General features: G+C 36.8%; 2 protein-coding genes across 2 annotated transcripts; both read left to right on the top strand.

Annotated features, from left to right (window-relative positions):
* Positions 1 to 16,234: 16,234 nt before the first annotated feature.
* On the top strand, positions 16,235 to 21,780 carry LOC120073790 (probable aquaporin NIP-type). Its single transcript, XM_039026637.1, has 5 exons — positions 16,235 to 16,546; positions 16,952 to 17,173; positions 19,285 to 19,482; positions 20,504 to 20,565; positions 21,313 to 21,780. Exons 1-5 carry the CDS (start codon positions 16,430 to 16,432, stop codon positions 21,521 to 21,523), a joined length of 810 nt encoding a protein of 269 aa, XP_038882565.1. The 5' UTR covers positions 16,235 to 16,429; the 3' UTR covers positions 21,524 to 21,780.
* A 17,713-nt stretch (positions 21,781 to 39,493) lies between these two features.
* Positions 39,494 to 54,047, top strand: LOC120077260. The gene is made up of 3 exons (XM_039031156.1): positions 39,494 to 40,350; positions 53,630 to 53,726; positions 53,778 to 54,047. The coding sequence occupies exons 1-3, from the start codon at positions 39,494 to 39,496 to the stop codon at positions 54,045 to 54,047; spliced, it is 1,224 nt and encodes a 407-aa protein (XP_038887084.1).
* The last annotated feature ends 14,203 nt before the right edge of the window (positions 54,048 to 68,250 follow it).

The following is a 68,250-nucleotide window of genomic DNA, read 5'->3' as shown; positions in this document are numbered from 1 at the left end:
CTCATTTTATTAACCACATCATTTTTAAATTGCTTCTCAAATTTAATGTCAAACACAACGTTGCGACTGCGTATCACCCGTAGACCAATGGTCAAGTGGAAGTTCTAACAGGGAGATCAAGTCCATCTTGGAGAAGGTGGTAAAAACCTCTAGGAAGGACTGAATGCAACGATTACATGAGGCTCTTTGGGCCTACATAACTGTGTGCAAGATGTCGATCGACATGTCCCCCTATGCATTGGTACATAGAAAGGCATGCCCATCTTCCTTTAGAACTTGAGCACAAGGTGCAATAGGCTCCGACGAAGTTGAACCTCAACTTAGCAAGTGCAGAAGATACGAGGAAGCTTCAACTGAACAAACTTGCAGAATGGAGACTCACTGCATACAAAAATGCAAAGGTTTTACAAGGAACGAACGAAGCAGTGGCATGATAACAAAATTTGTAAGAAGAATTTGGCTATGGGTCAATGGGTGTTATTATTCAACTTTTGTCTTTGTCTTTTTCCAGGAAAGCTCAAGTCGAGGTAGTCGAGTCCATTCATTGTACGAGAAGTCTTCTCTCATGGAGTAGTGAAATTGATGAATAAAAATGGAAGCAACATCTTTGAGGTCAATGGACAACAGATGAAGCCTTATTATGGAGGCTCTGCCTATTAAGACAAAGAGTCCATTGACCTAAGCCGACAAGCTTGACCACCTGCACTGAAGAGTTCTTGTGGTAACTTCACTCCAATTTTTCCAGGGATGTTTTATTTTACTCTGCTTTCCTAGATTAACTTCTTGATTTGATTTGTTTGGTTATTGTTATTTGGAATTTTTGCTTCAACTTCTTGACTTTGACTTAATTGAAAATGAATTTTTTTATTTGATGCGATGTATGGTGTATGATGTGATTGCTTGATCTGTGCATTTAAGTAGAATAGTACGTGATGACTTAGGATCAGTCAAGCTCCACGTATCTAGAACGGAATGCATAGGGTTTCTATGGGTTTGATTCTCGAGGGTAATTAAGTGCACCACCAGAGGAAATGTCTTTTCCTCTGGCCTACATTTAATGAAATGTCAGAAAGTGGATTGCCTCTCTTGATGCTTGCACTCCCAATTCTATAAGAAACCCTTCCATTCATTCTCATCTTTCTATCATTTCCATTAGTCTTTAAGCCTAAACACCCTCTAACCTTGTTGCCTCTATTACCTCTAACCATTTCTTCGATCATTTTTCCCCTTTCCTCTCCAAAATCCGCCAGAACCCATGGCTTCCCAAAACAAAATTAGTCAAATGCCCATTTCTGAAGGCACTGGAAACCGTTCCTCCTAGCCGAAAGCTTCTGCTCCACCAATAATAAATCCCCTCTCAATGAGGGTAGTAACCTTTCTTGTTGCTAGCTGATAAGATCTCCCCTGGTACAGGACCACTCGACCACCCATCCAACCTAAGGCTGCCCTTTGCAAACCCAACTCATCCTCATCCATCTTAACCTCATCGTTCGGTCAAGGATGTCCTTGCCAGCAGTCCCATACTGGTCGTATTAACACTTCCCTCTGCAAGCGAGCTTCAGAGAAAGAATGATAGGGAAGTGTTTGACAACATCTTAAGCACCATTGAAAGAGATGGGGGCTTAGTGGAAGCTGAGGTGGTCAACAAGCCAGTGGAGTAGAAAAAGGCCCGACTAGAGTAGTGGTGGTGTCGCTGCAAGAGCCATCCATTGCTGCCAAGGATCCTAAGGGAAAATCATTAGTAGACCCCAATGATGGACCTATCAAGCCTGTTGTGGAGGAGCTAACAACAAAGAAAAGAAAAGGAAACAGAAGAAAAGAAGAAGAAGGAAAAGAAAAAGAAAAAAAGAAGAGAAAAGAAAGTAGAAGGAAAAAAAACATCGGCACAAAGCTGAGCGCCAGGCGGTAGAGGAGCAGTCCACCACTACGAGGGTGGAAGAAACATTGATGAGGAAGTCTATTGAGCCAACACCACAAATTGAAGTAGAGCTCCCACGAGAAAGGGTGGCCACATTTGAGGCCTAACGTAGGGAAAATGAATAAGAAGAGGATAAGACAGTGAACCCCTCATCCAATGGTCAAGCAATGTCGAAGGTCATTTATGAATCGAGCTTATATGCGGCTAGTTGAGCGCATTGAGATTGAGAAAAAAGGAAGGCTGAGCTTAAGGAAAAAGCCAGCCAGATCATTGCCTTTGGCGATTTGGCAAGAAGATTGCATCAAGAGGAGGTCCATCGTGACTCTGTGGTGAAAAAAGAAGAGTTGAAGAGAAAGAAGGAGGAAGATGAGCACATCGTGGTTGTAGCCGATGCGATGATCCAAGAGATAGAAGAAGAGGAGGAAGAAGAAATTGAGCAAAGAGAAGAGAAGAAGGTGCGAAAGAAGGAAATGATTATATGCCAGAAGGAGTAAAAAAGGCTCGAACAAGAGCAATGGGAGAAGGAAAAACGAGAAGAGGAAAGAAAGAAGCATAGAGTTGGATGCGTAGTTGCTGAGCGTTCAAAGAATGAAAAAGCCCAGACAAAGGGCAAGAAAAAAGTGGTAAAGACATCTCCCACCTAAGGACTAACAAGGATGGAGAAGAAGGAAAATGATGGTCTGTTGCTTAAAATGGGGTTCTTCCCAAAGCCATCGCCCCTGCCCGACTACATCACTAGCATCATCGCAAAGTTAGGATGGGAGGACTTCTGCCAAAGCCCATCCATAGTCATTCCAAAAGTTGTGTGTGCCTTCTACCATGGCCGTTTACATGCTGAAGAAGATGCGATGACTGTTTCGGGTTGTTATATGCCATTTTACACCCAAGACATCAGTGAATTATTCAAGTTAAAAGACAACCCTGATGCATTTAGCAACAGGTTGATAGAGGCACCAGGCAAAGACCACATGGTCGATGCATTGAGGATATTGGCAAAGCCTAGCTCTAATGGGAAGATCTCCCTACAGGCATTAGACTTTGGTATCTGAGATTTTACTTCTAAAGGTAAGGCTGTGGTTTATCTGGTCAAGAAAAGGTCGATCCCCACAACACATGATAAGACAGTATCAAGGGATCGCCTGATGGGAGCCTACTGCATCGCCAGAGGCATCCCCATGGATGTTAGGCGCATCATCGCATCGTAAATCAGGGGAATATTTGGCAAGCCCCGAGGCCAATCTTCTCCCCATGGACCATCACTAACCTTTCTCTGTGCATGGGCTTCGGTGTTGAAGAAGAACCCTTGGCGGAGGTAAACAGAGTTCTCACCAATCAGATTTTGAGATGACTATTGAATAACTCCTCTCATTGCCTTGAGCCTGCCAAAGGCCCCAAGTGACCAACCCTTATTGACCTAAATTCCCTTCAACCTCGAACAGCCAAAAGACAAAGAACCAAAGCCAAGGTTGAAGAAGTGGCTGGAACCAGCCTTGAGCGCAATGATCTTGAAGAATGGTTCCCCTCTCCTTTGCCATTGAAGATCTTCACTCCTCATGAACCTTTACTTCCCCTGTCCTCTTTTCCTAAAACTCGTAACCTACTTTCCCTTCCCATCGATCCAAATGACCAAGCTTCTACTGATCCCGAAACTAACTCCTCTTCATCGCAGAAATCTCCCTCCCTTAAACCCAAAGAAAAATCTCCTCACTCGATTTGGACCCCGGTTCATCCAGCCAACACCAAACCTCAGCTGTTGAGGATTTGGACACATCGCTGCACCAATCCTATCACCGCTCCTCCTCATCGCATCTCTCTACACCATCCATCAACCTTGATTTGTTAAAGGACTTTATCTGCACAAAGCTCACTTACTAATTGTGGCCTCTTAGACGGTCCATTAATTCTCTACAGTGAGATGTCTCCATCATCCTCTCGTTTCTGACCTTTCAAACCCAAAGAAACCATCAATACTTCAACTTCTTGGTTTCTTATCTTCATGGCCCTAACGTCCCAACTCATGTTCATCAGCCTCTGCGCTTCTACTATGAACTAGAACCTGCTCCTGAACGCAGGAATGATGATCCTCCGACACAGATGTAAATTTGGGGTTGTATTTTTGGAAGTTGAATTTTTCTTTTCTATCTTTTTGTTTGTCATTTATTTTGTACTCAATGCATTATGTTTCTAAGGAAATGAATTCTAAGTGCGCTCCCTATTTTTCCTGCATCTTTCCCTTACTTGTTATCTTTCATGCCTTGTCCTTTTGAAATTCGTTTTTATTTTTTTGTCATCTTGTGTTGACAAATTAACAACTATGATGATACTTATATATATTCACTAAGTCCACTCACTAAGAGTCGCATAACTCACTTAACTTTAGTCACTTCTTCATTGTTTGACAGTCTAATTTTTGTTGCGCATAAACCTTTGCTCAAACCTTTTTTTACAAAATTTTTGAATAATTTTGTTTTCAGTTATTAGCAATGAGGACCTTGCCACTCAAAAAATTTTGAGGTAGGAGAGGTTTGAGTAGATGCGTTTAACTTAAACATTACTTTTACCATTACCACTAAGAAAAAAAAAAAATCTAAGTTTACACTAATAATGAACTTCACTGTGAGCACAAGGGAAAAACCTAACCTGATAAGAGTTAAGTTGCAAAAAAAACTTGCCTGTGATTGGATACTTCGTATGACACCCGTGCAAGTAAGCTAAAACAAAAGTAGGTGACTAGGATCAGTGCATTGCAAGTAGCATTAAATAAAAAAACTCCAATGTCTAGAAAAATTTAAACTTGGCTAAGATTAGAGTTGAGTTGAACTTGGCACACAATCGTAGTTGGATGTTTGCATGACACCCGTAGGGGCAAGCCAAAACGAAAGGCATAACCAAGTTCAGCACCTGCCTACAAAAATTGAATAAGTAATCGCAAGCTTTTAAAATCTTCTTGAACGCACGCATTACAGAAAAACAGGAAATAAAAGTGTTTGAAATGAGTAAAAGTTTTTTGAGTGGAGGCTTGCCAGATATAAACATAGAAAATATTTCTTAGAAGAGGTGACTAAGCTTATGAGAGTAGTGTTGCTTGAGAAAGGAGTATAAGTGAACAACATTCTGAGAAGCTAGTCAATGCAATATAGAGGTGTTGAGTAAGTTTTAATTTCCTTAATATAGGATATGCTTGAGGACGAGCATTATTCTAAATTTTTGGGGTATGATAATTTGTAAGAATACAAGTTATTGTAGCCTTTTACTTAGAATAACAAGGCTAGATAGGCTTAATATGCGTTGATAATACTATGAATTCATGCTTAAAATTATACTTGCGCTGAAGCACACTTGAAATCCCTACTGATCATATATCATGAGTTAACCCACGCTGAAGTGTTATATTTTGTAGCTGATCACGGGATCTGACTACATGTGTCGAGCTCTCACCCGATGAAGAAATATTTGATCACATGCCTTGAGATCTATGACTCAGTTCCAGTGGATCTTCTACCACAAGTTTAGAATGATGACCATGATAGCAGTGATGACATTCTCACCAACCAAGTTAGAAATAATGATTGATCAGAGCGGGAATCCCAAAGCTGTCAGCACATGGCTCTATAAATACAGCCTTAATGCCCATGAAGAGGGAACTAAATTTTGTTTAAGTTATGCCCTTAGATAGAATACTTGGAACATAAGCAAGAACACATTTGAGAATACTTTTGAGAATTTTTTACTTCCAAAAATCCCTCCAACTTACCATCGAAAAACTTGCCGAAGCAAGTGCTTGAGAGAGCCTTCTCCATCTCACACTACCATTAGTCACCAGCACCCTTAGCACTTCATCAGTTTGAAGCAAGAGATTTCTAAAAATTGCAATTTCGTTACTTACTTCTTGTCCTTATTGTCGTATTACATTTTGACATTACGATATTAACTCATTGTGTAATCGATATTTCTATTCCTATATTTATATTATCATGTCTACCTTCATCACCTTCGCTATCTTATCATTTCTTCTGTTCTTATCATGAGTTACTAATTTCCACAAGGTAAAGGGGAAGTTTAATACCATAAGCTAAGTTTAGTCTTTGAGGGTTAATCCTGTTTGCTTAATATATGATTACGTGAATGCTTGCCTATGATCACTCATAAAGTCAAGTAGCTATAACCAACTACCCGAGAGGGTAAGTAGTTGTGGAACTCACTAAGAAAAATAAGAAGTGTTTCTAGAGATAGAAATAACCTTATGCTCAACGCAACATCATTCATGCATCTTAGAGATATGACAAATGTAGTTGGCCTCCGAGAGGTGTGCGATGAATAGATGTAGCGAGCCTGGATTACCCGTAATACTGAACTTAGGAACTTGGTATTAACTTTCCTTAACCCTGCTTTGTCCATTCTTTTTTACTCCAAGTTAAAGTTGTTGTTCTGTAAAAAAATTATAAGGACTAGTCTTAAATTGCTCGTCGCTTTTCTATTTAATTTAATCGCATAGTGTATGGTCACATGCTTTTAAGTTATTTTTCTCCACTGTGATTCATTTAACTCTCACCGCAAACAAATTAGCATTACACACATTTTAGTTACAAGTCCCTGTGTTCGACCTCGGTTCTCACCAAGAAACCTATACCTTATATATATTCAGAGAAGGTATAGGAAAACTTGTGATAATCGCATAGCATACCAACTGTTGGGTTGTATGTCCTAAAACTCACAGTTTGTAAAGCTAAACATATTCTATTATCAATAAAGATGTTATTCAACATTTCTTTAGTAAAGTTGTTATTGAATCTATTAATTGCATTCATAAAGTCTAAATCCAATAAATTAAGATCCATGGCTATTATATGAATACTTGAACTTTATATAGAGACATAAAGATGGATCAAGTTCGAGTAAATTGCCAAAACGTTCTATAGTATATGATCAAGGTTGGGTACCTTATTCTGGTAACACTATTAGATGCAACCTACTTTGTAGCTGTTACAAGTTATTGTAAAGATACTATAAACGAAGTGATCCAGATTTGTTCATGTATTGACATGAGGAGTGGGGATGTCTTATGCAATAAGTTTGCATAAGATTGGACTAAGAAATAAGTCACTCTTACTTTATAACGTTGTTTATTATTTAAGACTGACTATTTCACTTAGATGACCTAGGTAACTCGATCTTAATCCTGAGCTAACTATGAACTCTTGTTTATTCGGGAATATCTTTAGATTTGCATGGGTGAGGGAATATCTTAAGAGAGAGTGAGACTAAGAGAGAGAGCGAGATTAAGAGAAAGCGAGATTACAAGAGAGAGTGAGATTAAGAGAGAGCGAAAGTACACTTCAATTGCTTGTACAACTTAATGACAAATGTTCTTTTTCTTTATAGGATGACAGAAAAGTGTCTACTTATTCGATATGAAGGTGATTGGGATGAGAATGAAAGTTTGTATATTGGGGGAGAGTTGACATGAATCATTGTGCCTGTTACATTGAAGAATGAAGAACTTAAATCTCACATTTACAGGGTTACAAATGTCAGTTCTTCAGAGTTTGATCTTATACTGAGAGTTAAATATAAGCTTGAATATGAAGCCCCTCCACAATACATAAGGAATGGTGATGATGTTCGCTTCCTTCTTTTCCGAGAAGACCTTAGTAAACTTCAGCTATCTGTAATTCTGAAATCAAATCAGAACAAAAATATTAGAATGGGGTTTGGAAATGTTAATTATGATAATATGACTGTGGACAGACAATACAAGGAATCACATCAGTTTCTTCGGAAAGAGGATGATATTCCATTGTCTACCAATACTGTACCATCAACATTATCACTAGACAACGACCGTACTAATCCAACAAGATTGAATTCAAAATTTGGCGGTACTTCAGTTGTTGGTAATGAGAGATCATCTAGATTTGATTATATGGATTGTGATCATCTAGTGCAAAGTTGTGATCCTTCAGTGGATGTTAATGAGCAACCAACAGGATTGAATGAATTGGATCGTGATCATGGAGATGTACGTTGTTCTACAGCAGCTTCAGTGGTTCCACTATCTGTGTCTTCAAGTCATAGGGCAAAGTTGATTATGCTTGGTACCTCTTCATTTGGAACAGAGGACGTTGAAGTTAGTCAACTATTTTTTTAGTAAAAAGGACTTGAAAATGTGATTATCTATTTTGTCCATCAACAAAAATTTTGAATTTAGGGTTAGGAAGTTAACCAAATCTTTGTTCACTGTCAAATATATTGGGGAGTCTTGTAAGTGGATCCTTCGTGCAGTGAAAATGGAAGGGTCTGATATATTCAAGATCACAAAGTACTGTAGTTCGCACACATATTCCATTGGAATTCTTAATCACGACCATAGACAAGCAACTGTTATGGTTGTTGGTCAGTTGATTAAAGATAAGTTCACAGGAATAGGACGTATTTATAAACCTTGTCATATCGTTGAGAAGATGAGGAGAGATTATGGCATGAACATAAGTTATGATAAAGCATGTCATGCAAGGGAAGCTGCATATGATCTCACTAGAGGTACTCCAGAATACTCATACTCCATACTACATGCTTATGGAGAAGTGTTAAAAATAAAGAATCTAAGTACGATGTTTGAGATTGAACTTGAAGATGAGGTGCATTTCAAGTATATGTTTATGGAATTAGGGCCTTGTATTAGAGGTTTCGCAAGCTATCGGCCTGTGATAATTGTTGATGGATCGCACTTGAAAGAAAAATATAAAGGCACCATGTTGGTTACGGTTTCTATGGACGGGAACAATCAATTATACCCACTAGTATACGCAATAGTGGACAATGAAACCGATCGATCATGGAAATGGTTTATGTCAAACTTGAAATGAAGTATCGGAGAACCCAATAATCTAGTGTTTGTGTCTGATCGGATGGTATCTATCAACAATGCTATTCGTGCATTTTTTTTCACAATATTTCATGGATTGTGCACATGGCACATAGAACAAAATCTTGTTACAAACTTTAAGGATAATACGGTTGTTGGGATATTTAGAGATGCAACAAGGGTATTTCGCATGACAGAGTTCCAGACAAAATGGGACGAACTCCGTAGTTTTCGAGATGGTACTGTCACGAAATAACTGGAAGACATCAGTCTTCAAAGGTGGGAATGAATTTACCAAATAGAACGAAGATATGATAACATGACGTCCAACAGTGCAGAGTGTTTCAATTCATTAACTAAAGAGTATCGACTATTGCCCATAGTATGCTTGATTGAACATGTTAGAGAAATGCTCCAATCGTGGTTCTACGAACGGAGGAATTATTAGGCATCTCGAATGACATTGCACTCTAACTACTGTGAAACTCGATTGGCAAGTGAGGCCGATAAGGGCAGACGATATCAGGTTGAGCCTATTGATTGTTATTGGGTCCACGTACGAGATAATCGATTGGACGGAATTGTGAATCTTCACATGAAGGAATATGCGTGTAAGGAATTTGACTCACTTGGTATCCCGTGTTCGCATGCAATTGTTGCTGCCAAGGAACGAAATATACCCATTTAGAGTCTTTGCAGTCGATTTTATACAATGAACTCTCTAATGACTGCGTATGTGGAGCCTATAAATCCACTTGGGCATATATCTAAATGAAAGAGACCTCCTGGATATGTAGAAAAGACTATCCTTCCTCTAAAGTTTGTGGCACATGCGGGGCGATGGAGAGTGAAAAGAATACCATCTAGAGGAGAATTTTGCAGACAAATGAAATGTGGTCGGTGTGGGAATTATGGGCATAACCGCCAAAATTGTAGCAAACCGCTCATAACCGTGCGACGTACTGAAAATGCCAGAAACCGTGACATAAACACCTTTCATCTAGTTTAATCTATAACTAACTTGTAACATACTTCATCTTGTAACATACTCTCATATTATCTTGTAACGGTCTGTTGGTATGTGTTATAAATACCATTGATCAGGCCCCAAAGAAGAGTTTTTCATACTTGTAACATACTTCATCTTGTAACATACTTTCTGCAAACAAAAAAACAATAACAAGCTGGAGTATTTCTATAATAGAAATCTTCATCTGGTAACGTACTTTCTATTTTTTCCAAGTCTCGCTCTCTTAATCTCGCTCTCTCTCAAAATCTTGCTCTCTCGATTTCACTCTCTCTCAAAATCTCGCTCTCTCTCAAAGTTTCGCTCTTTCAATCTCGCTCTCTCCCAAAATCTCACACTCTCTCAAAATCTCGCTCTCTCAATGTTTAAACTTTGAACCTTGAACTTTGATATAATGTTTTATATACCATTGATATGATAAAAAGAGTAGTAGCTCAATTACACATGTTTTGATGAAATGTATAATATTGAACTTTGAACTTTGAACTTTGATAAAATTATTCTATACATGTTTTACATACATAAAAAATACATGTTTTTACATACACAAAAAAATACAATAAAAAATACATGTTTTATACACATAAAAAATACGAAGTGTTCCCCCACAATTGACATGCTAACTGCATCCTATATCCTCCCATCGAATTTACCGGTGATGTAGTCCTTGTATGAATAAGACATGTTTTATAATAGGTGTTGCAACCCTACGACAGGCAATGCGCATGAGGCCTTCATCACAATTCGAAGCGTTGCAACGCTGTTCTATCTTCGCGAAAATGTAAGGCTACTGCTTTGGGCATTGCGCAATGCTCCTTTGAGTGTCACAACACTCCGAGTAGGGGCATAATGGTAATTTCTCGACATTCTTTCCTTTTTGTGAAATTTAGCTCCAAACATGGCCATTTATCGTCTTTTTACACCGAATGCCTGATTCCACCTCCAAAATGCTTGATACCTATAAAATCATTAAAATAAACACATTAAACATAATAACAACCTAGAATTAAGAAGACGAAAATAACACAATTTTGGTGTTATCACCTGGTCGCATTCTCCCTTCGGAAAGTGTTTGTATAAAGTCAATATCAGGGGAAAGCTCTAGTAATGGATAGACTCGCCTTAGTTTTTACACCAATATGGTTTTCTCCTTCAGTTGACTTAGTGGATGTGGAACTCTGGAATCTAAAATGGAGGGTTACACTCACAAGAACCACTAAATGTGTTAATTCTTTCTTGACTAAAATAATGATAACTAAACACTATAGGAATAAGAACTGTTTTGGAGTATTGTTTAGTTGAGAGTGTGTCAGTTCAGTGAAAGAATAACTGACTATCATCCATACTTGATGTATGTTATTGAATGTATTGGAACTGGTGATAAAGAAAGGTCTAGTTACAAGGATAGTGACAAAAGGCACCTTGATTTCGTACTAATATAGGAGATTGATCATATTGAACTAAAGGGAAATTCTATTATTGAAATAACCTAATTATGCACGCTTAAGGTTTATATGATTTAATTATATCATGTACACAAACATAGTCCAAGTGAGAGATTTTTAGACATGTTTAAATAATAACACGTATAATTAAAGTATGGGCTATGTTTGTGGATTAATCTTATATCACATTGGGTTATTTTATTAGATTGGACCCTATTATGTGATCTAATTAATTAAGACCCTAGATTCCTAATTGGATATGAACTTAATTGGTAGAAGCTCATTCCTAATTAATTAGAGTTTAATGGGAACCCTAATTGAACTAATATCAAAATAATACGCAGTCAGTCTTCTTAAATCCCATCTAGGAGAGAGATCCTACTAAGGGTATTCAGAGTTTTGGTTAAGAAAGACAATCGTTATCTTAAAGCTATCATCAATCTCTCAATGGAATGTGGTATTCTTAATAATTTAGCATGAATGATCTTAATGACCTTAGGATTAATCAATTTAATATACATTGGATATTTTTCCCTTTAAATCTTTTACAAAGGGCTTAATACTTATCTTTCCATTACATTAATATTCATTATCCCAATGAATTGCCACTATGTCAAAAATCAGAATAGAATATAAATGTACACCTCTTACTTAGAATGATAGTATAGTAATATATTAACCAAAATTATAACTTTTGATCATACCACGCGCTAAGGTCTCATAATTTTCCTTAACTTTGCAACGAATTTATGAATACATGATATTTAAGAAAAAAAAAAGAAAAAAATAATTTTTATTAATTTCACATTAAAATCACAATTTAGTAATTTGAAAGGATAACACTTTGATTTATTTCATCACTCTATGACATTTGATTTCACTCAAAATATGATTGTATTATTAAATAAAATAAATAAATATTTGAATTATTTTATTATTTTTGTTAAGTTGAGAGAAAAATATTCAATTCTCATTAGAAACCATATAGTTAATGTTTTGCCACCCGACTCCATGTCACGGGGTTAAAAATTGAATTAAAAGTTTCACTTTACCTCGTGCGGCCTAAGAGGTATCTAAGCTCTTGCACCCTTCCCTTTGTTGCCTTAAACCTCACATATTTTCGTCCCTAAAAATAGTTTTGTGATACTCCTACTCTTGGTGCCATTATTTCTATGTAACCAATTCTCTCACATGAAAATAATTTTTTGCCTACTCCTAACTCTTGAAGTCTTTTTTCCCTCTCGTGAGCTCTTCAGACATTGATTTATATATTCCAATCACTAATCAATAGAGATAGTCCATTTAATTTGGAGGCTGGGAATCTAAAATTACACAAAGAATGAGATAAGGAGTTGGAGAACTTTCTCCCTATTGGCCAAATAGGGATGGGGATGGAGAAGCTTTCCTCATCCCGTGGCCATCTTTACTACTTAACCAAGCACCATCAATTCGATATATATGTACATCTAGAGATAGAGCCCAACCTCTCCAAAAGAAGGATTCTCAATGGTCTCACCAATCTTCACTCGTCAAAGTTTGATGCATTCTAAGATCAAGTATCAAGCCCAAAGTTATTCTTAGTTCCTCTCAAGCCATGATCAATAGAGAGACCTTTCATGTCCACATGTCTAGTATTGGGAGTATTTGTAGGCTTGATCGTGGATAATGGAGAAAGAAGGAAGAATTATGCTTTATCTTGTTCATGTGATAAAGTAGAAAGGAGAGACAAATATAATGAGAAAATTCTCTTAATTTAAACATTCTAGTTCAACAATACACATATATATATATGGGTTAGTTGCATAAACAGAATTCAAGCTCAAAAGAATAGAATATGTAGTACAAGGATAAAATAATTGCATATATAGATCAAAAAATAGTAAAAGACTAAAAAAATAGTAAAAGACTAAAAAAATCATACCTAGCCATCATTTTGTTCGCTTCTTCCCATTTTCTCAAATTAAAAGCTATCACTGATAGCATCACTGATAGTTGCTATCAGCTGCTATCGCTTATAGCTTCTATCAAATGCTATATATAACAATGATAGCAGCTATCAGTGATAACCACTGATAGTTGCTATTAGCGATAACTTTCAATTTGAGAAAAATTAATACAATCTTGAAATATTAGCTTTTAATTTGCTATCAATTATCGGTAGCTATCATTGATTCACTTTTCATTAATTGAAATCAACGTCGAAATATTACTATTTAAGGCTATCAATGGCTATCAATGATAGATTTATAAATAGTGATCAACTTTGAAAGAAGACCAACAACTTTGATTACCATAATATTTATCACTAATAATCTTTTATCATGGCTATCATTGATAGCAGCTATCAGACTTTATCACTATAGATTTTCGTCAATTCGAATCAACCTTGAAATATTAACACTTAAGGCTATCAATGATAGACTTCTATAACTGGTTATCACCTTTGAAAGAAACTCGATATATAGATATCACCTAAGTTTGATCACCGATATCACTAACATCACTCATATTGTGGTTATCAGTGATAGCTTCTTTCACTGATAAGATGCTATCAATGATCTCACTGATATCATGCTATCAGTGATAGTTCTCTATCACCGATAACGTGCTATCAAATAGCTTCTATCATCGATAACATGTTATTAGTATTAGCTTCTATCACTGGTAACATGCTATCACTAGTAGCTTCTATCAATCATAGCCACTAAACACCTTTTTGTCCCTTTCTTGTCCTTCCCAAACATTTATAAGTCCCTTTTCTTTTCGGTGATAGCTTTTATCACTGATAAACATGCTATTAGTGATAACTTCTAGGCATTCCACGTACATTTTAGTTCAAGATTCAACTTTATTAATTAAATTCACTAAGTTGGCTATCAATGATAGATTTCTATTAGTGGCTATTAACTATGAAAATATAATCAAATATTAAACTATCAAAGTTAGAAAATATTAGTGGCTATCATTGATAAACTTTCATTTGCTATTTACATTTATTATTTGTTATAATAATCAAACTTGATGATTGACTTGTTGGTGTTAAGTCACTTATGAATTGAGTATTTTTCAAGTCCTGAGTACGAAACTCAGCCTCATAATTCTTGTAAAAAAAAAAGAGGAAGAAGAAAAAATTCAAATAAAGGAAAGAAAAATTTTAAAAATAAGAGAAAGAAAAGAAGCAAAAACTGAAAAAAAAGAAAGAAAATTAAATACAAAAAAATGAAGCAAAAACCGGACAAATGAAAGAAAAACTAAAAAAAGAAAAAGAAAGGGAAGAAGCAAAAAATCGGAGAAAGAAAAGAAAAGAAAAGAATTAAAAAAAGACAATGGAAGAAGCAAAAATTGGAGAAAGGGAAGAAAAAAATGAATAAGCAAGAACCAAAGAAAGAAAATAAAAATAAAAAAAGCAAAAAGAAAAAATCGGAGAAAGAAAAGAAAAGAAAAGAATTAAAAAAAGACAATGGAAGAAGCAAAAATTGGAGAAAGGGAAGAAAAAAATGAATAAGCAAGAACCAAAGAAAGAAAATAAAAATAAAAATAAGGAATAAGCAAAAACCGAAGAAAGAAAAGAAAATTAAAAAAAATAAGGAAATGAAAGGAAATAAAAAAAAATAAAGGAAAGAAAAAGAAAAAAGAAAAAGAAGGAAATGGAAGAAAATAAAAAATAAAGCAAAGAAGCAAAAATCAGATAAAGAAAAGAATAAAAAAAAAAAGAAGCAGCAAAAACTGAGAAAGAAAAGAAAATGAAAAAAAATGAAAAAAGGGAGGGAAGAACAGAAATCGAAGAAGAGAAAGAAAATAAAAAGACAAAAAAAAGTGTACAAGATAAGACAAGGGAGAGCGAAATTGGAAATTAAAAAAAATTCAAAGATTGATTAGTCAACTCATCCATATTTGCAAATATTTTAAAGATGTAATATATTTTTAGATTTTTTCTCTTATTCTAGTATGTATTACAAATATCCTATATATATATATAGCTAGGTTAAAGTCTAGAAGTAAAATACCTGTTGGTGTTAAGAGTATTATGAATAAAACTTTTTTTTAGAAAAAAATTGAGGATAAAAGTTAAAGAAATAAATAATAAGCTAAATATATAAATTAAAGCAATATATAACCATAATAGATAATTTTATTTTTTGAAGTAATACTTTTTTGTCCTAGATTTTGACTTTAGTTTCTAATTGGATCACATTTTAAGTTTTGAGTTTTATTTCAATTAGTCCAAAAATTTCATAATATTACAATTTTACCTTAAGATTTGAGTTCTATTTTAATTTGATCCCTTAGTTTCAAGATTTTACATTTTTAACCTTAATTTTTAATTAAATACTCACTTTCAATAATTGACGTCAATTTCTATTAATTAACTAAAAATAATTATAAAGTATAAATTTAATTTTAATTTTAAAAGTGATAAAAAATAGTTAAACTTAATTAATTATAATTATTTTAACATATTTTAATTTATTAATATAAATTAACTCTAAAGATGAAAAATGATTATTTAATAAAAAAATTGGAGTTAAAAGTATAAATCTTGAAACATAATAATCGAACTGAAGCAAAATTTAAATGTCAATATAATATTTTAAAATTTAGAGAGTAAATAAAACTAGACCTAAAATTTAGAAGCCAAAAAGATATTTTTCTTAGGAAGATTAGAAACAAATCTTGTGGTTACTAAATATTCATATGCCAATTTTTTTTTTTTTTTTTAACAAACATTCATATATGAATCAATTAAGTTAGGTGAATAATAAAAGGTAAGTTAGTCTAATACTTCTCAATTATTCATCTCTTAGGAATAAAAAATCCTTTTCCAACTAGAAAAAGTAAATGTCGATAATAAAAAGTTGGAGTTTTATAAAAGCCATAAGGAATTATGTAAAGCAATAAAATCATTATCCAAATAAATAAAATCCAATTATTTATAGAGGTAGCATGAAAATAGGAAAATATTAGACCTAATTATTAGTCCTATTATTATTCCATGAAAATATAGTTTGAGTTCCTTCCAATTAGTGAAACTAACAAAACTTTCCTCATAAAAAGGAAGAACAAAGAGGGAACTAATCAAATCAAAGGGAGAAATTCAACTTTCAAGCAGGAAAATCCGTGATATTGTTCTAATCAGAAGCCTTCTTTCTTCTCTCAGAATCTGAGAATAATCAATGGCGACGAAGATCGACGGAATCGAAGAGGAAGAAATTTCAAAGCTCGAAGAAGGCACTCTAGTTTCCGCCGTCGCCCGTCTCTGTCCTTCCACCTCTGTCGTCATCATCCAAAAGGTACCACTCTGCAACTTTATGCCTCTCTGTTCTTTTACTCTTCTTCGCATCAATCAATTGATTGTATGACAAATACGCCTTTGTTTCTACGGGAAAACTACGGCACATTAATCAATCGAGTGAGTAAAATTTGTTTGTTTAGGGAAAATCAATCGACTGTATAAAATGCGTTTGGAGAATGCGGACATTTTAATCGATCGACTGTGTAAAACTTGTTTATGTTTCTCTGCAAAATATGGTACATGAATCAATCGACTTTCAATAACTAGTTTATTACTTTGTGAAATCTGGCTTATGTATCAATCGACTGTATAGAATTTGTTTGTGTCTGTGGAAATTGTGACGCATAAATCTGATGAATCGAGTGTACAAAACGTGTTTCGTTCTGTGGAAACTTTGTGGCAGGTTATCGCGGAGGTGATCGGAACGTACTTCGTGATCTTCGCCGGATGTGGAGCGGTGGCGGTGAACAAAATTTACGGATCAGTGACGTTTCCGGGAATCTGTGTGGTTTGGGGATTGATTGTGATGGTAATGGTGTATTCGGTGGGACATATCTCAGGAGCGCACTTCAATCCTGCTGTTACTCTCACCTTCGCCTTTTTCCGTCGCTTCCCCTTCTGGCAGGTCTCTCTTCTTCCCAATTGCTTTTTTTTTTTCCTCTTTTTTTCTTGTGAATTCTTCCATATTGCAAACGAAGAGTGAGGATTAGAACTTCTAGGATCATGGTGGAGTGGTACACAACATCTAATGCCTATGAAATCTAGGGTATTGTGCACTGAATTAATAAGATATAAAACTGATAATTTTTAATAATGGGATCCATAAACTCTTTTGACCAAATGAGGAGTGAAATTCACAACGGGGCCAAACACATCCTTAGGGATGTTTGGGATGAGGAGTGAAATAGTCGGGATAGAGGTGATCATTGAAACACCTAAAACCGAATTGGAATCCAACCGAAACTAAATTAATATGGTTTGGTTTAGTTTGATATATTTTTAAATTGAATTATTATGATAACCGACCCAAACCATTTTTTTAATAAATATATTAAAGAAACAATATATACATATATATAAGTTATGTCATTTCATTAGGATTTGTATTGGTTGTGATGACTCCGGAAGTTTAATGTTTGTAGGACTTGTATTTATGTTTAGTAAGGTGTACTTTGGAACTTTTATGTTATTGTTTGTAAAAAAAGAACTTTTATGTTTGTAGTATTTATTTTTTTGGACTTTGAAATAATTTTTAAGTTTGTTGTTGAACTAGTAGTGTTATTAGTAATCTAGACTAACGATACCAAATAATAACTAATTGTAATTGTTGTTATTAAACTTTAAACATTTTGATTTTTATAGTTTTTAAATTTCAAAATTAACCGTTAAAACTATATATTTAAATAAATTGTTTCAAATCATAGAAATTTAGAAGATATGAAACAACATAAAAAAATAAAAACAAAATAAAAAACAAAAAAAATCGTGAAATTGAGTTTGATTCAATTTCAGAAAAATACACTTTTTAAAATTTGCGGTTTGGTTCGGCTTGAGCCCCAAACCGAACCGAACTGTGAACACCCCTTAAGTGAGAAGTAAATAGTTATGAACTCTAAGAAGTTTACCCTGGGATCTACAGTGTAAGGAATTGATAAGATATAAAATTGATGTTTTTTAGTAGAAATAATGGAGTTCGATGCTCTTGCTTCCCGACTTCGACTTCTCAATTCTTTGGACCAAACACACGCTAAAAGTTACATTAAAGCCACGTTTACAAATTTATGTTTACTAATCCTGATAGGCCACCTTTACCCTAATGGAAATGTAGTGTGAAAAATGGGCTCTATTTGGTTAGTGGTGTTATTTACTTGTGTTTTGCATCCATATACATATAGGGCTCACTTCCAAATCCGTAATAAAAAATGCAAATTAATTGACGAGCGAAACGTGCTTAATCTAATTGCGTTTGAAAATTACATTGTTCGTTACCGTTACGAATACCATTATTGTTATTATTCCTAAGGAAAAAATTATGAATTTTGATATTTAACTGTTACCGTTACCATTGTTGTTTGACCCTCAAAGGTACGGTAATAGTTGATGTGACAAAATTCATAATTTTAACTAAACTCGATCAAAAGCAATCTGATTACATTTGCTATTCAAACTCATTAGAATTGACCCATCAATTGAATTCCATTACGATTACACCAACCTTTCTTAGGGTTTGGTAAAAATGGCCTAATTGTAATGGGTCTCGATCGTAAAGGAAGTGGATGAGATTCATTTGATTGTGTTTACTACACAATGGCAATTATTTACGAGGGTGTGGGCCCCACATAATAATCATACAAATTTTATAGTGGACCCACATTTCATTATAACAACCCTAAACAACAACAAACACAATCAAATGACCCCACTTTTCAACACTTTTCATATTAGAATTATGTTTACAAAGAAGTAAATATGGCCTAAGTTTTTGGGCAAGAGGAGAAAATTTCAAGAAATACTACATCTACTCATTGCTTCCACGAAGATAGTATTTAAGAATTATGTGGGGTTCATAAAATAAAAAATATTTAATGATGAGTCAAATAATAAATTGAAATAGGTACGAGAACTCTTGATTTCGCCACTAGTTACAATATTTATAAGATAAATAGATTATTTGTTTGCATTGTTTTGTTGGATAACATATAATTGGGATAGATATTGATATGGAATGAATTGAAGGTACCAATATACGTAGGAGCTCAACTAATGGGGTCCCTTCTGGCAAGCTGCACATTGGAACTGATGCTTGAAGTGACTCCGGAAGCCTTCTTTGGGACGGAGCCCGTTGGATCAAATCTTCAATCTTTGGTTCTCGAAATTATCATCACCTTTCTCTTGATGTTTGTCATTTCTGGTGTCTCCACTGATAACAGAGCCGTAAGTCATCCTAAAACCTATAAACACTGCTTTTTTTTTTTACTTTTCAATTATTGGCCAGGCTGTAAAATTAGTGAGAAATCTTCTTTTTAATCCTTTTTATAATTTGGTTTGGATTTTCGAAAATGTGCTATAATTTCTAAGAGGTACAGGAATAGGTTGGGAAAAAATGAAAATAAATAAATAAAGGCCATGTGTGTGGATTGATTTTTTTCCTAATAATATTAAAAATTAAGTCGTTATTAAATAGATTCTAAATAGAGAAATTATTGTTAATAATAAAATTATTGAAAATATTTATAAGATATAACAAAATTTTAAAATTATCAGCGAGACACTTTATTTATTTACAAATGCAGTAAAATGTCATTATCTATTAATGATAGATTGCCATATCATTATTTGCCATCTATCACGGTCTACGATCGATAAACAATAACATTTTGCTATACTTGAAAATGTTTTTTTTGAAAATATCTTAAAATGTTAGTTTCATTTTAAACGTTTTTTTTTTTAAAGTTTGTTAAGGGTGTGTTCTAAATAGCTAAGGTCTCATTTGGTAATTATTTTATTTTTTGTTTTTTGAATTAAAAGTATGATCGTAGACTAAATTTTCAAAAACAAAAATTAAAAATAAAATGGTTATCAAATGAAGCCTAAATTGTTCAAGTCACAATGTTTTTGTTCCATTTGATGTTATGTAGACTCAACTCAATGCACATGTATGGTTAGTATGTCAGATGCTCAGGTGTATTTTTTAAAAATATTTAATCAAACTTTTTATTTTTTAATGTTTATTAATACTGTGTATTGATATAATTAACCTTGGAGATTATTATTGTCTTTTTTTTTATTACAATAAGGGTAGGGAGATTCGAACTACATATGTTGTAGAGATTATGTTGTTAGATTAGTATAGCTATCTTTAATAGAGATTATGTTTTTTTTCAACAGATTAATTAAGGGGAATGTTAAAACCATCATTACCTTACCAATAATTAATTCATCTAATTTTTAACAGGTAGGAGAATTCGCCGGAATTGTGGTTGGAATGACCATTCTCTTGAATGTTTTCGTCGCCGGGTAACTCTACATTTCATTTTACCAACTTTTAGTTAATGCTTTTTTTTTCCTTTCTTTTTATCTTTCCTTTCTTTTTTCTTTTTTCTTTTTTTTTGAAATATAAAGAATTAAAATTTCAAAATTTCAAAATCACTAAAACTATCCTTTTCAATATTATTTTAAAAGTGAAAAATACTTGGGTTCTTCATCTATTTTTATGTATCCCACCAAATTGTCTTATTATTATTTGACACGTAACAAATTATTCTTATTTATTTTCTGAAAATTTTTAATTATTTTTTATATGAATGATGGAAGAGGGAAGTATAGAGATAGGTGCATCCCACCCAAATATTACCCAAAGTCACCTCAAACTCACTTGAAATTAGTTTTAAAACAATGATTAGTTGTAGTTTAGGCACACATCTATTTCCATGCAACTCTCATTTTTTTCGTAGTAGAAAAATAACCATTCCTTTTTTTAGTAAATTTTAATTGGACAACTAGGTGGGATAACACAAAAAGATGGGTGCGGTATAAGATCCCCTCAAGTATTTTCTTAATTTTAAAAACAAAAAATACTTCGTTCAATTTTAAAGTGAAAATTGCTAATAGAAAACAAAACGGTTGGTAAAAGATAATCAAGAATAAATTAACGTAAAAATTAAATTTAAGATTTATTGAAAATACACTAGATCTAGAATTGAACCAAATCTAAAGTGAATGACCATAATGATATTTTAACCTAATTTGAATTATTTATCATAGGCCGATTTCAGGAGCTTCTATGAATCCAGCTAGGAGCATTGGACCAGCAATAGTGAAACGGCAGTTCAAAGGATTATGGGTTTACGTGGTAGGACCGTTGATCGGAGCGGTCGCCGGAGGGTTCGTCTATAACCTAATTAGATTCACAGACAAGCCACTGGGGGAGATCACCAGAAGCAGCTCATTCTTCACCGGCAGCCAGAAATCATAACCGCCGGAGACTCTTCACCACCACCATCTTTAAAGACTTTAACTTCAGAAGCAACAACCAAGCCTTGTGTGTTCATCATTCATTTATGTATATAATGTGTTAACTCAATTTATCATTTATTTAGGAAGTTTTTACCATTTTGCCAAAGCATTATTTATTTGATCAAATGATGCTTAGTTAAGACTTTTTGTTCTTTGGTTATTGAGAATTGGATTCATTCTGAGCAGTTAATCTAATCGATGGTGATCTTAAACTAGTTCGAATTTTGTTGCTTTTTTGTGGTTGGTGACTGAAAGTGTATCGACTAATTTGCATGGTATAGGTGAAAATTTCTAATATAATGCATAAATAATTATGTCCATTCGATCATAATTGAATGATATATTATTTTATTTATACCATTCTTCGATGTTTCTTTTACAACAAAAAATAAATAGAGGTAGATAATACTAGAAATCTTCCCCATGTAAAAGGAAAAAAAATCCCATGACCCATGATTTAACCCTTTGTAATTTTTGAAAAATTACAAATATAATCTTCCTTTCAAGTCTATTCACTTTTTAATTTTTAATTACAATCTTTTTTGTTTATTTTTATTAAATACTTTAGGTGGAAATAAAGTTTATTTTTAATTCAAAGTATTTAAATTTTTGAAATAATTATCTTAGCTGTAAGTTTGATGTAAAATATTAATATATAATTAAAATAATATTCTACTTCAGTAGTTATAGCTAAATCTAACAATTTCATATTAATTTTATCATATGGTTGAGTATGTTTTTTTCGTTTAAAATCGAAATTTATCAAAACACTATTTCTATTTATGTTGCAATTGATTTTTTCCAAAGTATTGTTGCTAACAAATATTTCGTAAGCTATAACAATTTCAAACTAAACCTCAATCACTTTATGTCTAATCAGTCTCATTTATGAGATTTATTTAACTCTAAAATTATGTGTTATTATTTTATTTATGCATACATTTTTTTTTTTTTGTTTAATTTAGGATTGAATCTTGTGAAATTGGAAAGAATTTGTGTTAGCATAATAAATGTTCCCAATCCTTGATTTTGAAGAAAATTTTCTTATATTTGTCATGTTCTTGTGAAGATTGGATCCTTGAACCAACTGTGCATATTTTTCAAATAAAGCAAGAATATTATAGTAGTTATGGAAAGGATTCTCCCCATAATTACAGCCCTGATTTTCAGCAAATATAAAAGCTCCAAAAAGATCTTGAAGAAACCTTAAGACGAGACTATAAATAAGATACAAGTCAAGGACTCAACACATCTTTACATACTTCGTCACGAAGCACCTTTCCAATTCACAATTCTAGTTTTTGTTTCTTTTGTTTCTTTGTAATATTCTCGAGCACTTGTTGTTTTCTCATTCGATCCACTATTATTAAAAGATTTATGGTATCTTCCATTTCAACTTGTGTACTTTCATTCTCCTTAGATTAATACAAGTCTTTCATTATTCTTTATCTTTTTTTCCTTTACTTTTATTAAACTATTTATCTTATCTATCGTTTTATTTTTTTTTTTTTATTTCATCATGACCTAAATTCTTGCTCGGAAGTCAAACATGTAAATACCCAATGGAGGAGGAGAATAAGCTTTCCAAACTCATTGAAGTTTTTCGAATATATACTATTACTAATTATTTTACGAATATGTTTGATGTTAAATAATTTTTGTATAATTATTATTTTGTAGCATCATATACTTTATACTTTATAGTACATTATAAACTACATATTTTCATTTAACAAAAATGAATTGAGTTTATAACATGAAATTTTATATATTTTTTGTTTTTTATATTTTAAAAATATAATTAAGCATTTTAAAATGTCAAATTTAAATTTTGGATATGACCGAAAACATATTATGTTGTCTACATAATTTGCATCACAAAATCGAAAATAATTTTTAATAATAAAATTTAAATTGTCTATTAAACGTATTGATAAATGCCCAATATGTTGGATTTATACGAAGTTAGAGGTCCTCCTAGGATGGCCTTGCAAACACTCACAAATAAGGCTAATTTAAAGAATAATTCCAACCAAAAGCTTATTTAGAAGAATGAATAGCTTTGATCAAATTTAGAATCTATTATGATCACTCTTTGATAAGACAACTCACTTAAAAATTAACTCAATCAAGATTTAATTCAATGAATCGGTTTAATCATCAAATCTCAAGCAAGATTTTTTTTTTTTTTAATTTTAAAAACAACACTACTATAGAGGTTGAATAGACATAATGTTTGGATATCATTAATTTGATTTTGTCAAGAGCATTACAAGCTATTTAAAGGCCAAATGGACATTCAAAGTTGCAAGAACTCATAAGTCATTCAACACCAAATAAATGAAAATGATAGAAAATAAGATGTTGGAACTTGAAACTCAATTGCATATCAATAGAGAAGTCAAAATACAAAGTAAAAAGATTGGATTGCTTAAATAGTCTTAAATACCTTTTCTGGAAGGCGTCAATATTAATGACCACGTTTGACAAGATTTAACATCATAAATTCCAATGTAGTGCACTCTAGACAATCCTTCCTTCACAATTACTCTGCATAGATGATAACTCCCTAAATGAGTTATCTAAATGCCTCTAATCTCACTTGTTTATGATGTTTTAATGTTCTTACATGGTTATATTTGTAGGAACTCAAGCAAATAATGTATTTTAGAGTGTCAACGACAGTTCAAGGTTAATTTGGAGCAATTAAGAGCTTTATAAAGTAATCTGGCTTCAAGGAGTAAAGAAATGACAAAAACGGCCACATGGGGCCTGCAACCATGACATTGTGTGGCGGTGGCACTATGCATGGCGCCTTTTCCAGTAGGGTGCTAAGGGAAGAGTGCCCATGTGTTGTCCTGTTGCACCGTGGCGCTTCGATCTTTGATAGACAACGCACACATCAAGTGATAGTGCCACATCACCTTGCCCCATGACACTGCGAAAAAGGGTTAAAGTGTTATGGTGTTGCCACGATTTCCTATATATATTCCTTAACTTTTAGGCTTTGGGGGAAGAGAATTCTGTTAAGTGATCTTCAGAGCTTTTGGCTCGATTTTAGCCATTCATGGCCAATACCCATGAAATTTCTTTTGATTTTGCATTGTAATCAACATTTTGGCGCCAAGTTTCAAGTTTTGATGAACAAGTAAAGGCCCAAATGTCGATTTTGATATTTGTTGGTAATTTTGATGAATGTTTTTGCGATTTTCTTGTTCTTCTTGTTTTTCTTCCTTATTTGAACCCATGTTTGATTTATGTTCAATTTGTGAGAGATTAGTTGTTTCCAAGCTTAGATTGAACATATATGCTATGTAGGTTGGAGTTCATAAGGAAAACATGCTAAATTTGAGTAGCGACTAGGAAAAGTTAGAGTTATGATTCGACTTCTAGAATCCTAAGATCATCAGTAACGAAAGATAATGAAACCTAATGAATAGAAAAATGTGAGGTTAGATTTTGCCAACTTAATCTAATGTGCTAATCAATCCATGAGCTTAATGTATTTAATTAAGTAAATAGGCTTGCGTGACAAAACTTTAGTTAATTTAGGAATCGACTTCCACACTAGTTTTCTATAGGGAATCTATCTAATATTACTAGGCGGTTGATTAGGCTAGATAATTAAATAACCCATTAATTCAATTCTCATGAAAAATCGATAAATTAATCTCTTAATCGTCAAAAGTAATCTCATCTATCGTTATCTCTCTCCTAGTTTATTTTACTTTTCTACACTTTAACTTCCTGCAATTTAATTATTTTGTCAAACCCATAACCAAAATCCCTCGCTTTTACTGCCTTCTGTTAACGCAAAAATTGATCTTAAACAATGCGCTGATACAAATATGCGATACTACTTCTAGATATGCATTAATTATGAATGCTCTTGCAGTATGCCTTGCGTTGTCACAAGTTTCCTTACGTTGGAACCAAGTGTAATTCTACCATAAGTTTCTCGGTATGATCCGAGTCGAACACAGGGACTATTTGAGGTTATTGCGTATGCTCGTGGTATATGTGACTAGGTTTTTCAATCTTTAAAAAGTGTTTTATACAAGTATATAAAAGTTGCGATAAAGTAAAGGAAAGCAGTAATATGCGATAATAAAATAAGGACTGCAAACCTAAGCTAGATGATACAAGATACAAGCTTCATGATACAAGATGCTGGGGTCCAGGCTGGCTATGAAGGTTATACAAAGAACATGAAATGCGGCGGCAAGTCATATGTACAAACAGAAAGAGAAAGATAACTAATATAAATAGCGCAAGTTCTTAATTGCGTCGAAGTGATAAGTACGGTTCCGCTTTTCTCTTGGTGTACACCTCTCAGTGATCGACCACGCTCCCACATGTCTATGGTGAATCAAAGACTAACGTAATGAATGCAAGGTTGCTTCCATACCTGGAAGTACTACTCGCTTTAGTTAACGCATTCTTCTAATCTTCTCTCTATAGATCAGAATGGCATCTTCACTTCTGCTCTCACAGGTGAAGATGTCGTCTAGCATGCTTTAGCTAAATGCATTTATCTCTTTAACACAAGCTAAGTACTCGTTTAATTCATATTAACTACCAGGGGAATTAAGAAGACATCATGGAGAAAGTGATTAACGGAGGAACGGTAGTAGACAGAAAATGGAATATGAAAGCAATCAAAACATTTAATATGTCTGTTAAGCGTTTGATACTTGGTTTGTGAATGAAAGGATAAAGAAAGTGAAATACAATGATGAAAAGAGATAGAACAGATACAAACAAGCGCCAACGTCTTGGCACCAATTAGAGTGGAGATCTGCTTGCCGGATTGGATGGATCAAATGGATGGATGAGCTTCCCTCTAGGCTTGCTCAACCGGTAGCAGGGTTCTCAACACAGAGCTTCTCGGCGGGTATTTGACAGAATAGAACTGAGACTCACCTCTCGGCCTTGTCTCGTCTTCTTCCCAGATTTCTTCAGTTAAGCACTCAGCTCAGCCTTTTCTCTCAACACTTTAGCAGCAATTAACCCCGTATCCAGTAGCATAAGTTTTCTTTGAAATCTATGGGGTATTTATATGTGAGGATCTTTGACTCCGGCCTTGTAGTCCCCACTTGTTGTTTTGGAAATTCCGAAGATTGAAGGATATTATTCCTTCTGTTATGCAATCCGACCGTCAATTCTGCACAACCGTTAGTTGTACACGTGTCTCAATCCTCCGCTTTTGCATTGCTCAGCTGCATCTTTCGATCATGTATTCGCATACGATGTTGTTTTTATTACCGCATGTGGTTGAAAGTCAGCTCTAGATTGACTGTCGCATTGCGCTAATCGTCTCTTCATTGTTGATTGACGGGCACAATGTGACAAAGATGCATTAATCAGTTCTTCTTGAGCCTTAAGCGCAAGCGGTGACTTGGTTTTTCTGCAAAACAGAGTAAAATCTCCTTTTCTTCCATCTAAAAGATGTTAGTGGGTGTAATTGCGATAATTTATAATTATTGTATTTCTGAGCTAATTTTCATACAATTGACGCATATTTACTATCTTTTGGCCGCAATATCTAGATAAGGCAGTATAAATAACTTGTATTTCTACAAGTTATCACACCCCCAAATTTAGATATATGCTTGTCCTCAAGTATATCTTCTACTTAGGCAATAAAGCTTAATTCCTATCTTATATTTTTGCATCGATTGGTTGCTCCAAATGTTACACTTAGGCATATTACTTGACATCGCAATTTCCTTTTATCCTTGCTAATTCTTAACAAAGCCCACTTTATTCTTCTATATAACAAATTTTTGCTAAAAAATGTTTTTCTAATTTTTTCAAAATAGAATGTTTTCCTCTTCTTGTCAAAACAACTCGATGTATCTACATGCAGTGATCAAAATTTGTGTTATTTATTAGAGACTATTGGTCGTGATTACACCCTTCGTTTTGGCCTGTCCCCACGGGTGTCATGCGAACATCCAACTACGGTTGTGTGCCAGTTTCAACTTTAACTCATGAATTTAAGAGGAGTTGTCTCTTGCATTTATTTATTTTTTTTCTATTTCATATTGCGTTGTTCTTGGAAACCTCCATTCGTTTTGGCTTGCTCCTACGGGTATCATATGAACATCCAACTACGAGCATAATCCTTTCACAACTAAACTCTTATCAATTGGGAATATTTTAAGGGTTTCCCTTGTGCTGACATTGGAGCTTTGTATGAACATTTCTTTTTTTTTTTTTTAATTTTTTTAGCAATTGAAAATGGACGCGTTTTTCTTAAATACTGCATATTCTTGATCTCATCTACTCAGACCTTCCTCACCCTAAAATTTAAAGATGAGCAAGGTCCTTATTGCGTTGTTTGGATAGACTAGACAAACACTTAGAAGAAAATTTTAAAAAGAAGGTTTAAGCAGAACTTTGAAAGATAAAAGGTAAAGTACTGCTAAACTAAGAATTGACTAAGTGTTAGCCAGAATTTACTAAGTATGGGAAATGTTTCTAAGAACAAACATATATTACATCATAGCAACGCAATGAAGAACACAAAAGTAAAAGATTGAGAACATCGCAAGTATTGACAAAAGATGATAAAGAAAAAGGCACAGGCAAAAATGGAGTGAATATGTACTCATTGTATTGAATATTAACAAAATATACAATTAATTACCAATTAACGCAATACAAAATTTATGCCTGTACAAGGATAAAAAAATTTGATTAACTCATAAAAGAATAAATAAATTTAAAAGAATACATAATGGTCGCATAGAAGAAAAATAATAATATATAGGAGGATTATTGTTGAGGAGCTGGGGGGTCTGGAGGCGGATTTTGTGGTGGTGTAAGAGGCACTTCTTCAAAATTTAAGTGCTGCTGGAGATGTAGGGGCACCATTGGACCATGAAGATATGTGGGGAGAAAGTTGAAGTACTCTTGATTACACTCCGCAATCATTCTTTGGTGCATATGGACTTTATAAATGTTGCGCTGCATGTTGATCAGCGCCTCCCTTGATGTGGCGGCACTACGTTGAATATCATCAATGCGCTTCATTACTACCTCAAATCGCTGGTTGAAGAAGTATTGTTGTTGAGAGAAAAGTTGTTGTTAGGAGAAGAGGGTTCTCATTTCTGCTAACTCAGCAGCCATGGAAGTGATGGAGGGTTGTGCCTGGCGATGTCTCACCAGCGTCGTTTTGGGGTTGAGCAGAGGTGCCTTTACTCAAACCGTATGGGTCATCAACTTACGGCGGTGGAATGGTGGGTTGCGGGATGATGCTAATGGTAAAGGTGGGGCTGCTGGGTAAATAGGTGATGAGGTTGGGACAATGAGGAGATTGGTAAAATGTTCATGAAGAGGGGAAAAGGGTTGCGCTGGTGGACTTAGAGGGTTTGGCGGGCAAATGACTAAGGGAATCATAGGTACTGAATCTTGCGTTGGTGACTCCAGGACCTTTTCTTTTCCCTTGTCTTCTCTGCGTCGTCTTTTTGGCCTGGGTTCTTGCGGCGCATTTAAATCGATCGCGGGCCTCTTTGCTGGCATCTCGAGGCAATGTGGTTTAAGGAGCAGCCTCAAAATTTTTATGTTGATGAGGCCGTAGACTTCTAGCATGGGCTCCTCATCTATGCCTACGCCCATAGACAGGCATAGACTTGAAACGATCCACGGGAAGAAGTACTACCCCCGGATATGCCCCACCAATGCTCTGATCTACCTTGCAATCAACTGCCTTACATCAATAGGAATGCTGCATGCGATGCAATATGCGGCCATGACCCGATCCCTTGATACAGTTCTGTCATGTGTTGTTGGGATCAGACGCTTCTTGACCAGGTAAACCCAGAGCCTTCCCTCCGGAAGCAAGGCCTTGGCCTCCAGAGTGTGGATGCCTTTGAGCGAAACCAACCACTTCGTGTCTGGTTGCGTTAATATCCTCAATGCATCTTTCATCTGTTACTCCGTGGGATCAACAATAATTTTATTCCTTGGTGCATTAGGGTTTTCTTTCATTTGATAAATTTCGTTGATGTCCGTTGCGCTGAAGGATACTGATTCTCCTTAAAGGTCAATGCATCCCTGTTTCCATGAAGAAGCCCATGATAGAAATCCCGCACCATCTGAGGCACAATGATGGATGGGCACTGGCAGAATGTGTCCCACCCATGTTCCACAATCACGCTCGTGATAAGGTCAGGTAGTGGATTCGACGTAAGAAAGAAGCCCATCTCGATCAACATATCATCATTCTCCTTTTCCTTGATGAACGCTTCCTGGCCAGTGCGGGTTCACTGCTCTCCACAATTGCCTTGCCTTTTTCCTTAGCCAGCACAGGCGGGCTGCTTGTTTTTGTTTCTTTTCCCGCTCCTTACGCTGTTCTTCTTTCTCGCACTCTGCAAGTTATTTTCCTTTCTTCTTGTATAAGCGCCACATATTGGCTTCGCGCTTTTTCCTTTTCTCTTCGTCCAATAATCTGTCCTCTTCTTCTTTTTTCCTCCTCTCTTTTTCTTCTTTTTCTCTTTCTTCTCTCACAAATTCTTCTTCAAATTGCTCAGAGGCCAGCAACAAATGTTGTTCGTCCTCGCGCTTCAGTATCCCTTCAAATCTGGCAAGCTCATTGTTGCGTCACATTTCTTCAAACTCCAATCTTCTTCTTCTATTCCCCTCTACGATGATGAACTCTCCCCTCACCATCTTTTCTTGCTTCTCCTCCTCCTCTTCTTTTCTTTTTCTTTCTTCTTCTTCCAATGCTAAAAGTAATCTCTGAGGGTCAATAGTGGACCCTTGCAGCGCATTCTCTCTGCGACGTCGCATTAGGGGGGTTCCTTCTACTTCTTCGGTCGCAACCCTTTGCGTTATTTCGGATTACGCCGGTTCCATCAACTGTGTCGTTTCCCCCTTATCCTCCCTTATGGAGGTTGATTCTCCATCTATCTCCGGGCTTGTAGCCCTCTGCCTCGCTTTTTCTTCCTTTTTCAGGTGCCTATCTTCACGCCGGCGCATTTTCTTTTCTTCTTTTTCCTTCTTCTTTCTTTCCTTTCTGGTTTCCTCATCTTCATCATCATCCTTTTTCTCTTTATTCTTCTTTTCTTTGCGATGATAGGAAGATTCAGCCTCCCCAACCTTCTTTCCCTTGTTCTTCTTCTTCTTCTTTTTCTCTTCAGCCACCTTTGGTTGCGCCTCCCTTGTAACCTCCTCTAATGCAACTTCAGGGGCTTCCAACGCAACTTCAGCTTCCTTAGCCTCCTCTATCGCAATCTCTTCTTCTTCTCTTCTTAGAGGTCCATCATAGGGGTCTACGTTGGTAATCGCCTCAGGAATCTCTAGGGCCAGAACACCTTCTCTACTTTCTTCTTCAGTTGCCACTGCCTCCACCACCGTCTTCTCCTCCGTAAGCAGTGGTTGATTTACAACCCCAGCCTCAGGCAGTCCACCTCCTAGCTCCAAGGTATTCAGAATATTGCCAAACACCTCCGTATCGTCACGTCTCTTCCTTTCACTCCCAGTCAAGACGGCAGGTGTTGGAACAGGAATGCTCTCAGTGCTTCCTTCTCTTCTGAACAGAGGAGGCCTAACGGCCAGAGGGTTTCTTCAGGCTCTCCTGGAAAGTCTGGGAACAGTGTGGGCTTGGACGGCGAGTCTATGACTGGCAGCCAAAAATGCTGCCTCTCGCATGGCTACTTGGTCAGTGGTGGATGGTGAAGCAGATTGGTTGGGAGTTTGGTCAACCATGGACACGAACTTAGGATGACTGATGAAACGCTGGAATGCTAGGGAAGAAGAAAGGTTTGGATGCAAAGGCGCTAGGGTTTCTGATTTTCAAAATAAGGTAAAGTTTCACAATAAGGGAAGGGATTCTATTTATAGATTGGGCCGTGGTGGGCCCAATGCGATTTTTGCGGCGACAGGCCTCGAGTGGCTCAAAAGGCACGTCGATTGAATTCCCTCATTTATGGAATTTTAGAAAAGAAATGTCCTTTCGTCTGCCAATCATCATTACTTTGGGATACGAAACGATTGGACTTCACCCAAATTACAAAAAGAATTTTCTTTAATATTTTGGATGCAAGATAAAGATTAACGCATTGTGCTCACCAACGCAAATATATTTTCGCTAAGGACGGGCAACAATGCATATATCCCTGCAATACACCCCTTAACCAAACGCATTTCTGGAGGATATCTTAACATAGTGCATTTAGCTAAGGACGGGCAAAGAACATATACGAGCGCAACACACCCTCAACTTAATACAGTTGAGTCAGGTGAATGCAAAGCATCTCATATTAGCTTGCTATGCGGACATTATCGCCTTGCATACCTGTTGTTAACTGTTTTATTATTATTATTATTATTATTCATCAACGCAAGTTGTTATGACTTCTGGCAATAAATTTTCTTTAGTGCTCAATCATTCACCATTAAAGCTCAACGCATTAATTATATAAAACTCAAAGAATTAAAGACGAGACAGAATTAAAAACAAAGAAGTAAATGAGGATATAAATTCATAAAGTCAAGAATGAAATAAATGCAAAATCAAAGACAAAATTCAGAATTCAAATGGATAGAAATTTAAGAAAGCATTAAACATAGTATTGAGATATGGACCGAAAATTGCATCGTCATGAGTGATCGCAATCCACATCTCTGTAGGCGATCAGACTTGCTTGCCCAATGTCCTAAGGACATTGCTCCTTTCCTATAGATCTCGGGGCTTTTGAATTACTGGGCAACGTTCCAATATTCGACTCTTTAGCTCAGAGGCCAGTTGGCTCACTTGGATCTCCAGACTCTCTTTATCGAAGATGCTTGTGCTTGCATCACTACATCGTTTTTATCCATGTATTACTTAGCAGTGTTCTCAATGAGCTTCCTGAGGTGTTTGAATGATGATACTGTTGATTGTGAGGTTGCCTTGGTTGGCCCTAATTGTGGTGAAAAGGAAGGTTCCCTCTACTGCCACTTGATGGTTAACATGCCTCTTGGTTGGTGATTAGCCTCCCCACCCGAAAGTTTTAGGATGGCTCCTCCAGCTTGGATTATAGGTGTTGCTGAAGGGGTTGTTCTCCGATGGCTATATACTTGCTGAAGAAGTCAATGAGCACATGTCAGCTCCGTTAGCCCCTGTGGCCACAATTAACGCAACTAATCTTGCGGCCACATTGAGCCGTGCAGTAGTTGCCGGCTTATTTGTTAAGCAATGGCTCCTTGTTTAATTGCCATTGACTGAAGGATCAAGGTCACCGCGGCCATCTGAAGCGGCTAACGTGGTCATTGTCTCCACAGCAGACAATGATGTTTCATTTTCCTTCTCCTTCGGTGGTCGACTTCCATATCCATTGTCCAATCCAATTCATCCATATTCCGCGAAGCGGTCGAGGGATCGACTCTTAAGCCTCTATGTATGTTTTTGTCCATAACCTCCTACCCGCGGAGGTCGTCAGCAACAACCCTGCATTGCTCGGTTCAGGCCGATTATACCAACAGTTTCCATCAAGACGCAATTGGGGATCCCGATATCGGGCAGTTGTTCACCAACTCTTCTAAAATCGCACCCAAGCAGTGCTTAGGGTTTATTTCCATCTGCTCCGAAGTTCAAGCACATTCTTTCGCGCACACATTGCGTGATGGCAGGTGGGAAGAAACTTGCTTCATGAACCGTTCCAGGAATCCAGTTGGTACTATGAAATGATCTCACTTTGGCTCCAGTGAGTGAGCCACCTCTTAGCATCGTCCTCAAGCGTGTAGAGAAACAGATACAGTCTTATACTCTCTAGGGTTACTCCAGGTAAGGAAAAATTTCCGCACATTTCGACAAAGCTGGTCAAATGGGCGTGTAGGTCTTCACTTGCAAACCCCCGAACTGCCCAGCATTTTGAATCATTTGCAGCATGACTGGCTTAATCTCAAACCGCGCGTTCTCCTCCACAATAGGCCTCGAGATTCCAGGCGAAAAATCATACAAATTGGGTGCCGCATAATTCCTCATTGGAATGTTTCGGTCAGCTGCCAGGAAAACAGGATCCTGCGCTAGCTGAACAACTCCTTGATTCTTTACCGGTACCACATTATCATTATTGTCCGCCATGCTTGCTGCCTTCTTTTGCCTAATTCGGTTCTGACGTGCCCTTGCGCAAAAAGTATGATTGATCTCAGGGTCAGCTTCGAATTCTAGTTCAACACCAGGACTCATAAACCGTCAGGCTGCTCTCTGCGTTGAACAGCCAGTACAATGAGATCTATCCTGCAAAATACCAAAAACACACTCAAACAATAAACCGTTAACCAATCCCCGACAACAGGGCCATAAACTTGTTAATGCAGAAATTGATCTTAAACAATGCGCTGATACAAATATGCGATACTACTTCTAAATATGCGTTAATTATGAATGCTCTTGCAGTATGCCTTGCGTTGTCACAAGGTTCCTTACGTTGGAACCAAGTGTAATTCCATCGCAAGTTTCTCGGTGTGATCCGAGGTCGAATACAGGGACTGTTTGAGGTTATTGCGGTATGCTCGTGGTATATGCGATCAAGTTTTTCAATCTTTAAAAAGTGTTTTATACAAGTATATAAAAGTTGCGATAAAGTAAAGGAAAGCAGTAATATGCAATAATAAAATAAGGACTGCAAACCTAAGCTAGATGATACAAGATACAAGCTTCATGATACAAGATGCTGGGGTCCAGGCTGGCTATGAAGGTTATACAAAGAACATGAAATGCGGCGGCAAGTCATATGTACAAACAGAAAGAGAAAGATAACTAATATAAACAGCGTAAGTTCTTAATTGCGTCGAAGTTATAAGTACAGTTCCGCTTTTCTCTTGGTCTACACCTCTCAATGATCGACCACGCTCCCAGATGTCTGTGGTGAATCAGAGACTAACATAATGAACGCAAGGTTGTTTCCATGTCTGGAAGTACTACTCACTTTAGTTAACGCATTCTTTTAACCTTCTCTCGTTAGATCAGAATGGCATCTTCACTTCTGCTCTCACAGGTGAAGATGCCATCTAGCATGCTTTAGCTAAACACATTTATCTCTTTAACACAAGTTAAGTACTCGTTTAATTCATATTAACTACTAGGGGAATTAAGAAGACATCATGGAGAAAGTGATTAACGGAGGAACGGTAGTAGACAGAAAATGGAATATGAAAGCAATCAAAAAATTTAATATATCTATTAAGCGTTTGATACATGGCTTGTGAATGAAATGATAAAGAAAGTGAAATACAATGATGAAAAGAGATAGAATAGATACAAACAAGCGCCAACATCTTGGCACCGATTAGAGTGGAGATCTGCTTGCCGGATTTGATGGATCAAATGGATGGATGAGCTTCCCTCTTAGGCTTGCTCAACCGGTAGCAGGGTTCTCAACACAGAGCTTCTTGGCGGGTATTTGGTAGAATAGAACTGAGACTCACCTCTCGGCCTTGTATCATCTTCTTCCTTTATTTCTTAAGTTAAGCACTCAGCTCAGCCTTTTCTCTCAACACTTTAGCAGTAATTAGCCCCGTATCCAGTAGCATAAGTTTTCTTAGAAATCTATGGGGTATTTATATGTGAGGATCTTTGACTCCGGCCTTGTGGTCCCCACTTGTTGTTATGGAAATTTTGAAGATGGAGGGATATTAATCCTTCTGTTATGCAATCAGACCGTCAATTTTACACAACCGTTAGTTGTACACGTGTATCAATCCTTCGCTTTTGTGTTGCTCAGCTATATCTTTCGATCGTATATTCACATGCGGTGTTGTTTTTATTATCGCATGCAATTGAAAGTCAGCTCTAAATCGACTGATGCATTGCGCCGTCATTGCATTAATCATCTCTTCATTGTTGATTGATGGGCGCAATGTGACAGAGATTCGTTGTTTAGTTCTTCTTGAGCCTTGAGTGCAAGCGGTGACTTGGTTTTTCTGCAAAACAGAGTAAAATCTCCTTTTCTTCCATCTTAAAGATGTTAATGGGTGTAATTGCGATAATTTATAATTATTGTATTTCTGAACTAATTTTCATACAATTTACGCATATTTACTATCTTTTGGCCGCAATATCTAGATAAGGTAGTATAAATAACTTGTATTTCTTCAAGTTATCACCTTCCTAAGGTTAATTTAGCTTAAAGAGAGTTTACTTTAGGTTCCTTGTGGTTCGACCCAGTCTTGCTACTAAGACTACTAGTTTGTTGAAGTTCTAGATCGTAGATTATAAATGTTATTTGATTGATTGGATGCCTCGACAACCTTCTGTCCTTCAACTTTTTTTTTTTGTCATTCATGCCATCTTCCAAACTATACAACTTTTCTTGTGTCAGCTTCACTCCATTATCTTCTTGACTCGTTGAACTTATAAATATATTTGGGTTTTTTTTTTTAATCTTTTTGTGCATTGTTTGTTAGATAAAATTCCTTAGAATCTATATTAAAAGTATGTATCCTTAGGATCATTCATGCTAAATTCTCAAGAATAAATAACATATCAAATTCAATTTCTAGATTGATGGTAACTAAAAGGTGGCTATTGTTATTCTCAACCAAAACTCCATATGTCCTAGGTGGGATCTCTCCTTAGATGAGATTATAAAGAGACTAAGTGCATATTGTTTTGGTATATTGGGACCATAGCCCTAAGGTATCTTTATATACTAGTTCAATTAAGATTTCCATTAAACCTTAATTGACTAGAAATGGGCTCCTACTCATTAAGTTCATACTAAATTAGGAATCTAGGACCTTACTTAAATAAATCACTATTAGCTCTATAAAAGAGCTATTATTCCTAGCTTAATTTTGGCTCGTTATCAGATTTTACATATTTATTTTCCTATTTTGTAGGTACTGAGCAATCATGAGGTAGAATTGGAGATTTAGGGTTGAACGAGGTTAATTTGAAGCAATTAGGAGTTGATTTAAGCATTCGGGCTTCAAAGGAGTTGAGATTTCCAAATTGCCATCGAGTACGGTCAGTCGTCGAGTACCATTGAGTCAAATTCTACCAAGAAAACAAGAATTAAGTATCGAGAAAACGAGCAGCGAGTATCAGGTAAGGAAGCAGCGAGTAACGAGTTTCTGGTAGAACACTCAGTGTCGCAACGCTTTTCACAAGCCTTAGTCCAATGCTCATTCGACGCTGGAAGGCAGTAGCATTAAGTGTAGGACAGCGTTGCAATGCTGCACCAAGCGTCGTGGCGCTCCGAAATTTAATCATCGCTAGCGTTGCAATGCATCTCAACGCTCGAGCCTCGATGCTGTAAGGCAAAACACTCAGCGTTGCAATGCCCCTTCCAAGTGTTGCAATGCTGCGACGATTGATGGAATTTTTTTTAATGTGTGGCACAAGCAAGCGTTGGATGCATCATTGCAACACTTTCCAATGCGCACCGCAGCATTGCAACGCTATTTCCCAATGTCGCGACACTGCCTGCAACTTATAAATATTGTGTTGGTGTTCAACATTCGAAGCAGGAAAATCAAGCAGCCTTCTAATGGATTCCTGTTGCTAAATACTTCCGAATAGAGTGAATTCTAAGAGTTTAGTTCATTTTTAGGAGCAATTGAAGCCAAGTTTCTAACAGATTATCGTCATAGTCAGCCTCGACTCTTTCCTTTGATCATTGTAATTCCAATATGCCTTTTAGAGGCTAGGTAATTTTATTGGGATAGTTTGTATGTCTTAATTCTTGAAGTTTACTATTTAATTTATTCAATTGTTGTGAACCCTTTGGGTGGATTTGATTTATTAATAATAGAATTTCGATGAATTTTTCTGACAAACTAATTTATTGTATTTCTTGTATGCAAAATCATTCTAGCATGTGCATAATTGATTGATTAAGTTGTACGTATTAGGATCGCATGTTTAGGGTCTAGACTTTTTTTGGCCAAATCCATGTATGCTCTAGTATATCCTTCCCAAATAAAGCATGCTATAAGATGTGGCTGTCCGACTTGTAGTGTGTCTCGACAATTGAACCCTTAATGCTTTTTCAGTTTTAACTTGTATGTCGCTGAGAAGGAAAAGTTTTAAACTAAATTAGAGCTTATTTAATTTTTTTTTTAATCAAAATGGACTAATTGGCTACTAGAATTTCTAATAGGTTGAGGGGTTCACATAATGGAAGAAATTAACTAGTATCTAATGATAGAAAATAAAAAGTATACAAATCAATCCCAAGATTTTCCATGAATTTGATTCAATCCCCTTTTCTGTGCTAGCTCTTATTTATTTTTCCATGTTTGGTTTTTAAAATATTCTCATAAACAAAATCAAGAATCATAAAAAACCCCTTTATTTGGAATTCCTAAATTGGTCTAAGTTAATTCAATCGTCTCCCTGTGGATTCGACCCCGATCTTAGCACTTTGCTAAGTTTGTAGTATAAGTCTTGGATCGGTGAAAATAAATTATCGTTGCTCAAGCCAAGAGTATATACGACACGCTAGTCTCGGAGTCCAAACAAAATTGGCATCGTTGCCATGGAGACTTGGCAATTCGCCTAGAAAAATTTTTGGATTCCTTTTAATTAAAAAAAATAAAATAAAATAAAAAGAGGGTGTTTAGTTCCATTTAGTTTATGACCCACTCCTCTGGGAGTGCAGATTGTTTCCTTGCAGATATTGACCAGAAGGAGAAGAGAATCTAAAGGAGATGCAAATAAGAGATTCCAGAATAATAACATCCAGGAGTTGCTGACAACACAACAATGGGAGAGGCGGTTTGTGAGAAAACCTAAAGAGAGTTGGCAGAACCTAACATGGGCTAGCAGCCCCTGTGCATCGTATTTCCACCTACCACGGTGCCATTCAAACTCAAACTAGGGCTAATCAATCTACTACCAACCTTCAGAGGGCATGCAAAGGATAACCCCTATAAATACATCAAGGACTTCCATATGGTTTGCGTAAGTATGAGACCCCATGGAGTCACAGAAGAACAACTAAACCTTAGGGCATTTCCTTTTTCACTATGGGATAACCCCAAGGATTGGTTGTACTACTTGGCTCCAGGGTCAATTACTACTTGGAATGAACTGAAAAAGAAATTTCTTGAAAAAATTTTCTCGACTTCTAGAGCCCATTCCATAAAAAAAAGACATTTATGACACTTAATAGTTTGTGGGTGAATCTTTATCTAAGTATTGGGAGCGTTATAAACGATCATGTGCTAGTTTCCCCTATCACAAGATTTCTGACCAATTACTTATTCAATACTTCTATAGTGGCTTGCTTACCAATGATAGGAACTCAATCGACTCAGCAGCTGGAGGCGTTCTTGCTGACAAGACACCCAGGGAGGCCTAGGAATTGATATCGTACATGGCTAAGAATAACCAGAATTTTGGCACTAGGGCCACAGAATCTGATTTAACTGGTAAGTTTGAGGTTAAAGAGTTAAAAGCTCAACTTTCTAACTTAACTTCTCTTGTGACATAGTTGGCCCAAGGAGAAGTTGCTCAAGTCAAGGCTCGTGGATCCTTCGAAGTACCAAGACACGCCTCGGAAGCATGTCCCCAAGCACAAGTCAACGTAGTTGGAATTTACCAGAGGAAGTACGACCCACATGGCCTGGTATACAATCCAGGATGGCGTGATCACCCTAATCTAAAATAGGGAGGTCGAAGCCAAGGATAAGGGCATGACAGTTCTAATCATTCCAACCAACCTCCGTCATCTTCCTCAGGTATGTTTTTAGAAGACATTGTTAAGACTTTGGCTGATAATTTCCTTAAATTTCAACAGGAAATTCAGCAGTTGCAAAAAAACTCCATCCAGCTATCAAAGGATACAAAGGCCAATCAGCAAAAAACCAAGGCAAGCATGGCTAATCTAGGGACTCAAGTCACACAGTTAACTGCTGCAGTAAGTCGAATAGAAAACAAGGGCTCAAGAAAGTTACCTTCACAACCGGAACATGCCAACGTTAGTGCCATCACATGAGAAGTGGTAAGGAGCTTCCATCAGACAACCAGTCTCCACTTGATAAGCCCAACGAAGAAGCTGAGAACAATGAGGATAAATCTGAAGCACCACCATCTACTCCCAAGGTAAGTACTCCTTCTTTACCTTCTATTGAACCTTATATTCCTAAAGCTCTGTTTCCTAGTAGGCTAGCAAGACCAAAACAAGAACAGAGGAATGAGAAGTTGATCGAGATGTTAAAAAAGGTTCAGATAAACATTCCTTTCTTGAATGCAATCCAGCAGATCCCTAGGTATGCTAAATTCCTAAAGAAGTTGTGCACTAAAAAGAGGACAGGTAAGGACAGAGAAAAGGTAGTGGTAAGTGAGAATATATCGGCTCTCCTGAAACATAATATTCCTGAAAAATGTCGAGACCTTGGTATTTTCACTTTGTCCTGCATAATTGGTAATAGAGTCATCTGTCATGCCACGTTTGATTTAGGAGCCTCTATTAATGTCAAGCCCTATCATGTTTATGAGGATTTGAAATTGAATGATTTGCAAAAAACTGTTGTATGCATCCAACTAGCTGATAGATCTTACATCCAACCCTTAGGGATTGTTGAGGATGTACTGTTGCAAGTTAAGGACTTGATTTTCCCAGTCGATTTCTATATACTAAAAATGGATGAAATTTCTACACCTTCTTCTTCTACAATTCTATTAGGTAGACCCTTCATGAAAACTGCTAAGACAAAAATTGATGTTGATAAGGGTTGTCTTTCTATAAAATCTGATGGGAAAGTTATTTCTTTTAATATATATGATGCCATGAAATTTCCTGAGGAATATCTGTCCTTATGTTTGATTGAGGCGCATGATGTGTTGTTGTATGTCTTAAAACTCACAGTTTGTAAAGTTATATATTCTATTATTAATAAAGATGTTATTCGACAAAGTTGTTATTCAATCTATAAATTGCACTTATAAAGTCCAAATCCAATAAATTAATATCCATGGCTATAATATGATTACTTGAACTTTATGTGGAGATATAAAAGTGAATCAAGTTCAAGTTGTCACACACCCCTCCCGATTTACCCTCTAAAATTGAAAGAGGATATGATGGTAGTAGTTACCAATCTACTTGCCAACACTTACGGCCTAACTTAAATAAACCTACTTAAAACCTCAATATGCAAAACGACTTGGAAAAAACATAACCATGAAGTTAAACAGTGCAAGACTTAATAACAGTTCCAAAAATAAACATATGTCTAATGAAATAAAATGATAAGGATAAACATGGGTCCCAAAAAAAAATAAGTTTCACAAATCTCCGACTCCTTTCCAAATATGGTACATCAAAACAAGCTTAACCTAAGCTTCTTCCTAGGTCACCATGTAGGAATGTATCAGCAATAGCGGAAGTACAAGGATCATCTAAGCACTCAAATTCACTAATTTTGGCAAAATATAAAGCATGCTCTTACAGAAAACGAGTTTCAAAACATACCTCTTGTAGAACTTCTTCAAAGCTCCTTCTCCAGTTGATATCTTCTCTGAATCTTATTGCAGACCACCTTAAGATCTTCCCCACTATTCTCTTGGTGCTCTAGATTGAGTTGTGAGACTTAAAACAAGCTTGAATCCAGGGATGAAGAAGAAAAGCTCATAGAAGCAATCTTGATGATGAACCTTTTCTTCAAACAAAATTTTTTCTAAAATTCTCTATAGATTGCATGCCCGAATTTCACTCCAATCTCTTCGCTACATTGCAGATCAACATGCAAAGGAGAGAGTTGCATGAGTTGCAACTCATGCTTGGAGAAGACAAGGCTAGAAAGATGCCATTTGAGTGAGCAAGTTGAAAGATGGATAATGGAAAAACCACTTTTTCCACTTTGTGTTTTGTTTTTCTCTTTTTCAATTTTATCTCAAAAATCAAATTTTGATTTTAAAATTCATTTTGATTTTTAAAATTGAAAAATTAATTAATTTCATAAATTAATTATTAAATAAAAATTAATTAATTTAATATCAAATATCAAATTAATTTTAACATATATCCATCTTNTAATTAATTTAATATCAAATATCAAATTAATTTTAACATATATCCATCTTTATATATTTAAATCATATTTAAATATATAAATTCTCATATTCTATTTAATTATCAAATTAAACGTGCAATTATATCTCATATAATTACTAATTTCCTTGAATTCTAATTTGAACGTTTCAAATTAACTTATCACGCTATTCTAGAGCTAGTCCTTTATGAGCTAGTAGGGGGACCTCGCGACCCTACAAATCATGGGCTTCAATGATCCAAGATTAATTGGCTAAAGTCATTAGATCAGATTAATCCCCATTCGTTAACTAATGGGCCACTCCACTAAATCTCATAGTTGCACTCCCCTCACTGTAGATATATTATGTCCACATGATTTAACCATAATAAGCAAGTCGACCATTCACAGGTTGTTCGTAATAACGGCTGGGTCAAATATCTGTTTTACCCCCGATATTACATCTTATTCCTTAAGTCCCTACTGATTTTTTAATGAACAACTGGTTTGTGATCCAATCACTAAACCAAACTCTCTCAATCCAGTGAGAGGGTGGGGCCCCATGTTCAAAACCTAGATTCAGTACTTGAGAGAACAACCTTTCTCCTATCCCTAAATATGGTAGGCATGAACTCCGTCTTGCATCCTATGTCCCAGCTATCTATCCTGTCTTACCCTTTAAATGGGAGTCTTATTGAGCCGGCGTTGTTAAGCCAACCGTCACCTATGAAAATCTAAGGGAAATCCCGAATAGACAAGAGTTCATAGTTAACATAAGATTAAGATCGAGTTACCTTAGTCATCTAGGTGAAATAGTTAGTCTTAAATAGTAAACAACGTTATAAAGTAAGATCGTGTTACCTTAGTCAATTGCTCCACTGTTGTCACAATAAAGAGTGACAGGCAGATGCATATTACGAACTACTTCCAGATCTGTCAGGAACTTTATGATTCATACTGCTTCTTTTGCTGCTTCACTTGCAGCAACATACTCAACTTCCATTGTGGAGTCTGTAATACAACTCTGTTGATGCTCCTCCATACCAGTGCTCCTTCGTTTAGAGTAAATACTGACCCTAAAGTTGATTTCCTTGAATCAATATCGATCTAAAAGTCAGAATCAGTGTATCCAGTAAGGATCAGATCCTTAGCACTATACACGAGCATATAATCTCTCATTCTTCGAAGATACTTGAGAATGTTTTTAACAGCAGTCCAATGATTATGACCAGGATTAGACTGAAATCTGCTGAAAATTCCTACGACATAGCATATATCGAGACGAGTACACAACATTGCATATATCAAACTCCCAACTGCAGATGCATATGAAATTCGATTCATCTCCTCAACCTCTTGAGGTATCTTAGGACTCTATTCCTTGGACAGGTGAATTCCATGCTTGAAAGGTAAAAATTCTTTCTTGGAATTTTGCATTTTATACCTAGACAACATCTTATCTATATAAGATGCTTGAGATAATGCCAATGTTCTGTTCTTGCGATTTTGAACTATTTGGATTCCAAGAACATACTGTGCTTCTCCCACATCTTTCATTTGGAATTGTGAAACCAACCATCTCTTAACGTCAGCTAGATATTCTCCCTCATTCCCAATGAGTAGAATATCATTCAACATACAACACCAGAAAAGCGACAGTTTTGTTGACGATTTTCTTGTATACACAGGGTTCATCAACATTTTTTTCAAAGCCATAAAATTTGATCGCAGTGTCAAATCTAATATTCCAGGATCTAAAAGCTTGTTTTAATCCATAAATGAATCGATTAAGCTTGCAAATCTTTTGCTCTTGACCCTACTATATGAACCCTTTTGATTGAGACATATAGATACTCTCTTCAAGATTGCCATTCAGAAAAGCTGTCTTGACATCCATTTTCTATATTTCATAATCATAAAATGTGGATATGGATAAGAGTATTCTAATAGACTTTATCATGGCAACTGGAGAGAAGATTTCTTCAAAATCTAACCCCTCTCTTTGGGTAAACCCTTTTACCACAAGTCTAGCTTTGTAGGTTTGTACCTTACCAGCTTGGTCTCGTTTTCTCTTGTAGATCCATTTGCAACTAATGGGTTTTACCCCTTCTGGTTGATCTACAAGATCCAGACAGAATTGAAATACATAGATTCCATTTCAAGGTCCATGGCTTTAATCCATTGGTCTTTGTTCACATCGTTCATTGCTTGATTAAAAGACAATGGATCCTCTAAACCATCATCTGGTATGATGAGTTGAGTTTCAGTTAAACCCATGTACCGGTCAGGCTGTTGCACAACCCTCTCACTACGACGAGGCATTCTCAACTCTTGAGAATGATGTGGAGTATTAGCTTCATCAACAACTCTTGTTGATGGACTTTCTCTATCAACAACTCTTGTTGAAGGACCTGCTCGATCAACAACTCTTGTTGATACATTTGTTGTTTCTTTGGACGTTTCTTCTATTACTAGATTATTGCGAGGTTGATGATTCTTTATATAGTCTTCCTCTAGGAAGGTTTCATTTGTTGATACAAATACTTTGTCTTCTTGAGGATCATAAAAGAATCCACCTTTTGTTTCTTTTAGGTAGCCTACAAATAAGCATACTTTTGAACGGTGTTCCAACTTTTGAGGATTTTGCACCAACACATGTGCTGGACAACCCTAAATCCTGAAGTGACGTAAATTTTCTTTACGTCCCATTCAGAGCTCGTAAGGCGTTTCAGAAATACTTTTCGAGGGAACTATGTTCAAAATATACACCGCAGTTCCAACTGCGTGTCGCCAAAAAGAATTTGGTAACTGAGCTTAACTCAGCATGGAATGAACCATGTCCAACAAGGTTATGTTTCTCCTCTCTGCCACACCATTCTACTGAGGTGTGTCAGAGGCTGTGAGTTGAGACTGGATTCCATATTCTATCAAATAGTTATGGAATTCTTGTCCATATATTTACCACCTCGATCCGATCGAAGTTTTTTAATCTTTTTACCTAATTGGTTCTCAACCTCAGCCTTATAGTCTTTGAACTTTTCAAAAGTTTCAGACTTTTGGTGGATTAGATAAACATGCCCATACTTGGAATAATCATCTGTAAAACTGATGAAATATTCATACCCTCCTCTTGCTCTAACATTTAGAGGCCCACAAAGGTCTGAGTGAATCAACTCTAGGGGTTCTTTGGTTCTAAGACCTTTTCTAGAGAAATATCTTTTTGTCATTTTACCCTCGAGAAAGGACTCACAAGGTGGTAATGAACTGTCTTCCAACTTATTTAGAAGACCGTTCTTAACCAATCTCTCAATCCTGTTGAGATTTATGTGACCCAATCTCAGGTGCCAAAGATAGGCATTTGGAGAAATCTTCCTCTTCTTATGAATCCCAGCAGTTTTAAACATCTTTATGTTCAAAACAACTTTGTTCTCAGTTGGTTTTAACATGTATACGTTATTTTCTAATTTTGCCGAGAAAATTGGTTTATTTCCCATATTGGTGAATACTTCATCATTTTCGAAATAAACTTTATAATTTTGTTCTAGCAACAAGAGACAGAAATTAAATTCCTTTTCATAGAAGGAATATAATATACATTTTTCATATAAATGTACTTATCTCCTAAAAATAATTTCATATCTCTCATTGCTTTGGCTGAAACAATCTCCCTGGTCCCTACCTTAGAGATTGTTTCACCTTCTGTCAACTTTCTCCAATAACTTGTTTCCTGTGAGATAGTACATACATGATTAGCAACACCCGAATCAATTATTCGGATTTTATCGTTTTCCACTAAACATGCTTCAATAACAAGTAAATCATATTTATCTTGTTGTTCGAATTCTGCCTTCTCATCTACATAATTCATGATTTCATATGGGTTTGAAGATAGAGGACAATACCTTGTTAAAACTCTTTTGGTGTAATCAATTGCTAGTAATTTGTTTGTTGATTTGATTTTACTGTTATGTACATCGAAAGCGAGTATTACAAAAAAATTCGACATGCTGATAAAAGTCAAACAAATTCTAATTAGCAAATTATAACTAAATCCAAAGCCAAGTTTTAGCAAAAAGGTAATAATGTACCCATAACCATTATTTATTTGCAACGATACTTTAGTGAGTCAGAATATGTGCTACCATGGGGTAGTCAGATACTCCTTCACTGGAGCAAACAATTTTGACCAAACAGTATCCCCAGAATAACTCTTATTCCTATTGTCTCCGAAATAACTCTTATTCCAATAGTCGTTTAGTTATCATTTTTGGTCAAGGTCTTCACTAACAACTTAGTAATTCTTGTAAGTGTGACCCACCATTTTCAGATCTTATAGAACGGTGTGAACTTGCCTCCGAAATAGAAGACAATATCCAAGACGGAACTATAAAACCCTATTCATTTTACTGAAGCCTAGGTTGTTATGAATCCTATGTTACAACCCTCCGTAGGGATAGCCGTCGCTAAACAACTAGCAAAGGGCCGCTTAAAGCTAACAAGCAGGCGCAACATAGGAATCTCACAGTTTAGACTAATGGAGGAGATCGTAGGATTTATTGACACATATCTTTCACCTACTTACTATGAACTACTTCCTTTGTTTACCTTGATATTGACTCATACAAAACACTCTTCGAAGGGAGGTCACTCAGCATCATATGAATCTCACGGTGTAAACTATGTGGAGACATAGCAGTTGAAATCTATTTATCGTATAATTGATTTATGTTTGAACAACTTCCTCTTATTCACGAAATCTAGATTTAAACTAAAAAAAATACTTTCCAAAGGGAGGTCACTCCCAGGGTGACATGAAGTACCACTTAAATCTGGATTGTGAACTCTTAGAGACGTGAGAGCTAAAAATAAAGTATCATATATGTTATTAATCTCCCACTGAAGTTTTCTAATAACTCTATCATATAGAAGTTATTAAATTTCCACTAAAGTGTTCTATTTTGGGTATATTTATACTTGGGTATAGAAGTTATCTAGCAAAACGATCCGAGATTAATTGACTAAACTCATTAGACCATATTAATCCTCATTCATTAACTAATGGGTCACTCCACTAAAGCCCATAGTTGCACTCCCCTCATTGTAGATATATTATATTCACATGATTTAACCATGATCAGCAAGTCGACCCTTCACAGGTTATCCGTAATAACGGCTGGGTCAAATATCTGTTTTACACCCAAGATTACATCTTATTCCTCAAGTCTCTACTGATCCTCTAATGAACAGGTCTTTTATCCAATCACTAAACCAAACTCTCTCAACACAGTGTGAAGGAACTCTTATTCAAGAGTACCTACAAGCGGAAGCGGATCTTTCCAATTGATTGTGACAGAATTACCGCATATACATTCAAACATACTTTCATAATACAAAAGGGATCAAGAAATCATACCAGATGAAGACTTCTTCTTCACAATGAGTCTGAATCCCAACCATCTACCTCGAACAGTCACCACTCGGACAGAAGAAAATGGAGAAGACAACACCACTTAGAACCCTCAGTATTCTTGGAGTGAGAATCCAAAGTGTGGGCTTTGTTCGGATTTAGTAGAGGGGAGAAAGAAGAGCGACCGTACACAATGATCAAGCAAGTGGGAGATGTGGTCATCTATTTCATAGACAATATGCTTGATCGTTTAGGTAAAGTGTACGATCGTGTAGGAAAAGGGTAAACGGTCATCTATACGATCGTGTAGGAAAAGGGTGAACGATCGTCCAAAACGATCGCGTAGGAAAAACTAAGCGATCGTCTATATGATCGTTTAGTAAATACCGAGAGCTAAATGATCGCTTATTAAAAAGGTAAAGATCGTTTACATAATAGCGCGCGACGGTGTAATTGGTATGTGATCGCTTAACAATATCGTATATGTAAGCGATCGTGCAGTCCCTATCGTATAGGCACTGATTTTCTAAATGATGATACTATCTTTTTCACAATACCCGCGCACACAGAGATCAACATACCGTCTGCTATTTATAATGCACTCATCCGTTATTTTAAATGAAGAGGCGTCTTCCAATTTCCTTTATAACCGTTCAATTAATGTGATCTTATCACATTCATAATTTATAAATTAATATCAAATATTAATTATGATATTTTTTTCCTCTACTAGATATAAATCATATTTATATCCTCTCCAAATTAATGTATCTCATACATAAAGTTAATAATATCATATTTAATTAACTCGTTCAATTATCTCATATATAATCAAACTCCCTCTTGTCAATTTGAATATTTCAAATTGACCCAAAAACGGACTTTCAACTTGTATCCAAGCTACCAAGGGGACCTTATGGACCTATGGCTCGAAGCTCCAACGGTACGTGAATAATTGACTAAACTCTTTAGTCACGATATCCATCATCTATTAACTGCCAGGCATTTCATTAAAGACCGACAATTGAACTCTTCTTGCCATAGATATATTTCTATGTCTATTGGATATAACCAATCATCAGTACGATGACCCTACACAGATGGTTGTAATTACAGCAGACCAATTTACCGTTTTGCCCCTGTCATTACGTCTTCCTTCTTAAGTACCACTAATCCTTCTAATGAACAATACAACATAATCCTACTATTTGTAAACACCTCTTGGGCCATGAGAAGATGTGTGGCGCCACATCGTTCAAGCCTTTGAATCAGCCCTTATGGGAGTTATCTATCTACTTGTCCTTACCTCGAGAAAGGAGTGAATTCCATCTTGTGTAGCTGAATTCCCAACTCCCAAACAAGACGAATCTCTAAAATAGTAGGTTTAAGTCTGCATTCTGGCCACTTGCACCTATGCAAATCAAAGGACCGCCCTCAATGGCAAGAGTTCCCAACTCACTCAGGATTGAGGTCATGTTACTTATGGTCATCCTAATGAAGTGAAGTCTCAGTTATAAACGGTGTTATATAACGAGACGTTTACACTTCGTGGTCAGGTCTTATACAAACTCTTTGTATAAGATGCCCCCGCTCGCATGTCCCCTACACGAATGATCAGGATCAGATCATCTGTGACAAGTCACAACACTTGTGACCATTCTACAAAGCGGGCCGCATCCGTAGCGTTACAAGGATAAGGTTTCCCTCCTATATCCATATACTACAGACCATTTTGGTTATCACTTAAGACATGATCCACTTGTATGTCACCACATGTTGAGAATGTCCTAAACCTGTCTCTTATACACATCTAGATGTGTATAAGAGACAGCCTATATCCATATACTACAGACCATTTTGGTTATCACTCAAGACATGATCCACTTTTATGTCACCACATACATGCTTAAGTTATATACAGATAACTAGAGATTTTAAGTTTCTTGGTTTTTGGTAAAATGAAAAACATCTAAATGTGCAAAGTCAAGTAGTGAAGTAAATATCATTTATATTATACATCACAAGTGTTCGTACAAAGTTGTTTACAAACTATTAGACACGAGACTTTAGGGTACAAACCCCAACAAGTGAGAGGGTGGGGCCCTATGTTCATGACCTGGATTCAGTACTTGAGAGAACAACCTTTCTCCTATCCCTAAATCGGGTAGGCGTAAACTTCGTCTTGCACCCTATGTCCCCAACTATTTATCTGGTCTTACCCCTGAAATGGGAGTCTTATTGAGCTGGCGTTGTTGAGCCAACCCTCACTTATGCAAATTTAAGGGCAATCTCGAATAGATAGAAGTTCATAGTTAGCTCAGGATTAAGATCGAGTTACCTAGGTCATCTAGGTGAAATAGTCAGTCTTAAACAGTAATCAACATTATAAAGTAAGAGTGACGTATTTCTTGGTCCTGATCTTATGCAAACTCATTGCATAGGATGCCTCCACTCCTCATGTCATAACATGTACGAATTAGAATCACATTGTATATAGCACTTTACAACTCTTTGTAACAACTACAGAGTAGGCCACATCCAATGGTGTTACCATAATAAGATACCCAACCTTATTCCATTACCATAGATCATTTTTACTATTTACTCGAACATGATCCACTCTTATGTCTCCACATAAAGTTCAAGTACTCATACAATAGTCATGGGTCTTAGTTTATTGGATTTAGACTTTCATACAATTTATAAAATAAATAATAAATATATTGATTATAGAAAATGTTTATCATTTTACAACCTGTGAGTTTTTAAGAGATAAAACCCAACACACCAAACTTTGGGTGGTAAGCTGCAATTGTTTCAACCGCGAGGTAACTGATCGTTACCTGGGAAATAGGAAAACATTTGAAAACTGTGAGCTGGTTGCCCAATGAGTGACTCATTGAAATACATGTCTTCTCAAGCCTTTTATATGCATTAATGTAAATAAATAAACATGCTGGAAAATAATCTCAAGCAACTTGCATAGTATCATACATAAATCATAGCATTATAATCAACCATACTATCAAACCTTAGTTGAGAACGAGCATTCATAGCTCAAGCTCCCAATGTCCATTCATGGCCATGAGACCCATATTTTAATCCCATTATAAATACTGTAGCCAGAAGACCCATACTTCGGCCTCTCATGAAGAACTACCTACGTGCACGTAGAGTATACTAACTACCGTCAACATCTGAGGTACTTCCTTGATACCTTCTATACCTTCAGTACCCAGTATATTAGAAACACCATTCGAGCATCATAAGCTTTAAGCATAGCACTTAATTAGCTTTCGCCTTAAGAGCATTATTACCATTCAACATGCATACTTAATAATTATAAACATGTAGTTGCAATTCTCTTTCATACATTCTTAACATAAGTTAGGATTAGTAAAACTCATTTAAATAACTTGAAAAGTCATGCTTAGGAAATGCCATGAACTCTTTAAAACATAAGCTTAGGAAATGCCATGAACTCTTTAAAACATAAGTATAAACTTTAGTTTCTTGGAAAACCCATGAACGTTAGCATTAAATTCATTTGGAACGCATGTTCCTTTTCGTGAACATATTTGAAAACATTTAGTCACTCACAGATCTTTGTGTTTGGTTTTTCCTAAGATTTGTAGGTCTCCTCAATGGACGTAGCTTCTACACATAAAAGAATAAGAGTTTAGCTGCTATTTTGGCCTCCCTTTTGAGACTACTCTTTTAACCAAGCTCATACTTAGCAAGGGGTTGCCTATTCGTCCAATATTTCCATATTCAACTTCTAACGTAAATAACTTGAAACCTAGAATCATTTTAAGAAGGTTCCTTCTCCAAACATGTTCAGAATTTTGTTAATAATGTTACCTCAAAGTTTTAGCGAGAAACTCTTCGTGGTCTAACCTGGGCCTTCAAATCTTTCCCAATAGCCCTAACCGCAACTCCCTGCTTGAGCAAAGGTTTTAGGTTTAATTTCCAAAATATGTAACTCGAAAAATAGGCCTTTTTTTTTGCCGTGGTTCCATCTATAAACTTACTTGAAATGGTGTTCACGAAAATACCTTAAAGTTTCGCCTTGAAAATCCAAGTGGTTCGGTCTAGATCTATGTTTCTTCGTCGAGTGCCCGAAAACACCCAAAAATGATCCTTTGACCCTTCCTTCCTTCTCCAGCCCTCTTTCTAGTGAGAACTCCTTTCTAAAGGCTCATTTTCAGAAACCAGACTCAGAGCTTTCCAATGGTACCAAGTTTGTCTGATTTGCTCAAGTAAATTGTCCAAAACGAGCCCTCGAAGTTCTCTTCCTTTTGATACTACTGTCCAACTATTTGCATGAAATCTCCTTAAGCCACCTCACCCACTAGTGGAGATTAAGGGCCGAGATTAAGCCATTTTTCCGGGTATCTAAAAGAGAAGTTTAAAACTAAGTGTTTCGAGCAACTCAATCCTCAATGGAAAACTCAATGGAGGAAGGTCCTTACTCGATGGAAAATTCTATGACTCTTTATTAAATACTCGATGGAAGGACCCGATACTCGATGAGAAAACTTGGTGCTGGGAGCTCGTTCGATGCATGCTCCCTACTTGATCGCTCGTACTCGACGCGAGACCCTTCCTCACTTACCCTCGACGCTCAACCCCTTCCTCGATCACTCATACTCGACACTTGAAAACATTTACTTGATGCTTGACCCTTACTCAATTACTTATACTCGAAGCTCGACAGCATTTACTCGATGCTTGCCTTATACTCATTTGATGCTCAAACACCCTTCAACACGATCAACATTTAACCAGAAATTCTCTTTATAAAGCTAAATTAATAACTAACTAAGAGCTAAGTTTCCATACTTAAACATTTTCTTCTTCAAACTCATCCTTTACCTCAAAAAGCACAAATCCAATCTAACTTAAATATTTAACCCAACATTTTCTTAACTTAAACAATAAACATAATTAAAAAGGAGGAAGTAAGATGCAGGTTTTATACAAGTAAATAGTTAAAATTATCTATAGTATATGAATAATGTTGGGTACCTTATTCTGATAACACTATTAAATGCGACCCACTTTGTAGTTGTTACAGATTGTTGTAAAATGCTGCAAAAAAAGTAATCCTGATTCGTTCATGTATTGACATGAGGAGTGAGGGCATTCAACGCAATGAGTTTTCATAAGATCGGACTAAGAAATAAGTTACACTTACTTTATAATGTTACTGTTTAAAAACTGACTATTTCACAACGATGACCTAGGTAACTTAACCTGAATCCTGAGCTAACTATGAACTCCTGTTTATTCAGGATTATCCGTAGATTTGCATAGGTGAGGGTTTGCTCAACAACGCCGGCTTAATAAAGTTCCCATTTCAGAGGCAAGACCAAGTAGATAGTTAGGGACATAGGGTGCAAGATGGAATTCACTTCTACCCGCTTTCAAGGATAGTAGAGAGGTTGTTCCCTTAAGTGTTGACTCCGAGTCTTGAACATGGGGCCTCACCCTCTCATTAGCCCGAGAGGGGCTTGGTTTGATGATTGGATCACAAACCAATTGTTCATTAGAGGATCAGTGAGACTTAAGAAACAAGAGGTAATCTCGGGGGTAAAACAGCCTTTTGACCCAACCGTTATTATGAAAAACCTGTGAAAGGTTAATTTACTAATCATGGTTATATCGAGTGGACACAATATATCTACAGTGAGAGAAGTGTAACCACGTGCATTAGTGGAGTGACCTAATAGTTAACGAATGGGGGTTAATTCGATGTAAAGAGTTTAGCCAATTAATCTCGGATCGTTGGAGCCCATGATCTGTATGTCCACTAAGTCACCCTACTAGCTCACAAACGGATTAGCCTTAGAGTAGCGTGATAAGTTCATTTGAAACGTTCAAACTAGAATTAAGATTATATGTGACATAATTACACGTTTAATATCGAAATTAGAGGATCATTAATATTTAAATATGATTTAAATATTAAATTCATGGTAATGGAATTGGTGAGAAATTAATTTAATATTTGATATTAAATTAATAAGACTAATTAAATTGTTTAATTAATTAATTAATTTTATTAGAAAATTAATTATTGAATTAGTTTTGTAAAATTAATAAAATCTCATGTTTTAATTCAAATGTTATTTTTTTTAAATCAATTTAAAACAAGAAAATTGGAAACGGAAAAATGGTTTTTTCCAGTTTCATTTTCAGTAGCTCACTCACTTTCCATTCTTCTTGAACTCAATTAATTCAAGCATAAGTTATGATTCATGCATGGTTGTTAGTTTCATTAAAGTCATGAAATATAAAGTTGGAATTTTGAGTGGAAGGAAAGAGGAATCAATTGAAATTTTGTTGAGAAATAGTGTTTGAATTATTGTTCTTCAACCTACCGATAAACCTGTCCTCCTCTACTTATTCCCTTAATCCAAACTTATTTTGAGACCCACAACTCAATCCAAGGCACCAAGAGGATAGTAGGGAAGTCCTTGTGGCGATTCATGAGCAGAAATCAAGGAGATTGCAGCTGAAGATCGTGAATCAAAGGTACTTTAAAGGTTAGTGTTGAAACTCTGTTTTTAGTTTATGAGCATGCTTAGTTTAAAGCCAAAATTAATGAATTAGAATGCTTAATGATCCTATTTTACTTCCGTTTCTTGATTCCTCAATCTAACATGATGTTATTGATGAGATTAGGTTGCATGATGATAATAATAATTCTAGCATTTTGGTTGCCCCCTGCATTGATTTGGATTCGTCTGATTCACATGATTTATCTTTTCCTGTTGTTAATGTTAGCAAATTAGAAGAACCTTCTCCTGACTTCAATATTCTTGATTTGTAGGTACAAACGATTGAGCTGAAGGCTTTCCCTATCCATCTAAAATATATGTACCTGGGAGAAGGAAACACCCTTCCAGTCATAATCTCCAGGGAGTTGATGCCTGCCCAAAAGGAATCCTTAATTGAAACTTTGAAAACTTACAATGAGGCTGTTGGGTGGACTCTAGATGATCTCAAGGGAGTAAGCCCTTCGCTTTGCATGTATTGGATTACTCTAGAGGAAGGAGCCAAGCCCACAGTTCAACACCTCAGAAGGTTCAACCCCAACTAGAAAAATGTCGTTCTCAAAGAAATTATCAAGGTTAATGAAGTCGGAATCATTTACCTAGTTCTTGGTAGCAAATGGGTAAGTCCTATCCATGTTGTCCCCAAAAAGACCGGCATGAAAATTGTGGAGAACGATAAGGGTGAGATGGTGCCAATGTGGGTACAAAATTGTTGGAGAATGTGCATCGATTTTCGAAAGCTCAATGAGGTAACAAACAAAGATCATTTCCCTATACCTTTCCTGGATTAAATGGTGGAATGGCTCGCCGGAAAACCATTTTTCTATTTTCTTGATGGCTTCTTTGGATTCTACCAAATCCCCATTGCCCAAGAAGACCAGGAAAAGACCACTTTCACTTGCACTTATGGTACGTATGTCTTTAGGAGGATGCCATTTGGGCTTTGCAATACCCCAGGTACATTCCAAAGGTGTATGATGAGTATATTTTCTAATTTTATAAAAAAATGCATAGAGGTGTTTATGGATGATTTTACGGTTTATGGTGAGTCTTTTGAGGATTTTTGCATAATCTTAGCTTAGTATTGAGACGATCCATTGAAGCTAACCTTGTTTTGAATTATGAAAATGTCATTTTATGGCTTGTCATGGGATTGTTCTAGGACATCTAGTTTTTGAAAAAGGAATTTAGGTAGACAAAGGTAGATATTATTGTTAACTCCCCTATCCTACCTATGTTAGGGAGATTCATTCTTTTCTTGGTAGCGCAGGTTTCTACAGGAATTTTATCAAGGACTTTTCGAAGTTGGCACTACCACTTTCAACATTGCTTCAAAAGGATCCCATTTGATTTTGACAAGAAGTGTCAGGAGGCCTTTGACACTTTAAAGGAGAAGCTGATCACCACACTGATTTTGTAACCTCCGAGATCGGATGTACCATTTGAAATCATATGTGTTGCTAGCAATCTAGGAGTGGGAGCGGTACTAGGACAAAGGGTCGATAAGAAGAGTCACGTCATATGTTTTGCATCAAGGACCCTAAATCCTACACAGGTTAACTACACCACGACTGAGAAAGAATTTTTGCTTATTGTCTTTGCTTTAGATAAATTCCATTCTTACATTCTTGGTTTTCCTATTACTATCTTTACTGATCACTCTGCTCTCAGGTACCTGGATGCTGCTCTTTTAGGAATTCAATTTGACTAAGGAAATGAAGGAAGCAGAAAACTTGGTAACTGACCATTTGAGCAGGATTATACAAGAAGAGGACCCTGTGCCTGTACGAGAGGATTTTCTAGATGAGTTCTTATTCTAGATTGCCACACCCACTCCATGGTATACTGACATGGTAAATTTTCTAGTTACTGGTAAGTTCCCTTATGTGATGCCTAATTCTATGAAGGCAGAATTAAGGAGTGATTCAAAGTATTTTGTTTGGATCCATTATACCTTTGGAAGATTTGTTATGACAAAATCATTAGAAGGTGTGTCCCAGATGAGAAGTTTGAGTCTATGCTTGCATTTTGTCATGAGATGGCCTATGGTGGGCATTTTAGTCCTAGGAGAACTACTAGAAAAGTTTTTTATAGTGGGTTAATTTGGAATTCTCTGTTTGCGAACTATTTTGCAGAGGTGTTAGAGATCAGGATCCTTATCTAGAAGAAATGATATATCATTAAATTCTATCTTAGTGTGTGAAATTTATTTGTGTGGGGTATGGATTTCATGGGCCCCTTTCCTTCTTCATATGGCTTCCTATATATTCTTTTAGCAGCTGATTATGTCTCGAAGTGGGTCGTGGCAATCTCCACTAGGACTAACAATGCTACTGTGGTTTCAGGTTTCTTAAGAGCTACATCTTTTCTAGGTTTGGCATACCTCGAGCTATAATTAGTGATCAAGGTACTCATTTTTGCAATCGAACCATCGAGGCACTCACGAGGAAGTATGAAGTTCATCATCGAGTTTCCACTCCGTACCACCCTCAAACAATGGACAAGTTGAAATCTCTAATCGTGTGGTCAAAAGTATACTAGAAAAGACTGTCAATCCATCCAGAAAAGATTGGAGCACGCACCTTGACGATGCTCTTTGGGCCTACCGAACTGCATTTAAAACTCCTATTGGAACAACTCCCTTTAAGCTTGTCTATGGGAAGGCGTGTCATCTACCGATCAAAATTGAACATAGAGCAAATTGGGTTGTTAAGCAATGTAATATGAACTTAGCCCAAGCTGGTGAGGAGAGATTATTGGAACTACATGAATTGGAGGAACTACATTTGGAAGCCTATGAGAACTCAATAATGTACAAGGAAAAGTCAAAATCAATACATGATAAGGGTCTCTTGAGGAAGGAATTTTACATGATAAGGGTCTCTTGAGGAAGGAATTTTGAGTTGGACATAAAGTGTTCCTCTACATTCCAAGGCTATCACTTATGCCCAGTAAACTAAAATCTAAATGGCTTGGTCCCTTTGAGGTTGTTAACTTGTTTCCTTGTGGTGCAGTGGAGATTAGGAGTCTAGAGATGGGGAAGGAGTTCAAAGTGAACAGGCACCGCCTTAACATTTTTTATGAAGGAGAAGTCAAAGTGGTTTGCTTAAGACTCATGTTGACTCCATCTTCTATCTCTTGAGCCCGTATCACTAGGCGTCGAGCAAAAGATGTTAAATTTTACGCTACATGGAGGCAACCAGGAGTTTGTTTGCTTTCTTCTCTTTTCTTTGTTTTGTTTTGTTTCTTTTGTTTTCCATTTTTAATTAAAGAGAGATTGACTTCATTTACTTTTCTTTCTAGGAATCACAATTCTTGCTCTTGAAGTAGTGATTTCAAACATTCATGCTTGTGCTAAAAAATCTAGGAGTGTTTTTCTGTTCCCTCTTGCCCCTTTTCTTTTTGTCCTTAGCTTTAGTTAAAATATGATTATACATTGAGGACAATGCATAGCTTTTAAGTTGGGGGTGGGTGAAGCATGCTTCGGTGATTAAATATTTTGAGTGAAAATCTGAAAATTTCTGTCATGATAAATGCTTAAATGTTTTTGTTTTCTCTATTTGTCGTTTCCTTTCCATGACAATTTGATGACGCATTCAATGGGTTGTTTATTCTTTAAAGGAGTGATTTTCATCATTTTGAGCTTTTTATAAAAAAAAAAAAAAAAAAAAATCATAAGAACCATGTAAAATGAACCTAGGTTGAAAAATTGAGTGATTGTTTTGATTGAAAAATTAACTGTTTATAACAAGTCTCAATTGAGTGATTGTTTGATTTTGATATGTGATACGGCCCTTAAGACTGTTGAGAGTAGAGAAAGGATTCGATGAATAGAGTGAATGATTGTTTTATCAATTTCCATGACTGAGTGTTATAATCTTGCTCGGGACGATCGAGTCTTAAGCTGGGGGTGTTTGTTAGCTTTCAAAAAGAGTTATTATTCCTAGCTTAATTCTAGCTCGTTATCGGATTTTACATGTTTATTTCCCTATTTTGTAGGTACTGAGCAATCATTAGGTAGAATTGGCTATTTAGGGCCGAACGAGGTTAATTTGAAGCAATTAGGAGTTAATTTAAGCATTCGAGCTTCAAAGGAGTTGAAATTGCCATCGAGTACGGTCAGCTATCGAGTACCATCGAGTCAAATTCTACCAAAAAGGCAAGCATTGAGCACCGAGAAAATGAGCAGCGTGTATCAAGTAAGCAAGCAGCGAGTAACGACTTTCTGGAAGAACACTCAGCGTCGCAACGCTCTTCACAAGCCTTAGTCCAACGCTCATTCGATGCTGGAATGCAGTAGCATCAAGTGTAGGGAATGCAACACTGCCCCAAGCATCGTGACACTCCGAAATTGAATCATCGCCAACGTTGCAACACATCTCAACACGTGAGCCTCAATGCTGTAAGGCAGAACATTCAACATTGCAATACCCCTTCCAAACGTTGCAATGCTAGACAGTTGACAGAAAATTGTTGAATGTGCTAAGCAAGCAAGCATTGGATGCATCGTTGCAATGCTTGCCCAACGCTCTCCAATGTGCACCGTAGTGTTGCAACGCTATTTCCCAGCGTCATGATGCTACATGCAACTTATAAATATTGCATTGATGTTCAGCATTTGAAGCAAGAAAATCAAGCAGCCTTCTAACGCATTCCTATTGCTAAATACTTCCGAATAGAGTGAATTTTAAGAGTTTAGTTCAGTTTTGGGAGCCATTGAAGCCAAGTTGCCGATCGCTCATTGTCATAGTCAGCCTCGACTCTTTCCTTTGATCATTGTAATTCCAATATGCCTTTTAGAGGCCAGGCAATTTTCTTGGAATAGTTTGTATATCTTAATTCTTGAAGTTTACTATTTAATTTATTCAATTTCTGTGAACCGATAACTTGTAGAAATACAAGTTATTTGTACCACATTCTTAGAATATGCGACAATAGATGGGAAGAAAATGTGTCGGTCATGGCTAAATTGGTATAAAAAAGGCAAAATTTTATAAAGATATTGCAAACACACCCGCTGACCCTATTTCATGGGCAAAAGATTGTCAAAGTCTATGTTTTGTAGGAAAACAGGAATCTTTATATGCGACAATCCTTCAAGGAAAGATGCGAACAACGCATGCCTCGGGATTTTTGAAATCGTATAGCAGATACTCTGCCGTATGTCCTGATCATTGACCATGATGCAGTGCTGACATTCTCACCTACATCAAAGTGAGATATAGCAAGCAAGATCAGAAAGCCTAACTTTTATAGGGAACCTTCTATTCCAAAACTCCAAATCCCTATATAGAATGCCATTGGAGAATTTACCTGAGAAGAAAGTTCACCAATCAACTCCAGTAGTCCCATTACGCCGGCAAGATTTCACCATCAATCTATTTTGTCAAGAGATTGACATTAATCTCGCAACCATTATGTTCTCTCTGTATTATCGTTTTGTAGAACATCGTTAACTAAGATATTACTTAAATTTGTATCTGAATAATTTACTAATTCAATATTATCATCATGTTCATCCATCTTTCATTTCCTTGCTCATGAGTCACTAAACCCCCAAGGTATGGTGGAAGGTTAATCGAATGACTTGATCCATGTCGTGAGATGTTATCGAGTTTTCTTAACATATGCTTAGAAACATACTCACCTGTGAAAGTATAATTGAGTATGATAATCAACTTCTCGAAAGAGAAAGGCAATAGAACTTGTTAAGCAAAGCAAGAAGTACTTTTAGAGATAGAAATAACCTTGCATTTTATAACACTTTCCTTTTTCACATCATAGAGATATGACTAGTATGGGAAGTAAGAACCACGATCACATCTTCTGTATGGATTAATGATTTCCAAATAGCCTTCCCCTTAACCCATTAATCTTCATAGATTCTGTTCAAAAACTTGCCGCATTGCTCATCCGTTCAAATCCTGCATTTATTAAGCTTTCTAAGGCCTCGCCTTTTATTAACGCATTTTCATTATCACATTACCAAAATCAACGCATCCTCATTATTATCGCATGATTCATCACTTACAACACTATCACATCCAATCCCCATGTTCGACCTTAGGTCATCCTAAGGCACTCGTTACTAGGTTATACTTGGCTTATCAATGAGAAAACTTGTGATCAGCACATGACTATTGAAACTATTTGCACACAACCATTATCGTATACTCTTATTAACTTCAAAAATAACACATTCATTTACAACATAGCAAGTTTTTGGCGTCGTTGCCAGGGGTTTTGCAAAAGCGAGTAAGTGTTGATATTGTTTGTGAATTTGTATAAGACTTTCACTATAGAGTACTGTAAGCTTGGGCGAAAAGCTGTTGACAGTATATGAGTATTGGGATAAATCCAGAACTCAATATTGACCCGAAGATCGAGAGAACCTTCCACCGAAGAGTACGCCAAAACTGTAATAGGCATAGAAGGAACATGGCTAATAACAACAATCAAAACAACCAAGCAGGATTAAACGAAGGAATAGGTCAACCACCACAAGACCTTGTCTTGCTAGCTGTCGATCGTAATATTCCAATGTGGAACTACGCAACGCCTAACCTATATGACTTTTCACCAGGCATTGCAAGACCCATCATTGAAAAGAACGCCAGGTTTGAAATCAAGCCTGTAATGTTACAAATGATCCAGAATGCAGGCCAATTTGGAGGCATGCAAGGCGAGGATCCACACGCATATCTCACCAGTTTTGTCAAGATGTGCAACATATTCTCTATACCTGGCGTGACTCCAGAAGGAATCATACTCTACTTATTTCCATATACACTCAGAGATGAGGCCAAAAGGTGGGCCCGCTCGCTAGAACCAAATGAGATCGCTTCATAGGACCAACTTGTTGAATGTTTTATGAAGAAATTCTTTTCCCCCGCTGTCAACGCAAAAAGAAGATGGGAGGTGTTAAACTTCGAGCAAGTTGATAACGAGACGCTAAGCACCACGTGGGTGAGGTTTTGCCATTTAGTGAAAAATTTTCCGCATATTGGCATTCCGAATTGCGTCGTCATGGAAACCTTCTATAATGGCTTAAACAGAGCAATGCAAGTTGTTAGAGATGCCTCAGCAGCAGGGGGTTCATGGACAAAACTTATACTGAAGTGAAGGTGATCTTGGATCGTATCTCACAATATGGACGATTAGGTTGACGATGGGTATAGAGGCAGGACCACTGAAAGAAGAAAGACGGAGGGAGTGATTGTCCTAGTCGACGCAATGACCTCATTGGCCACGTAGATGGCCATAGTCATTTTTCTCCTTCAAAGCATGGCTATCAACTAGGGTGCACTGACCCAAAATGCCACACAGGCCAATACATTGACGCAAATTGCTGCAATCAACTACGTTCAATGTGGTAAAGCCCATTCAGTCCATGTTTGCTCAGCTACCTAACAATTCGTATTCTCCATTCTCAGTAACCCCTTCAGTAGCACATATAACCCTGGCTCGAAAAACCACCCCAATTTTGGATCTGGATGTAACAACTGATCAAGGAGGACAAAGGAATCTGCAATAGAATCATCAAGGCACAGAGAAAACCCGTCAGGATTCCATCAAACACCATAAGGCCACCAACAGTATCAGAACAAAAAACCCTACAACTCACTAACCATCTAGCTCAAACAATTCACCTTCTCTAGAATCTTTGCTAAAAGAGTACATTAAAAAAAATGACGCATTGATTCAATCGCGAGCTTCCTCAATATGAAATTTGGAAGTTCAAGTCGAACAGCTTACGAGTGAACTGAAAAACAGGCAGTCGGGAACCTTATCGAGCAACTCAGAGGTTCGTCAAGGAAATAGGAAAGAGTAATGCCAAGCCATGGCATTGCAAAGTGGAAAAACGATTGTTCCTACCTCATCAACTCACAAAGGAACCAGAAGAACGAAGGAAGAAACCACCATTGACAACCCATCATCTACTTGTAGTAAGGTCATTAATGTCGCAACAGAAGATACCATTGCGATCAACATATTGAACAACACTACTTCACCAGCATCTGAACCAAGTATTGAGAAAGTAAAACGCAACTTGCCTCCCAAAACATCAGTCCAGTACCGATTGCACAAGAAGCCAAGAACCCTAAAGAACAAACAACTGCTCAGGAAATGAGGCAGGATCCTCCACATTTTCTTAGCAGGCTAAGGAAAAAGAAGGATAGCAGGCAGTTCAAGCGATTCTTGGATGTCCTCAAGAAACTTCACATCAATATACCTCTTGTAGAGGCATTGGAACAAATGTTTAGTTATATGAAGTTCCTTAAGGATATCCTTGCAAACAAAAGGAAACTCAGGGAACATGAAACAGTAGCATTAACGCATGAGTGTAGTGCGTTATTTCAAAATAACATCCCCAAGAAATTGAAGGAACCTGTAAGCTTCACGTTACCCTGCTCTATTAGGGGAAAATAAGTTGGCAACACGTTATGTGATATGGGAGCTAGCATTAACCTAATGCCACTGTCAATCTTCAGAAAGTTGGGAATTAGTGAGGCAAGACCCACCACCATAACCCTACAACTAGCAGATAGATCGATAACGCACCCTGAGTGGAAGAGTGAAGATGTACTTGTACAAGTGGATAAGTTTATATTCCCCATTGACTTCATCATTTTGGATTACGAAGCAGACATTGATGTCCCTATCATCCTAGGGCACCCATTTATGGCTATAGGGTGAGAATTGATCCGTGTCCAAAAAGGGGAATTGACAATTAGAGTTGACGATCAGAAAGTCAAATTCAACGTCTTCAATGGTTGAAATACCCCGATGATATGGAGACCTGTCAGTACGTAGATGAATTACGAATAGAGCATTAGGATGAAATCCAAAAGAAGCTTAAGGAGGAAGAGGTTGAAAAAAAACGCAATAGTGGTAGAAGTCTGTGCATTGATACAAATTAATGTTGGTTTTGAGTCTTTGAATTTATCCGAACGAACATCATAGAAAATTAAGCCATCTTTAGAAGAACCACCTACATTGGAGCTAAAGGCATTGCCAGCGCATCTCAAATACGCTTATCTGGTAGAAAATTGCACTCTCCCCATCATTACCTCTGCTTCCCTAAACGAAGAAGATGAGAAGGCGCTACTACATGTGCTAAAACGATATACTAGAGCAATCAGTTAGACCTTGGCAGATATTAGAGGAATTAGCCCCTCTTACTGCATGCATAAGATCCGATTAGAAAAAGGCAAAGCAGGCCCAATAGAAAGGCAGCACCGATTGAATCCATCCATGCGGAAGGTGGTAAAAAAAGAGATCATTAAATGGCTTGATGCGGGAGTCATCTACCCGATTTCCGATAGTATCTGGGTCAATCCAGTCCAATGCATTCCAAAGAAGGGTGAGATAACTGTCGTGACCAATAGTAAAAACGAACAATCCCTACAAGAACCATGACCAGGTGGTGTATTTGTATGGATTACCACAAGCTGAACCAAGCTACCAAAAAGGACCATTTTCCACTACCATTCATCGATCAAATGCTTAACAGGCTTGCAGGTAATGAATCCTTCTGCTTTTTAGATGGATATTCAGGCTACAATCAAATTGTCATTACACCGAAGGACTAGGAAAAGAGCATTTTTGCCTTCTGTCGCATGTCGTTCAGACTTTGCTATGCGTCATGCACTTTTCAAAGGTGCATGTTGGCAATCTTCTCAGAATTCTTGGAAGAATCAGTAGAAGTATTTATCGATGATTTCTCCGTCTTTGGCAACACTTACAAAGTATGCCTTAGAAATTTGGAGAAGATGTTGAAGAAGTGTGAGGAAACGAATCTTGTTTTGAATTGTCAGTGCCACTTCAAGGTATTTGAAAGCTTTGTGTTGGGACACAAAGTGTCCAAGGTAGGAATTGAGGTAGATGAGGCAAAAGTTGATGCAGTAGCTAAACTACCACCAATGTCAAGACACTTAGGAGCTTTCTGGGACATGCGGGTTGTTACTACAAATTTAATCAAAGCTTCTTCCAGATCGCTAAGCCTCTAAGTACGCTCCTAGAAATCGATTGAGTATTTGAGTTTAATGAAGCATGCACCAAGGCGTTTCACACTCTAAGAGATGCACTCATATTAGCACCTATCTTGGTTGCACCTGATTGGACATAACCCTTTGTGGTAATGTGTGATGCCAGTAATTATGCAGTGGGGGCTGTACTAGGCCAGAGACAAGATAAGATCCTGCATCCTATCCACTATTCTAGTAAAACGCAAAATGATTCGCAGGAAAATAATACCACTACAGAAAAGGAAATGCTTGCGGTAGTGTTTGCATTGGAGAAATTCTGTCAATATCTGATAGGGTCTAACATAGTGGTATATAGTGACCATTCTGCGATCAAACACTTGATGGCAAAGAAGGATGCGAAGTCTAGACTAATCCGGTGGGCCCTACTTCTGCAAGAATTTGACTTAGAAATCGAAGATCAGAAGGGTACTGAAAACCAAATGGCCGATCATTTGTCATAGATGGAGAATATTGAGGTTCAAGGAAAAGAGAAAGATATTGAAGATTTCTTCCAAACGAAAAGCTGATGACAATACGCGATGATGAACCCTAGTATGCGGACATTGTGAACTTCTTAGTTTGCGGCCAAACACCAGAAGGATACTCTCATTAGTAGAAAAAGAAGTTGAGGCATGACACAAAATTTTACTTTTGGGACAACCCCTTCTTGTATAAATTGGGGCTAGATCACATTATGCGACGATGCGTCCCTGAGCATGAAATCCAACACATCCTAGAACAGTGCCACGAGTCCCCTCATGGAGGACACTTTGGGGGACAAAGAACTGCTACTAAAGTCCTTTTGAGTGGCTACTTCTGGCCAACTCGGTTCAAGGATGCCCACGCCCATGTAGTGCAATGCGATAAGTGCCAAAGGACAGGGAATATGCTCAGAAAAGATGAAATTTTGTTGACTTTTATCTTGAAAGTAGAATTGTTTGGTGTTTAGGGCAAAGACTTCAAGGGCCCCTTTCCAGCATCTAAACGCCACCAATATATCTTAGTTCTTGTGGATTACGTCTCCAAATGGGTGGAGGCCATCTCTTGCACCAAGAGTGATGCGATTATGGTGGCTAAGTTTCTCAAAAAGAACATTTTCATGAGATTTGGCATGCCTCGTGCATTAATCAGCGACAAAGGTATACACTTCATTAATCGCATCATTACGGATTTATGAATCAAGTTCAATGTCAGTCACAGGGTTGCAACCGCCTATCACCCACAGATAAATAGCCAAGAAGAGGTCTCTAACAGGAAGATCAAGTCTATTCTAGAGAAAGTAGTGAGCACCTCAAAGAAGGATTAGGCGTAGCGGCTAGATGAAGCCTTGTGGGCATACCGGATAACCTACAAAACACCTAATGGGATGTCCATATATGCCCTTGTCTTCGAAAAAGCCTACAATCTACCTCTGGAACTGGAGCACAAACTGCAATGGGCGCTTAAGAAGTTAAACATTGATCTAACTAGTGCATGGGAAGCCCAGAAGCTGTAATTGAACGAACTCACTAAATGGTGCACAACTGCTTACGAGAATACCAAGATTTATAAAGAGCAAACAAAGAGATGACATGATGGAAGAATTAGTAAGAAGAACTTTGCAGTTGGACAACAAGTTTTGTTATTTAACGCTCGCCTTCGGTTGTTTCTAGGGAAGCTGAAGTCATGATGGTCTGGCCCATATATAACCAAGAGTATCTTTCCACATGGAGTGGTGGAGTTAGCTAGCAAGGACGGGAGCAACATCTTCAAGGTCAATGGTCAACACATAAAGCCCTACTATGGGGCTTGGTGGATCGCAGCAAAGAAACCATTGATCTAGCCAGGCAAGCGTGATCGCCCGCATGGATGTGCCTTGCGGTAACATGTTATACTCTTTTAAAGGCATCCATTCTTCTATCCTTTACTGCTTTTGTTAATCAGTATTGATTCAGTTTTTGTTTTGAGCTTGTTGTTTTGAGAATTTGATTTTGCAATTGCGATAATTTATCTTTGAAGGGTTTTGTGATAATTATTGTGATGTGTGGGCCGCTCATTTCGCCCATCCTCTTCCTAACTCACATGAGAGTCATTTGAACGTCTACGGGGGAATGCAGACGATTGAAATATTTAGGGTTTCTAGGCATCATTAATGCACCGATAGACGAGGCGTCTTTTCGTCTACCAGGCATTTAGTGAAAAGATAGTTTCTGTAATTTGAACGCTTACGCATTCCATCACTCTCAAGCCTTCTACATTTTACTCATCAGTCAATTAAACCCAGCCTTTCTTCTTCCTCTAGCCNTCCTTTCGTCTTTCAGGCATTTAATGAAAAGAGAGTTCTTTTTTTTGGAATTCCAGAAGCTTACCATTTCTAATCATAGTGATTGTAGGGTTTCCCAAAATCTCGGCGTATACAAACTCCTGTCCAGCCTCATTTCCCTCTGTCTGTAATTTGAACGCTTACGCATTCCATCACTCTCAAGCCTTCTACATTTTACTCATCAGTCAATTAAACCCAGCCTTTCTTCTTCCTCTAGCCTTCACCGGAATTCATGGTTGATCAGTCGTCAAACTCATCGTCCCAACCTTCCTCCCCAAAAAAAGCCCCTGTTTCCGCTCGAGAGGCAGCCATTTGGCTGCCAGCCGCCGCCTAACCACTCAACCTAAGCCCCTTCCCCGAATCCTCACCAAACCTAAAACAAAAGCCTCCTTCTTCGCCAGTGCCTCGCCATCTGTCCGCTGTAAGGGGCCGAGCAAAGAGAGTGTCCCTACCACCAGTCCAATAGAAAGTGAACGGAAGCGAAATGATGACATAGAGGTGTTTGGAAGTATTTTAAGCACTATGGAACGAGATTGAGGGTTACCGGAGGCCAGAGTGGTAAATCAGCCACTGCCTCAAGAAGATGTGGCAGTCACTGCTTCGCAAGGACAAGTCCTTGCGTTAATTGATCCTAAGGAGAATGCGCCAGTAGACTCCAATGAGGGACTGATTATAGCAGTGCTGAAGGATTGGAGTCGAAGATAAGCACTGAGCAACTCGCCAAGGAGAAAAATGACACAGATGAAGCGGCGAGGGCCCAACGAAGAAGGAAGAGGAGGGAAAAGAAGAAGTAAGAAGATGATGAGGATGAAGAAGAGCCCAGTGTAAAGAGGAAAGGAAAGATAGAAGGAGGGCCGAAAAAAAAACAACGCAAGCGCGAAGAAAAGCACCTCAAGTGCGAAAAGGAGCGCAGACAAAAGGTTGAGAGCCCTATTATAGAAGGAAAATCAACCACCACAAGAGTGGATGGATTTACGGCAACTCGCCTAAAGAACAAGCAACGAAAAGCCAATCCCGAATTCCACACGATCACCTAATCACCTCGGGGGCCCAACCTAGATGCTCTGAGGAAGAAGATGTTGACACACCAGTCACCCCACTTGTCTTGCGATAAAAAACATAGACAACAAAAGATAAGGAGGTGGAGATAGTGGATGTGCCTCCAGTAAATCACCAAGATTACTTTGTGGACAGAGAAATCATTCAGCGCATAGAGAAGAAGAAGGAAGAACGAGAAAGGAAGTTATGAGAAAAAGAAGAAAAGTTGGAACAGGCGCGCCAAATCATCACATCAGCAGATTTGGCTACACGGCTTCTGAAGGAAATCAGATTCGAGATTTCCATAAGCAGAGGAAGAAAGGTAATTCCAAATCACAATCATGAATGACCAAACATTTACAGTCGATTTCTAACAAGCGGTTATACAAATACTACAGAAATTACAACATGAAAACTCAAAAGGACAAAGGGAAAAACTGTATGAACAATCGAAGAAGTGTCTCCACGCTCCTTTGCATACGATCACTCGAACAAGAAACCTCGAATGCTCGATCTACACAACCACAATAAAGCACAAACTCTTTGCACTCGTCCTCCATGATTGCCTCAGCTACAAACTCCTTAGCAACACAATCAGTCTCCACAGCACCACAAACGGCCTCCAAAAAACCTCGACGCGTCGAATTGAGTACGACACCACCAACAAGGCGACATTGGTATTCTCAATGTGAGAATCTAAAGGGTGAGCTCTGTTCAGACTTGGAATGAGGTAGACGAAGGAGGAAACACCGATCGCGTACACAACTAGAAAAATGGGAGATAACGGATACCTATCGTATAAGTCAATGCCCAATCGTTTAGATAAAGCTAAGCGATCATCTAGCAAAAGCTATGTGATTGTTTAGCCAATCGTCTAGCTCGGTCTGTCAGCTACAGACTCTACACGATCGTTTACTTAGGGCAAGCAATTATCTAGCAAAACTATGCGATCGTTTAGTAAATACTGCACGATTGTTTAGCTCACTCAATCGTCGTTTAGTAAATCCGTATTTACTTGACGACTCCATGAGATCCCTTTTTCTCGCTGAGAGAAATCTAAAAAACTTTTTTAATCTTTTGTAAAACACCCTTTTTGAAAATAGGAAAACTATTTTCTTTTTAAACTCACGGTTACCATGAATTCAATAACCACCCATTCACTTGGTTATTAAAGAAAATTAATTAATTATCCAATAATTAATATTATTGTAAATATAAATGATAACAACTTATCATACTATATTTATAATCTATAGTTTTAATATTTCATCTCATGAAACATATAAACCATAGTTCTTTTTCTATTCCATGGTATTTAATGTAAATCTCATTTACATCAATCATCCACTAGATGTATCTCATACATCATACCGATTATAT

This window comes from Benincasa hispida, chromosome 1 (assembly GCF_009727055.1).
Source record: "Benincasa hispida cultivar B227 chromosome 1, ASM972705v1, whole genome shotgun sequence".
Lineage (NCBI taxonomy): Eukaryota > Viridiplantae > Streptophyta > Magnoliopsida > Cucurbitales > Cucurbitaceae > Benincasa > Benincasa hispida.
Note: the sequence above shows the minus strand (reverse complement) of the source record. Positions and strands in the feature narration are given on the sequence as shown.

Excerpts from the sequence above, each read along its gene's own strand:
- LOC120077260 (XM_039031156.1), top strand. The coding sequence starts at position 39,494 with ATGAGAAGTGGTAAGGAGCTTCCATCAGACAACCAGTCTCCACTTGAT. Across the intron at positions 40,351-53,629 it reads GAGGCGCATGATGTGTTGTT|GTTGCATGATGATAATAATA; the intron begins GTATGTCTTAAA and ends TGATGAGATTAG. Across the intron at positions 53,727-53,777 it reads TATCTTTTCCTGTTGTTAAT|GTACAAACGATTGAGCTGAA; the intron begins GTTAGCAAATTA and ends CTTGATTTGTAG.
- LOC120073790 (XM_039026637.1), top strand. The coding sequence starts at position 16,430 with ATGGCGACGAAGATCGACGGAATCGAAGAGGAAGAAATTTCAAAGCTC. Across the intron at positions 16,547-16,951 it reads CTGTCGTCATCATCCAAAAG|GTTATCGCGGAGGTGATCGG; the intron begins GTACCACTCTGC and ends ACTTTGTGGCAG. Across the intron at positions 20,566-21,312 it reads TTGAATGTTTTCGTCGCCGG|GCCGATTTCAGGAGCTTCTA; the intron begins GTAACTCTACAT and ends TATTTATCATAG.